At 41.4% G+C, this 72,089-nt stretch overlaps 1 protein-coding gene across 1 annotated transcript; it reads right to left on the bottom strand.

The window, feature by feature from the left end:
- Window positions 1-24,221: 24,221 nt before the first annotated feature.
- HPGD (15-hydroxyprostaglandin dehydrogenase) lies at window positions 24,222-61,903 on the bottom strand. The gene is made up of 7 exons (XM_090036163.1): window positions 61,645-61,903; window positions 61,206-61,329; window positions 58,073-58,179; window positions 37,093-37,189; window positions 27,979-28,055; window positions 26,015-26,178; window positions 24,222-25,151 (listed from the first exon to the last, which is right to left on the bottom strand). The coding sequence occupies exons 1-7, from the start codon at window positions 61,735-61,737 to the stop codon at window positions 25,016-25,018; spliced, it is 798 nt and encodes a 265-aa protein (XP_089892289.1). The 5' UTR covers window positions 61,738-61,903; the 3' UTR covers window positions 24,222-25,015.
- Between the last annotated feature and the right edge of the window lie 10,186 nt (window positions 61,904-72,089).

Genomic DNA, 72,089 nt, shown 5'->3' with positions numbered 1-72,089 from the left:
ATGTGGAATGTGGAAGACGAGCAATGGCTACATTACCTCCCATGGATTTCTGTTGCCAGTCACCCTGCCATTGTTTGCCCTGCTGCTGGAGGTGGGTCTAGATCTGGCTTCCAAGGAGACTTGTGGTCTGGACCCAGCTTCAGGATGGGGGTGGGAGGGCTGCGGGCTGGGTGAGTTGACACTCCGATCTAAGGTATTATTAGATTTACTAAGAAAGATGAGCAAAATAAAATGGCTTTTTAGATGCATGAAGCTGCATAAGTTATATGCTTGTAAATACACTCATGTTTGAACTAAATTTAGAGGTGAATTTAAATTGGGGTAATTTACATATTGAAGAAACTGAATATAGGTGGAATTTGGGGCAGAAATGCATATGAGGAGAGGCTGCGAGACTTGGGCCTCTTCAGCCTACAGAAGAGAAGGCTGAGAGGGGACTTGGTAGCAGCTTATCACTACATCAGGGGAGTACATCAAGGGCTCGGTGAACAGCTCTTTACCAGCGCACCCCTGGGGAAGATCAGGAGCAAACTCCTGGAAGGCTGCTTCAGGCTCAATTCCAGGAAAAACTCCTTCACAGTCAGGGTGTCCAGACTGTGGAATAAACTCCCTCCAGTGGTGGTGCAGTCACCTACCCTGGAAATCTTCAGAAGGAGACTGGACAGTCACTTTGCTGGGGTCACTTGACCCTAGTTGTCTTTTCCAGCCCAGTGCAGGGGGACTGGGCCCGATGATCTACAAGGTCCCTTCCAGCCCCTAACAATCTATGAATCGATATACAAGATATATAGTTCAGCTCATAGTTTCATAGTTTCTAGGGTCGGAAGGGACCTGAGTAGATCATCTAGTCTGACCCCCTGCCATGGCAGGAAAGAGTACTGGGGTCAAACAACCCCAGCAAGGTGGCTGTCTAGCCTCCTCTTAAAGGGTAGGAGCCAGCACCACTTCTCTTGGAAGTTGGTTCCAGATCCTAGCCGCCCTGACCGTGAAGTAGCGCTTCCTGATATCTAGCCTAAATCTCTACTCTGCCAGCTTGTGCCCGTTATTCCTGGTCACTCCTGGCAGTGCTCGGGGGAACAGGGAATTCCCCAGTGCCTGCTGTTCCCCTTTGACTAATTTGTAACAGGCCACTAGATCCCCCCTCAGCCTTCTCTTGTGGAGGCTGAACAGGTTCAGGTCCTGTAGCATCTCCTCATAAGGCCTGCCCTGCTGCCCCCAATCATACGAGTGGCCCTCCTCTGGACCCTCTCCATGTTGTCCACATCCCTCTTGAAGTGTAGCGCCCAGAACTGGATGCAGTACTCCAGCTACGGCCTGACCAGTGCCGCATAGAGTGGGAGGATCACCTCCCTGGACCTGCTCGAGATGCATCTGTGGATGCATGACAAGGTGTGGTTGGCCTTCCTGACTGCCTCTCCACACTGCTGGCCCATGTTCATCTTGGAGTCAATGATGACTCCAAGATCCCTTTCTGTCTCCGTGCTGACAAGAGGGGAATTCCCCAACCTGTAGGTATGGTGCCGGTGGTTCCTCCCCAGGTGCATCACTTTGCACTTGTCAGTGTTGAATCCCATCCTATTCTTGTCCGCCCACCCTTGTAACCTGTCTAGGTCTGATTGTAGCCTATTTCTCCCTTATAGCGTTCAGTTTTCCCAAAGAGGTAGCATTTTCAAAGTTTCCTCAGTTGCTTGTTTCCTGTGCATGCAAATTTTTCACTGGTACATAACTTTATTGCTACTCAGCATACATTTCTTTGGTGCAAAGTGTTGAGATGAAAGGTAGGAATGGACTGTAGTTAGGCTGCAAATCATGTGGCACTTCTGTGGGAGAAAAGTGATAGATGTCTAGCAACAGTGATTCCCTATTGCCAGATATGGTTTGCTGCTCTCTTTCAGCTCAGTCATGGGATCACTTCATCAGTCACACTAACAGGATTGTTGAATTTTAGTCTCAATCTGTGATCTTGGAATGTGGAATGGAAAATGCAAGTTCCATTGTACCAAATGACTCATTAACAGCGTATTTAGGTTGGAATCTATAACCCCCCCTCCCCCGCTTTCTAACTTGTAGTACAAGAAAGTAAGACATGCCAACAAAAGGAGAAAACACAGCTACCAGAGGCTGTGGCCTCTGTAAATGAAAAAATATATAGAAAGGTAGACATAGTATACCACACGTGCTAGATACCATTCTACTTTGTTATTTCTGATGTTGTCTTATATTTGTTTTCATGTTAGGTTTACCTTTTTCAATCAACCAGTATTTGCTTGAGTGCCAGAAGTTATTCTCCCAGAAGATCAGCGGCACTTGCAGGTGCTATCTTTAACATGAATGGGGCAGACACATCCCCTGAAAATAAACCTGCATCCTTAGATGAGGAACCAGTAACCATGCAGAACAGCAGCATGGGCAGTCAAAGTAGGGTTGATATACTTCTGCTGGATGATCATCAAATCATTTCCAAAAGGACTACAAGAAAAACTACAGACCTTGATATCCCCACTACCTAACCCAGGGACTTTTTACATGCTCCCTAAAATCCACAAACACGGGAATCCTGGCAGATATCATATCCAACCATGGGACCCTAGCTGAGGAAATATCACATTTTTTTAAATCAATCCTAAAACCGCTTGTCACTGATAGAGCAACATTTGTCCAAGACACTACAGATTTTCTACAGAAACTTAAAAACATAGACCACCTTCCCAGCAATACCCTCCTAGCCACCATGAACGTTACCAGCCTATATACCAACATCCCACACCAGGATGGCATCCAAGCCTGCCTTGCATATCTACAGGAACAAGATTACAACTCAGAATACAGACTCAAAGATATTACTGACCTTATACACTTCATCCTTGCACACAACAATTTCACTTTTAATAACCAACACTTGCTCCAGATGATGGGAACAGCTATGGGCACCAAAATGGTCCCACAGGTTGTCAACCTTTTTATGAGCCACCTGGAAGAAGACTTCTTCAAGAACTGCACCATCAAACCCTTGTTATACTTAAGATATATCGATAACATCATCATTTGGACTGAAAACCTACAATCTCTGATTGAGTTCCATCAGAAATTCAACAATTACCATCCCTCCATCCAACTTTCTCTAGAATACTCCAGCACTAACATCTCCTTTTTAGACATGATGATGAGTATCCAGAATGATAAATTACAGACCACGTTATATAAGAAACCCACAGACCAACATACATATCTGCACAGAACCAGCAATCACCCTAAACGGAATCAAAAAAGCTGTGATATACAGCCAAGCCCTCAGATACCACAAAATTTGCACTGAAGAGAACACACAGGATTGCCACCTCACCAATCTTAAAAAGGCTTTCACCCAACAAGGACACTCCCCCAGAGAGATAAATTGCATGTTTGAAAGAGCCACTTGGATACCACGTGAAGAGCTGCTGCTGTACAGAAGAACCCCCACCCCACAAATCGCAGTACAAAAGAAACCCCCCCACGAATCGCACACCACTGGTTATGACATATCACCCCTCCCTTGAACCCATACAGAAAATCCTCAAATAATTGCAACCCGTACTAGAAAGAGACCTTATTCTTAAAGGGATCTTCCCAGAGCCACCCATCCTAGCTTTCAAACAAGCATTGAACCTTGCCAACCTCATCACCAGAAGCAAACTTCCTCAGACCCAGAACACACCAAATGGATCCAGACCATGCCATGACAAGAAATGCAAAACCTGCCAACTTCTCCACCACCCCTACAATTACTACACCCCACAACAGAGCCTTCAGCATTCCTGGATCTTACAGCTGCACCTCCAGAAATATAATATATCTAATCCAGTGCACCAAATGCCCTGATGGAGAATACGTAGGAGAGACCAAACAACAACTGAGCACCAGAATGAAAGCACATTGGAAATCTATCAAAGGTAAGAATACCCAATTACCCATGGGGGCACATTTCTCACAAGAAGACCACTCTCTCTCCAATCTCTCAGTCCTGATGATGAAAGGGAATTTACAAAACACTTCCCAGAGACGTGCCTACGAAGTTCACTTCATCAACCTCCTGGATACTAAAAATTATGGACTAAATATGGACATTGGATTTATGACACATTACAACCTGCCTAACTTCTGACTTCTCCACTGTTCACCCCTCTTCTCTCCCCCCCACCCAGCCTGTCTCTTACCCATTGACTCCTCAATCTACATTTTCACTGACTGCCTGTCTCGTATGCATACCAGACCAGCCTCTGGCTTTTTTTACTTTTCATTCCATTCAGGAAGAGCACGCACCAAATGCAGAAACTTCCTTAGCCTGACAAAGGGTTTTTGAACTTGAGAGCTATTGAACTATTTAAGTTGGTCTGATAAAAGATATCAGAGTCACCCAAAGAACCTTGTCTGCTGGATGAGACATTTCCATCCTCAGTTTCTTTGAATACACAATGCTACACAATCTTCTAAGCATCTGGATGGAGTCTTCTATGGAGCAGTGCTTTATTTTTGTTACTTTAAAGAAAATTATCTTGATTTCAACACTGATGCTAGATTGGGTCTAATGGGAAAAAATTCTTGAGAGAGACAGCTAGTTGAAAGAATCTGGGAATGTGATATTTAGGGCTCATGCATTAATTATAAGTTGTAATGGAAGACAGGCTCTGCTCAAGCAAGATCAGAACTTGACAGAAAAACAAATGCATGATCTGCATTGCATTATAAAAAATCTTTATCTTTTTGGATGTGGCACTGAAAAGGAAGACTAAGATCACTGAAAGCTTTACTGCACTCTTGCATTGCACAGCCAAGTTGGACACCAATCTTCAAAAAACACCTAAGTTGAGGCCACAGGACGCACAATATCATAATCTTAGAACATCAGGATGAAATGATACATTTAATGGGTTTACAGAGTCAAACCACTCTTCTGGCCAGTGTGAAGGTGGCAAGATTCTTCAGCCTTATTGCAGACAGGACCACTGACATTTCCACAAAGAACGGACAGCCCTGGCAGAACGGCATGTTCATTACCAAATGGAAACAGAACTTTGGAATTGTGGAAAGATTGTATTGAGTTTATAGAAGACTCGGAGACAAATTAGGCAAAGACACGATATCAAAAAGGAAAATAATTAGGCTCAAGACATCAAAAAGGAAAATAAAAGTATGAAGGGTGTAGGATCCAGGGTCAGTAATATGAGTGAAGGATTCAGAAGATGTACCAGCCCTTAAATGTACAGCCCTTCTTGAACCCGCACTACTTGGAAAGTCCATTGTCTGGACACAGCAATTGTTCACTCCCATTCAGTACAATAGATTGCAAATTCAGGTAGATGATAGCTTCATTGAAATTCACCGTGAAGTGTGATGAGGCATATTGGATGGTATTGAAAAAAACCGTGAAAAAATAAGAAGATTGAAGTACAGCTTTGTTTGCACATGGACATTCACAATGAGTGGGCTAGATTGACAATTGACTTAGATACTTTAAGACAAACTATATTGTGATCATCAGCTTTGAGAAAATTGCTAATTTTGACTATATTGCTGAAAGCATTCTATTTTCTGTCAGAAAATATGATGACTGTAGCAATTTGGTGTTTGTAGCGTCCTTTTACAGGTTTACAAAACCTCTTTGCTTGTGTCAGCAATGTGAATATTGTTTCAATTCAAGTATGTGAGGGAGCAAGGTTGTGATGGAAACAGAGGGTCACGAGAGGGGATGTGGCTACAAGACTTTCTTTGCTATATGAGGTGATAAAATGTCCTGCAAATGGTATGCATTTGTTGAAGAATTCATGCCAGAAAAGACAAAATCAGAAAGAATGTCTTAGTACATCAGATCTGCAAGAATGCTACATCTTCATGCATTTCTTGGACCATGTAATTGCTGAGCCAACAGGACAGCTGACTGAATGTTGTCCAGATTCTCACTAAGTATTTACCACCATATAAACTGCATATTGTGAAACTTTAAAGGCATTGTGACTGTAGTAAATACTGCATAAAAGCATGACCTGGAAAAAAAAGTCCAACCAGAGCTGGATAGACTGAAAGAAAAGTGGATATCTGTCCCTAATAATACCAGCAACAACAACACTCCCTCCTCCCCCCCGTAACATCCAGTCTGTTATCACAGCTAAATCCTATATTTTACCTAGATATTAGAATAGCTCTTTGTGTTTGGTAAGCACTGCCAGTATAGAAAGGTATTTTAGAATACTCCAAAAATGAAAGCTATGACTACAGAATTTCATGGGTGAAAATCTTCTCATCTGGTTGTATGCCTGAACTGATATCAAGATATCCCACCTGACGTTTAACAAGCACTGATGGATTTTGAGCCATATCATGACTATTGATACCATGTTAATTAATTTTGCTTGGTACTTTAATAAATTATTTGAACGAATTCCATTGATGCAGTGTGTTCTTGTATGTTACTATTTGATGGCAGTCTCAGCTTATGTGGTAAATATTGATGGGTCAAATATTGTTTATCATTTTATGTGTCATAATTTAGAATGTATCCTACAGAAGAATGGCATTTATTTCAGGGCCAACAGTTGGCAGTATTATGGGCAGAGTTGAAATTCTAGGTCTGCTAACAATTTAGGCTCAGTGAACTACAGGTTTCCCTTGCTTGATGCGGTACATGCGCTCCTAGAAAATGGTGTATAACTCAAATTTGCATAAAGGGAACCCACTTTACAATGTAATGAACATGGAAAATTTCTAAGACCTCAACTGTTCTGACCCCTGGACCCATTTCTACCACTCTTACAAGACAATTTTGGTACTCACCAACAGCAGACAGTTGGAGATAAGCTAATGGGACACTTGGAAGTCATAATAGGGATAGCAACTACAGAAACACATGTTGAAGACAATGAGCAAGGAGCACAGATCCACACAGGACACTATATTTTGGTCTGCATCACTCACATAATGCACTGCACAAAGCAGCTGACTGCAGGTTTCCACCACACCAATAATATAAGAGTGAATTCACCACACATATAACAAATTTTTGGTATAAAAAGGGTCATTGCATAAGAGTGAATTTGCACATACAGAACCTGCATAAAGCGAGGGAAAACCGTACACTTAACAAAGTATAGCTTACACCGGTATGACCTGTAGCTATAGGAAGTAACCACAATATAATGTAAGTAGGGAATAGGCAAAGCCAAAGATCTACGAATGAAGAGCTTAGTGCAGTAGTCTTCAGGCTTGGGTGTAATAAGCAGAAGTTATTAGGGTCTGATAAGTACCAGTATTTAACCTACATGTGGTAATGGTAACTATATGGATAGGATGGCATAACATATGACACACCTGAAAATGCAAATAGGTAATTCTGGAAATAGATAACTTATCAAATTATGCACGGCTTATAATTTGTGGAGTAAGGAAGTGATAAAACGGACATGTGTTAGTGTATGGTAAGGAGGATATACAAAAGGCATCTTAGGAGTCTGGAATAAGGAAGAGACAGGAGACACTCATGTACCTGCTCTCCTGACTGTTCACTTACTCTAGGGGAAGGGGCACCAATGCTGGGCACTGACTTAAGCGGGGTTGGAATGGAGCTCCCAACCCTGAGTCTTTGTGTCAGAAGCAGCCCCATGTTTCATAGTTTCAGAGTTGGTAGGGTCAGAAGGGACCTGAGCAGATCATCAAGTCTGACCCCCTGCCATAGCAGGAAAGAATTCTGGGGTCAAACAACCCTGGCAAGTTGTCTATCTAGCCTCCTTTTAAAGACCCCCAGGGTAGGAGCCAGCACCACTTCCCTTGGAAGTTGGTTCCAGATCCTGGTCTTCCTGACTGTAAAGTAGCGCCTCCTGATGTTGTCTGGCTGTAGGAGCCAGATACAAGGGCAGGAGCTGTGGGGCTCTTTGAGTTCCAGAGACATGTAGGACTGACCACCTTCGTTCACATTCTCCCTCCTCCTGCTTTCTGGCACTTGACACCTATCCTCCCCCTGCAGGGGAGTTTTGCTCAGGGTATCCAGCTTTCTGGTTACACCTCTGCTCCAGGGATTTTTCTATAGGGCTGGGATAGAATTGTATCTCATTGCTTATTGTGTTTCTTTTTTAAATTTAGTTTCCTGTTTGCTGTTCTGTGATCTTTATTTGGGTTTTTAAAAATAAGAAAAGATTATATTCACATTGCTCTCTGTGAGCTGCTGTAATCATAACACCTATGCAAGCAGCTGAAGCTGGGACCCCTGAAATTCCAAAGCTTTGGTTTAGTCCCACTCCAAGCTACACCAACCTGTGAAATTTGCCCTGCAAGAAGATTTTTCAATTAAAAATAATTTAAAGTAATGATTTCCATTTTTGTAAAAAGTTGTTAGATTCCAGTTTTTTCTCCATGCACTCTTTTCTATGTTTTTCTAGGACTAAAGATCATAATTTTCTCCCTCTCTTTCCCCCTTGCCTCTCTGTAATTATATATAGACATACAGAAAATATTCATAGATTGTAAGGCTGGAAGGGACCTTGGAAGACCATTGGTCCAGCCCCTTGCACCAAGTAGGAAAGATAACGGGTTCAGGTGACCCCAGCAAGGTGACTGTCTAGTCTCTTCTTGAAGATTTCCAGGGTAGGTGATTACACCACCTCTGGAGGAAGCTTATCCCTGACAGTGAAGGAGTTTTTCCTAATGTTGAGCCTGAATTGATCTTCCAGGAGTTGGTGGCCTTTACTCCTGGTTTTCTCCTTGGGTGTCTTGGTGAACAGTTGCTCACTGAGCCCTTGATGTAGTGTAGTGGTAAGCTAGTGTAGCCCCTAGTGTAGTGGTAAGCTGCTAACAGGTTCCCTCTCAGTCTTCTTTTCCTCAATCTGAAGAGTCCCAGATCCCTCAGCCTTTCCTCATAGAGCTTGTCTTTTTAGATGCTGATCATATGGGTGGCTCTTCTTTGAACTCTCAAGCTTGTCCACATCCTTGTTAAAGTGCGGTGCCCAGAACTGGATGCAGCACTCCAGCTGTGGTCTCACCAGTGCTGAGTAGAATCACCTTCTTGGCTTTGCTGGAGATGCATCGATTGATGAATGCTAGAGTATTATTTGCCCTACTGGTTCTAGCATCTCACTGCCACTCATATTCATACTGTGGTCTATTATTACCCCTAGGTCCCTTTCATTCATGGTGCTAGTCAGTTGGGTGCTGACAAGCCTATAGGTGTGTTGGGGGTTGCTTGTCCTAATGTGGGCACTTTACATTTTTGAATGTTGAACTACATCAGGTTCCGATCCACCCAACTTGCTAGCCTGTCTAGGTCCACCTGTAACTGTAGCCTATCTTCAAGCATGACCACGCTTCCCCATAAACTCATGTCATCTGCAGATTTGAGCTCTTCACCCCCACATCTAAATCATTAATAAAGATGTTGAAAAATAATGGACTGATCACCGACCCCGCTGCCCACTTCTCACCAGGATGACACAGATCCATTCACTACAACTCTCTGGGTCCTATCCTGCATCCAGTTTCTCACCCATATGACTGTCTTAGAGTTAAGCCCACAATCCTCCAATTTTCTCGTGAGGACATCATGGGATACTAGATACCATGATGTCTTTTTAGAAGTCTAGGTATACAATGTCAACCTCCTCTCTCCTGTCCAGGTGGTGAGTTACCTGGTCATAGAAGGAGATGGGGTTGGTAAGACAAGACCTGCCCATGATGAATGTTGGCTGTCATTCAGAATCTTACCTTCTGCAAGTTTATCGCATAGACTTCTTGGATTTTCCCTAGGATGGAAGGTGATTGGCCTATAGTTACTTGGGTCCTCCCTCCTGCCCTTTTCGTGGATGGGCACAACATTGAACCTCTTCCAGTCCTCAGGAACTTCTCCAGAGTGCCATGAGTTGTGGAAGAGTTTTTCCAGGGGTTTTGCAATGACTTTGGCCAGCATCTTCAGCACTCTCAGGTGAAGATCATCCAGTCCTGCTGACTTGTATACATCCAATTTTATTAATTGTTCATATATCAATTCTATGGAAATAGTAGGAAGGCAGTTATTCCTGCTGTGATCATTCTCTACTCTACCTGGCATGGTTTTCCCCTTGTTCCAGTGAAAGACCGAGGCAACATCATCATTCAGGAGTTCAGCTTTTTCCTGGGTGCCAGTATGCAGCTCTCCTGAGTTGTTGAGCAACGACCCCACATTCTCATTTGTTTTCCTCCTGTTCCCTATGTATCTAAAGAAGGACTTCTTGTTGTCCTTGATTCCCGTTGCTAATCTAAGTTTTGTCACCACTTTAGCATGTCTTATCTGTTCCCTGCAAATGTGGGCTGTCATGGAGTAGTCCTCCTTGGGGCCTGCCCCAAGCTTCCAATGTTTATGAGCCTCTTTCTTCTTTCTTAAGAGGGCTGATTTCCCAAGAGGGCTTCCTAGCCCTTCTGTTACCTTTTCTCCACACAGGAATGGACTTCCTTTGTGCTTCAAGGATTGTGTCTTTAAGGAACAGCCACTCTTCATGCACACCCTTCACCTTTGGTCCCTGGTCCCACAGCACTTGCTATACTAGTGACCTAAGCTTGTTGAAATTTGCATTTTTGATATTCATTTATATATCAAACTGCATCACTTTAGTAACAACATACAGATCATCTGTGGGAATCTAACTCTTCAAAATGAACATGTGGTTTGGTCCAATGGGTTAGATCCAGCACAGGGTCAGCATGCAGGGGAGGCCCAACCCCGTGCCCTGGATCTGGCTGTGTACTGGCCCAACCCCACAAGCCCGGATTTGGCCATGCACCAGTATAAGCCTATACACCCAGATTTGGCTGTGGATCTAGTGTGTAGGGCCATGCCATCCATTGCATAGGGTCCAAAAATTTGGCAGCAAGTGAACGGCAATTAATGTTACCACTATTTCACCATCAAATTTCTGGATATATGGAGAAACCCATAGGCCAGATGACACAGTTCCATGGGCCAGAACTGGTGAATCCTGGTGAATTAATTATGACGGACTGTGTGGGAAGCTAAAAAGCATTAGACGTATATAGATAACAAGAATAATTGCATTAGAAAGGATAAAAGTTTCCTTTTAAAAAGGTATCTCAACTCTCATGTTTTTTAAATATCTTCATGTCCTTTTTTTGTGGTTATACTTGCTGTTGTGGGCATTCAAAGAAATGGGTATTACACTTTGTTCTGAAGGAAGTGACATTTGCAGCCATTTTCATTCTTTCTAGTAAGAAGTACAGAACCTTCTTTCAGAGAAACTTCTGACTATAAATTTCTGAGAACTGCAGCTGTTAAAAGAGGTCACCATCACAAAAAGGAGTGTTAGTTAAGTATCTTCATTCATTTCCATGGGTAGCCAAGACAATTTAATATGTATCCCTTGAATTTGACACTGTAAGGCTAAGTGAAATCAATGCAGTGAGTGGTGAACTGGGATGATATGCTGTTTGGTGGCTAGTGTGGCCAAGAGGGCTAAAAGCAGGATTTAGGTCTCTTTGAAGATTATTTGAATGCTAGAGTTCTCACAGTTCTGTATAGTGAGTTGCCATAGCCTAACTTGGACATCCTGAAACCATAGATCATTGTGGCCCCAATTCTAATAGCATGGGTTGCAATCTTTTGGCTGGTTTTAGGTGAAACAAAGTCAATTTTGCTATTTCACTTTGAATATCAGGAAGGAAGGAGAAGATGCCTTAAACTGCACATTAGACATGCACTTGTTTGATAAAGGTTGGGGGGATAGTAGTGATTGCTGGTCCTTCAGAGTATTACCTTTTTGCCACCATCATCTCTTTCTTTTGCTCAATTCATCTGCAGCCCAAAGTGATGGAAGTCACTGATGTACTTATCTTGTCCAGGCAGAGGGATTACTAGAGATGGTACTACTTTAAACTTATTTGAATTTAACAGGGTTGGAATGTTGGTGTAGCTATGATTTGGAAAGGGGAGCTGCCTAAGGGTCTTAGAGCAAGGCTTTAGCCGGTCCTCTTATGTGTAGATCCCTCTTGGACCCTGCTGCTCCCAAACAGTCCATTTCCCTAGGTAGCTCCCTTTGGCCCACATGTCTCTCCTTCCTCCAGGAGCCCCACACTGGCAGCATGCCCCCTGCCCACCTGGCAGCAATGGGGTGACAACTGCAGATCACTGCCACCTTGACTGTTCCTGGGCAGTCAAGGGACATATTGCTATGTCAGTGCAAGGCTCCCAAGAGAAGGGCAGCAGGGTGGAGAGCCTACAGCCTGTATCCACACCAAGTCCACATACAAATCTGGGGGATCATATACCCCCCATACCTCCCTGGGGGTGCACACAGTGGTGAGGAGTCAGCCCCTCTGCTGCCCCCTGAATGAGATGCCCATGGCTGTCCCACTCCCTGCCTCAACCCTGGGGTCCCATGCACTGCCCTGGCTGGGCAGCACCCCCAGCCCCTGCCCTTCTTGCTCCCTCACCATGGGGGGTCTCAATTTGTCCTCCTTATGCCCCCTCATGCCATAGACTTACCTGCAGGGGGCTGCTGTTCAGGCTACTGGTTCTTTCACAGTCACAGGCATGTGTGTGGGCATGCACATGCATGCAGTGCCCCTTAAATCCTGCTCCCAACAGCCCCAAGCATCCCATTGCAGGCTGGAATGCTGCCATCTTGCAAGGGGAAACCTGGATCCCTGCATAATGATGCAAATCCAGGACAAATGCCATCCCAGAGTCATGTAATCCAACTGTACTTTTCCTTTAAAAAAAAACTGTGTTCCAAGCCAAATCAATTCCAAAACTGTGAGTCAGTCAAGAACCATATATGGCCCTAGTACAGGCAAACATTCTCCACCCCCACTTGGGGTTTCAGATGTTTCCAAATCATTTGGCGGGCATCCCACATGCAGGCCCAAGCCCAGGGGTTTGGGGTTTGGATGCCCCCAGGTTTTGCTTGCCCTCAGCCATATGGCCACAGCAGCAAGCTAAGGAGGAGTCTCCCATTTCCATAAAGTGGGCATAAAACCAAGATCATCCCACTGGAAATGAAAGTGCGAGGGTAACTATACATTACCTCTGCCCAGATACTAGCCCATGCCAGAAAAGTGGTTATCTCCTGTCCTTGGGAAAACCACATGGGTGACCATTGTATCTCCCCTGCCAGGTGTACTACTGCTGTTCAACTAGCACAGCAATAGGAACTTCCCATTTATGGGGTCTGGTTGCCTATTCCTTTATACAAGCCCCACTTTTGACTGTCTGAGCATAACTTGCCCCTATTTTCCTCTCTATAAGTAAAAGGAGTCATAAGCTATCTGTTACATGGAGCAATTGCTGAGACAGATGTTAGACAAGCTTTCAGGAACAAGTGCTCTTCTTCAGGTCTGGGTCCCTGAAGAAGGGCATTTGTGCCTAAAAGGTTGTCGACATCTCCCTCAGCTCTTCAGTTGCTCCAGTAGAAGATACCACCAATACACCTTGCTTCTTCGAAATTTAGGTGAGTCATTTTGTCACCCTTTCCCCTTCACACCCATTGTATTGTTACTGTGTGACTTTCTCTCATTTTGTGTTTGCATAATGTTATTGTCCATAGTATTATCATCCATAATTGTTTCTCCTAAGTAGTAACAGTGGCAAAAGTACATACTTTTTAAAATCTCCAGCTTGCCAGAAAACTACAGTTCTTTCTCTTTGGTGAGGATTAGCCACAATGCTTATCATATATTTATCTCTGACTTTTGGATCCTTGTATCTATAGATGGAACTAAAGATAGAATATAGAGACTTCACAATGCGCAACAACAAAAATACTTCAAAGCAATATCTCACCCCTTCAAATGGCTCTGATACACTTGAGATGGATTTTCTTCCCATTCATGACCCACTGAAAGAGATGCATGTTTTTGGACAATTCAACCAAGGTGTTCAGGTAGCAACTTCTGAGTCTTTGGGCGGGTGTACACTGCTGACTTTAAATTACTAGTGGCAATCTAGTCAAGGTAGCATGGAGCTCCGCATAGCCCAATTAATCCTGCCAAAAAGTCTTTTGTGATATGTACTGTGCAAAAACATAACTAAAAGACTCTTTCCTCAATTAACTTCTAAGTAAACAAGACACAGAAAAAGCAGTGCATAAAACTATGACACAATATTTGCTAACATAATAGATCAGCACACAAGAGGCCTAATTTGTCAATGCTTTTTCCTTGTTACCCTGGAAAAAGGGAGTTTCAGGTTTTAATTTGAAAGACGATAATGTGATAGCTTTAGAGATGTTTACTGAACATTTGACCCCACAGGTGAGGAATGACATGTAAGGAACCACAAGGTACTTATTCCAAACCTTAACGGATGAGTGAGGGAGGCTGGCATCCAAAGACAGATCCAGGAGCAGGGGGTGGGGGTTCAGTGGTGCAGTTATACCTCCAATTTGTTCCACCCAAATTTTCAAACCAACTGCCTGGGAGGGGCAGTGTCATTTCTATTCAGGCAGCCCTGTGGGAGTCAATTGACTTCTTGGCTCATGATAATCTACCTGATTCCTTTTAATCTCTCTTTATTTCACAGGTGTTAATCATCCTCTCTCATTTTTTATGATCCTGATGTTCTGTTAATTAAGCTATCCTTTTGTCTGCAGTTTTGCTTTCTGTTAGTCATTTCTGGTAATATCTCTTTTCTATTTCAGTCCTGCATACTGTTTTTAGCATTAGCTAAAAATCTTAACTCAGGTGTTGTAATATTAATTTATATATAGAAATGACTAACACTGAAGCACTGGAGGCACTTTCAACATGCTGAAGAAGACTAGATTTTATTTTAGAAATCTGAATAAAAGATGTACATTTTACTGAAATGGCTAGATCACTAATGAAAAAATATAAATCATGACTATTTTCCCCAGTTTGTAGGGTTTTAGAAAAATTAATATATAATCTCACAAATTAGTGTACGTTCCAATAAAGTTATAGTTGTTTTTGCTATAATTTTAAACTGAATTATGTAGCACTAGGCCCCTAGCATATTAATACAGTTTCTCTTTAAATGGAAAAAAACCCATGCCTTCTGTATGATATGCACCCCTTTTTCTACCTGCATCCCTTTTTCAAAATCATAGATCTGCCTGTGCTGGCATCATTAATCATATCAGACCTCTTGATAATGATAAAAGATCATCAAAGTCCAAAAAAGGACTTGAAGATGAAAATAAGTTTCTTATATTTGATATGATAAAGAAAGTGAGTTAGTGGAGTGATATAGAGAGAGTTGTGATTTGTTAAGGTGATGGAATAGAAAAATGAGCTTAACAGCACTGTAAATGTGAATGGAGACAAGGTTCTATTTGTCAGTGCTGAGGAAAAGGATAAGGCACTAACTGAGAAGTGAGAGCTTGTTTAAATTTAGATTTGAACAACAAATGAGTTCAGCCTTTTTTTTCTTTTTTTCCCCCTTTTTTTTCTTTTTGCTGCAAGACTCAGCCTGGGCCTTGTTACCAAGAATATTGTCTTTTAAGTGCTTGCTACTTAGAACCAGTGTCTATTCACCTGCACTGTCCCTGTTGAGCATACTGATTCACAGTATTTGTAGAATAAATTTGTCATTGATGGGTATCTCAGTGTGGTATCAGTTAAATACAAATCACAGAAAACATGAAAATAAAGCCGCTCTTTATCATCAGAGGTGGATTAAGTGTTTCATAGTTTCATAGTTGGTAGGGTCAGAAGGGTAGATCATCTAGTCCAACCCCCTGCCATGGCAGGAAAGAGTACTGGGGTCAAACGACCCCAGCAAGGTGTTCATCTAGCCTCCTCTTAAACACCCCCAGGGTAGGAGCCAGCACCACTTCTCTTGGAAGTTGGTTCCAGATCCTAGCTGCCCTGACTGTGAAGTAGCGCCTCCTGATGTTATTGGGGCCTTCGGCAAAAACCAAATTGGAGGTGCCCTCTAGAAGTGCACCAATATATTGGTCACATATCAGACCAGCACCGATAAAAATCAAAATTAATGAGATGGGCTATCAGCGTTTTTTGGCTGATGTAGCTGATCATATTGCTGATAAATGGCATGTCTGTGCATGCAGCTGCCATTCATACAGCCAGGAATGCAGCCCAGCAGCTTGGAGAGCAGTAGCCTGCTGGTAAGTCTGTGGAGGGGGAAGGAGTACGGGGAAGGGGAGGCAAGGATTGTGAAGGGGAAGATTAAGGCCCCCCACAGTGAGGGAGTGAGTGGGCCTGGGACAAGTGCTGCCCAGCCAGGCCAGGGCGGGACACAGGATGGAGCTGTGGGTGGCTCATCTAGGTGTTGTGGGGGTTGGCAAGAGGCAGTGGGCAGCTCTCTGCCACTGCAGGCACACCTGGGAGAGGCATGGGGAGCACGTGCCCCACCCAGTGTGGCCCCTGATTGACAGAGGCCTCTGGGCCCAGGTCCCATTTGCTCATGCATTAATCTGCCTATGCTTATAATAAGCCATTATTTAAGAAAACAGGTTGAATCAAACTGTTTGTCACTTGGAAGTTTCATGACTATTCCAGGCAGCCAAGGGTCTTAGGTTGGTGACACTTGTCACTTTCTGTGATGGGAAGATTTATTTGACTGCATTTCTTCCAGTCATTCTTAAAAGGTGTTGGCAATCTATGTTGATCATTTTTTAACTGGGACAAATAATCTGTTCCTTTTTAATTCCTTAGTCCCCTATAACAATGATTCTCAACCATTTTTGTACCAGGACCCATTTGTAAACATCAATGGCCAGTTCCGACCCAGTGTCCCTCCCATCTGACCTGCTGCCCCCTGCACCCAGACCACAGCCCTCCAGTGTGTGGGGCAGGGGGTGTGTGGAGAGTGGGGTGAGGGGGCAAGCAGCCCCTTGTAGGCTGGAACCCTGCCATCCTGCAAGGGGAAACCCGTGGTTTTCCCCAGTTTTCTTCAAGGAGAAAATCAATTTTTAAAGTTTGTTAAAGTAGCTTAGTATCTAAAATCAGTGATAATCAGCTCAGTTTATACTCAATTATTCTGAAAGACAAAATAAATCAAAACCTCAATACGAATAAACTCAAATGTAAACAAAGGAATGAAATATTTATTTTAATAAATTGATTTAGTTTGAGCTTTTTTGGACATTGTCTTTTTACCTACCTGTTTTGTTCTTTTTGATCATAACTGTTCTTATATTTACCATCCCCTTCAGCTTATAACATACAGATTTGATGTGGCATTAAGATGTTCATTTTTTATACCGGAGGAAAAAAAATGAAATCACATAATATTATCCTTCACTTTCTATGAACGATCTGGTCTAGAGTCAGAGCCCCAGATTGTGAACATTTTATGATGAAAAGCAAATAGACTTATATCAGACAGGAAGTTTCAGCAGGAGAGTGTCATTATACAGAAAGTTTGCAGCAGTTCAGAAGTGTCCGTGTGATTTATGTTTAACACTGGAGAAAGAAAGTCATAATCTGCCAAGAAGGGCTCTATTCTGGCCATAGGGGCAGTCACTTTTAATCCATTGTCTTCCCCATCCAGTCCCACTCCCTTCAAGATTAGGCTTACATTAAGGACTAGAGAATAAAACAACCCCCCCACTGATAATTGGCATTTTTTTTCAGTTTCCTCTTTGGAATGTTTGCATTTGACACAGGAAAAAGAAGGAATAACTTATATCTCAGGCTTTCCTGTAATATAGGAAACAGAAAAGAAAAACAAGAGCTCACTACATTGTTCTGTTAATCCTTGATCCTAGTGAATAATGTAGAATTATATTATAAATATAATATTAATGCTCTAAAATTTCACACACAAACTGTCACTGCTCTGTTTTGCTTTAGAGAAAAACACATTTTGTTTTCAGTTTTAGTGTTTTTATATTGCAAACATAGCTGTTATCTGACAGGTTTCATTCCATCTGAATAGAAAGGACTTTACTTTCTTTGTATTTTATTCATTAAAGATGCTTGGATCCAAAGCTCTGGGAATCCACCTTGAAAGGACCTATACTGGCTATAGTTACTGAACCATAATGTTAAAAAGTAATTTCAAGCAATCAGCTTATAGGTCATAAGCAATATTAACAGCTAAAGTTACATTCCTAGGCACTGGTGTCTTTCATTTGTAAGATTTTTTTTTGGCTGAATTTTCCTGCAAAATTGGACCAGTCTTCATAAAAAAGATAATTTTCTGTATGAAAGAAATTAAGATATAAATTTATGTCAAGATTTTTAATTTGAGATTTTTTTTTAAAGATCTCTTTAAATAACATTCTTTGCACAGAAACCAAGCTCATCTGTTCTTTTTCTCCATGGATCTCTGCCTAATGTATCTGTGGCTGTTTTTCTCTGTAGATTAAACACAGTTTTCATTCTCTTTGGAAGACTTCCAAAGCTGTGGGGACGTTTTACAGGAAATCTTTCCAAAACATATTTAGGACTTTCTCTTCCTGAGACAAAACCTTCAAATATGTTTCAATATTTTTATAAGAAAGTGAACTTTAATAAATATAGCATGTTTTTCTAACATGTCTTTTTTATATAAAGTTGAAACCAGCTGATTATTTTTCCCACTGAAATTTGTTTAAGGAGTTTTCCTTAATTTTTATTTTTCATTCTCTTTCAATGAGATGCAATTTGTGTTAATATTTGGATAGGTACCTTATGGTAGATACTAATTCTACAGATATGCATATTACCAGAGCTTCATATCTGAATGTCAAACATCAATTAATGTAGTTTGGACCCCTATAGGAAGCACATTTATTTGATATAACTTATGTTCCACAGGCAGTCCCTTTAAGTTAGAAACAAAACAGCAGAAAAGGTAATTGAATTTTGTTGATCCTTATAGAAAACATATTGAACATAAAATCAAGATAGTTTTATCCCTTTACTACCTGTAGCCCCAGATTTTTAGGGCGCTTTTCAACCCAACAACTGTGCACACAAAGTTGTACTCTGAGTAGATGGAATACACAAGACCATTTTGAGTACACACATAGTTTATATGAATGCATAATTGCAGGAACTTCATATATAGTCATGAAATTGCTCAGTTGACCTTAATCCATCCTTCCTGAATACTTGCTGTCAGATGCCTCTAGGCTTATCCCTTAGTATGAGGTCCACATAGGCAACTGAAATACTTCTTCTAGGTGTCTGAATACAAATTAGTGATCCAGTAAATCCTTGTTCAATGTCTGCCTAAGTCTGAAGACACCTAAATTCATTCAAAATTTGCATTTTGGAGCATAAGATTTTAGGTGCCTCTTCTTAGCTTTCCATGCATACTCAGATATGTCCTAATCTAAGCCACTAGATGCATTGTGTCCTAAGCTACTAGATGTATTGCATAACTAAACTCTATTGTAATCCATATATGAGGCAGAGTGGCATCTAAAATCTGCCTGAGTCCTAGAGGGGCCCAATCTAGTAGATGTGCTTAAAGTGTGTATAGTGCACATTGACAACATTAGATCCAGTACAACATGTAGCATCCATGGTCAGTTTCACGCAAAAATGTCATCCTCCCACCACCCAGATTTTGTGTAATAGCCTAACTATTAAAGTACTTTCCAGGAAAGAGACCTGAGGCTCAATCTACATCTCAAATCTCCCAGGGAAAAGTTCTGAGCGCTGGGGTACAGTCAGTCTCTCTTGCTTGCTCTTCTTTTGATTTACATCCTTAGCTGCATGGTGGATAACAAGAGGCATGGAAGGCATTGTCAACTCAGAATATTTTATTGCTTGGTAGTGAGAAGGAGGTATGAGGTTAGGGATTAGTGTGTGTTTGTGGGTAGGGTAGAGTAGGGGTGGTGTGTGTGTGGGTATGGTGGGGGATGGAGTGTGTGTGGGCTGTGGATATGGTGTGGATGTGTGGGTGGGTATAGGTGGTGGATATAGTGGGGTGTGTGGTTGTGGTGTGTGTGTGGGCATGATAAGGTGTGTGGGACACTGTGGGATGTCTGTGTGGTATACTGGAGGGTGGGATGTGTGAGGGGATGTGGGTGTGTGGGTGGGGTGTGGGTGGGAGGCTTTCTGCTCCCACCCAGCTTCCCCCCGCCTGCTCTTTGTGACGTGGCTGAGCCCAGCCCCACCACAGGCAGAGGGAGGGGAGGGGGATTGGCGCTGCCTGCTTGGATTGCAATGCACTACAAAGGGGAAGAAAGCAGCTGTGGTTGGTGGGCAGCAGGAGAAGCCCCTGGGGGGAGGGGGAGGAGGGGAGAGAGGGAGCTGAGTCTGGCACCTCCGGCTCTCTTGGTCTCTGCCCTACACATGCCTGGTGGGGTGGCAGCTGAGCCTGCACTGGCTCCTCCTACTGCTGCTTCCACCCCATGTGCCTTCCCAGCAGGGCTGTACCAAGTGCATGCTGGCTCCTGCTGCTGCTCCTCCCCCACCTGCCTATCCTGCAGGGCTTTGTGAACAGCTTAGCTCCTTCATGCCTACCCTCCAACCAAACCCTCTCCTGCCAAGCCATACACAAGCAGGACCATAGTGAGCTGCAGGCAGATCCTACCCCACTCCCTGCAATGCTGCAGCTTCCCCTCCTTACCTGCTGCCTGGAACACTGCAGCAGGGGCAGAAGAAGTTTCTGGAGGCTGGAGGAACCCAGCTGTTTCCTGGACAGGCCTTGCCCAGAAGCTGTGCCAGAGCTGGCGTCCTCTGATGGGGGAGGCTCGGAGTGCAGCAGGCACTGCCCCAGGCTGGAGTGGGTGGGACTCGGCCCTGTGCAAAGCATCACGGGGCAGCTGCTGGTGGGACTGGATCCAGCCCATGGACCGCATTTTGCTCATCCCTGTTATAGACTAATTAAATAAGATACATCTATGGAGCCTAAGCTTTTGTGAACTTGAACTCATTTCAGCAGATGCTGTGTAAGGACAAGCATAGAGCAGTTTTAAAACCCTTTGTTCCTATGGGTTCTTTTCTTGTTTGCCTGTACCAGCCGTCCCCTTCTCCTCCTCCTTCCCTTTCCTTCTCCCTTCCTATCTTTTGTATTCAGATTACTCACTCTACTTCAGTCGGGCAAGGCTCTTTGGAAAAATATTGTATCTTTTATTAGCTGGTTGGACTCAAATGGTTAGGGAAAATCTTTGCAAGCTTTTAGGTACAAAAAAAGCCTTCATCAGGCTGAGGAAGCATCTGCAGTTGGTCTGTGCTCTTCCTGGATAGAATAGTAAAAAGGCCAGAAGCCAGTATGTATCACTCTACTTCATACTTCATGTAGTGCCTGAAGACTGGAAGAAGACCAATGTGGTGCCGACCTTCAAGAAAGGGAAGAAAGTGGATCTGGCAAACTATAGGCCCATCAGCCTGACTTCTATCTCGGGGAAGTTCTTAGAAAAGTTTATTAAAGATGACATCCTTAATGCACTGGCTGATGCCAACATCCTGAGGGATAGCCAGCATGGGTTTGTTGCGGGTAAGTCTTGCTTGGCCAATCTCATTTCCATCTACGACTAGGTGACCTATCACCTGGACAAGGGAGAAGAGATTGATGTCATATATCTTGACTTCAAAAAAGCCTTCGATCTGGTATCCCATGATCACCTCTTGGCAAAACTGGCCAATTGTGGCCTTGGGTCCATCATGATTGGCTGGCTGGAAAATTGGCTCCGTGGTTGGGACCAGAGGGTAGTAATTGACGGAAGTCAATCGTCAAATCGTCATGGTGCCCTGTGATGAGTGGGGTCCCCCAAGGCTCTGTTATGGACCCATATTGTTCAACATCTTCACCAATAATGTGGACATCGGAGTCAGAAGCGAACTGGCCAAATTTGCCGATGTCACCAAACTTTGGGGCAAAGCATCCACACCAGAAGACAGGAGGACAATCCAGGCTGACCTGGACAGGCTCAGCAAATGGGTGGACAAGAACCTGATGGTGTTTAACACTGAAAAATGCAAGGCTCTCCACCTTGGGAAGAAAAACCTGCAGCATCTTTATAGGCTTGGCAGTGCTACACTGGCTAGTACTATGGAAGAAAGAGACTTGGGGGTCATCATTGACCACAAAATGAACATAGGCCTGCAGTGTGATGCTCTAGCTAGTAAAGGAACCAAAATGCTGCCTTGCATCCATAGATGCTTCTCAAGCAAATCCCGGGATGTCATTCTCCCCTTGTACTCGGCCTTGGTGAGGCTGCAGCTGGAGTACTACATCCAGTTTTAGGCTCCACAGTTCAAAAAGGATGTGGAGAAGCTTGAGAGAGTCCAGAGAAGACCCACATGTATGATCAGAGGTCAGGAAAATAGATGTTACAATGACAGGCTGAGGGCCATGGGCTCTTTAGCTTGTAAAAGCGCAGACACAGGCGTGATCTGATGGCCACTTATAAATTTATCAGGGGTTACCACCAGTATCCGGGGGAATGTTTGTTCACCAGAGCGCCCCAGGGGATGACAACATCGAATGGTTATAAACTCCTGCAAGACCGTTTCAGGCTGGACATAAGGAAGAATTTCTTTACTGTCCGAGCCCCCAAGATCTGGAACAGCCTGCCGTCAGAGGTGGTTCAAGCACCTATGTTGAACACCTTCAAGAGTAAATTGGATGCTTATCTTGCTGAGATCCTATGACCCTAGCTGATTTCCTGCCCTTTGGGTGGGGGGCTGGACTTCCAGCTCTAATGTCTATGAAATCTATATCCTGGTCTATGCTTGTCCTTTCACAGCATCTGATGAAGTGAGCTGAAGTTCACGAAAGCTTGAGAGTGCTCAAGTTTTCTCTGTATATATCTTATTCTGTTAATCTATAAGGTACAAATGTATCCTGCCTTCTGCCTTACTTGAGACTAACTTGACTGACTCCCTCTCTGTGCTCATGAACAGATGTATATTTGTAACTCTCGAAGTGCTGCAGCACTTTGAAGAATTGCAAAAATGTAATGCTAGAGGTGTGGAAAGACTCAAGCCCCCTATCTGGAGCACTACAAAGTCACCATGAAGGCATTCAGTAGCATGGTTTCCAGCCAGAAGGTGCAAAGGATGAATTTGCAGCCCTGCAGCACTGCTGGAAGAGAGTGGAGCATTGTAGGATGCTGGGGAACTGAGACCTCCCCAACACACACACACTTTGTAGTGCTATGGGATGTAATATGTAAAGATGTAATATGTAGCAGTATAAAATGTACTTTTTTTTGTTATATATATACAGTATGTTTGTGTGTATATTGCAGCACTAAAGAGAAACTGCTGTTTCATACAGCAACATTTCTGTAGCACTCCTGCCATTTTTAAGGTGTTCTAGGTAGCATACATGGTTGTCCGCTTAAGTTATGTAGAGCTACATTCATAGATTCATAGATTGTAAGGCCAGAAGGGACCTCAGAACATCATTGGGTCCAGCCCCCTGCACCAAGCAGGAAAGATTACTGGGGGTCAGGTGACCCCAGCAAGGTGATTTGTCTAGTCTCCTCTTGAAGATTTCCAGAGTAGGTGATACAACCCCTCTGGAGGAAGCTTATCCCTGACTGTGAAGAAGTTTTTCCTAATGTTGAGCCTGAATCCATCTTCCAGGAGTTCGTGGCCATTACTCCTGGTTTTCCCCTTGGGTGCCCTGGTGAACAGTTGTTCAGCGAGCCCCTGATGTACTCCCCTAGTGTATTGGTAAGCTGCTACAAGGTCCCCTCTCAGCCTTCTTTTCCTCAGGCTGAAGAGTCCCAGATCCCTCAGCCTTTCCTTGTATGCCTTGCCTTTTAAGACTCTGATCATAAGGGGACTATTCTCTGGATTTTCTCAAGCTTTTCCACATCCTTGTTAAAGTGCGGTGCCCAGAACTGGATGCAGTACTCCAGCTGCGGTCTCACCAATGCTGAGTAAAGCAGAAGAATCACCTCCTTGGTTTTGCTGGAGATGCATCGATTGATGCATGCCAGAGTATTATTTGCCCTACAGATGTAACAACTGTCCATGATCTCTGTTTTATTTACTTCTCTTTCACTTTCAGAGTGAAAGTAAAAGGTAGGTACTGGTACTACTATTAGGTAATCAGTGGGCTAGGGTATTATCTCATTTCCATTGTTTTTAACTCACCTATACTGTGATCATAAAATACTGTACTCACCACATGAAAAATGTCCCTTGATCAGGGACTTAGCAATTGATGAGAGCCATATGGGTATAAAAGAGGATTGGTTTGACCCAGTAAATTGAAGTTTTTTAAAATATATAAAACCGATTTTAAAAGTTATGAATTTCATTTGGAATGATATGAAAGCATATACTCAAGAATCATATTAAGATGTTTGCATGGCAGGTTTAAAAAAAACACAAACAACTGAGGTTTTAATTGAGGCTTTAATTAAGAATGGAGAGTAACATTATACAAATTAGAGATGACCTAAGAGAAAATTCAAATATTTCCAGCACTCTTTGGTAACAAAGTAAGAAAATATTCATTCATATATGTACAGATACTGTTTACATATATATAAAACAAAATGCCTTTTAGACTGTTTTATGTATAACTGGAATCCAAAGAGCAAAACCCATGTTGCTTTAAACCAGTGCAATAACACGGGTGCATGGGGAAAACTCGAGCAAAATTTGTCCTCTTGAGACTTGTTGTTTGTTCAAACAAGGAAGAAAGCATTGCTTCCTTATGACTATATTTGTGTCCTGTAGTAAAACAATCCCTGAAATTAAGTGTGCTGCTACAAAAACAGCGACAAAGTATGACAATAGCTACACATATATTACAATAAAGGAGAGTATACTGATTACCTCAAGCATCTCTAAATAAACTTAACATTCATGTGCAATATGCAGGTTGGAGATAATTACATACAAGTACAAATGGACAGAATTTGTCTCCCCATTACTGAATCAACAAAAATGTTTTATACAATGAGCTTATTTTATCAAAGACACAATAACCATCAGCAGCACTTTGAATCAAAGTAAGAGGTTAACATGTTACAATACAACATTTTCTCCTAATTGCATTATTATTTGCATGGGGGTGTTCAAATCATATCACTGGCTGGATATGAACTACATTCATATTTTTTCAAAGAAACAGTTTTAGTCTTTAAATCATATTTACATTAAAGCAAAGATCAGAGAATTAGATCTATTGTGTTGATGTAAGAGGAAGTGTGTTGTATTTTTGAAAATGAATCCCCTGGGAAACTGTAATCTTCATCACCTCTCCATTTAAAGTTTCATCTTCAATAAGCATTATCAGTCCCTTGGCAATTAGCGATGGGCTAAACGAAAAGAAATATAATGTTTTTTTCAGATCTGAAAACCCAACATGGCACAATATACTTTTACTAATCTCTAATAATATAAATATGTGGAAAAGCTATGTAAAATACCATATGTAAATTCAGCCAGAAAAAATCTGACAAATGAAATACACCATGTTATTGCTATTAACTGTTAATATTAATCTTGATTTATATGCTGATAATTTGAAATGGCTTTTTAACATTATAATGAATAACTAGCCTTGCATAAACGCTTGAAAACGAAACTCTGTTTTATTTGCACAGATCTATTTTCAACTGAAGCAAAAGCACAACGAATTTAATGATGGCTATGAAATTCCAATAACTTAGCCACCCAAACTTTGTAAATTATCCCTTACTTGGTTTAGTAACTGGTAAGTACTTGAATAGATTCTGTTACTATTTATTTTCTTATCAAAGTTCTCTCTATTAAGTTAGGGTCAGAATCCTCTACTCCACTACCCTCCTAGATCTATTTTGCTGTTTTTTTCTGTACTTGTTTTGCAAACACGTTTCCACTGACATCAGTAACAGGATTGCAGTGCAAATTGCTGAGGTGAGTTTTGCCTTGTGTAATCTGCCTCTGGTAATTTAAACTTCGGTAGACGTGACCTCTGAAAAAAGAGCAATTTGACTAATATAATAATACTGTCTTTTTTGTGGGGCTAGGTCTGATTTCTTCACTTTTGTTACTTTCTGTTATGTCTTGCTCATAGTTTGTACAGAAATACATCACAGGTGCTATTTAACTCTGCTTGCTGTGGTTCAGTTACCTGTGGTATTCTGTTTGGTTTCCTGTCCTTTAGAAGACAAAGCATGCTACCTGTAACTTTACTTACTCCATCACACCGTAGAATTTCATCATGTCTTTGATCTCATCTTTGTATGCATAATATTGTCCCATATTCTCTTCTTTATCAATTGACTGAAGAATTGGTGTGTTAACAAAACCTGGACAAATCGTATTTAGACGCACTCCATAATTTTTCATTTCAGCAGCCAGCTAAAAGAATAAGGCATGTTAGCTAGTTGTTGTTGACTTTTTGCAAACTTTTACCTTATAAAAGAAAGTAGTAAAACTGTGACTTGCTTAAAATCAACAAAACATAACAATATCACATTAGCTCTATATTATCAATGGTTAATACTGTAAACAGCATTGCATAAAAGGGCTTTAAGGGTGTTATACTATATGTTACTCCAGGTGTTATTTGTGTCCTTCATAATTCAAAAAAATAAAAATAGGAGAAAAATTGCATACACTGATTTCTTTTTACCTAATTTTGGTATTTCTCAAAGCAGCTTAATTTTGAGAAATTCTGCACTTAATAGGTGGTTGAAAGTTGTTAGTCTGAAGAAGGAATGTCCATTCAAGACACTGTGCTTATATCAGTACAGAAGTCTTGTGCCACGTACAGACATTCCTGAAATATGATCTACAATGACACAGCTTGCTTTAAGTGGCATGATTGTAGTTTGTATGCCAGTTATATTGACATTCACTGGTGCAGAGAGCCCAATCTAGGTAAGTCAGGGTGGGGAGAGGGGTAGGCAAGATTGGCGGGGAGTGGGACTAACAGGTCCTTAGTAGCCTTGGTGGAGTTCATAAGGATCTTTGTGAGGGTTGGCAGGATCAGGGGAGTTGGTGGTGGGGTCTAGGGAGAAGGGGTTGGCAAAACCTGTGCAGGGGCTGTTGGTGGGCCTGTGGTGGGGAGGTTTGTCTGTCTGGCAGCAAGGGGTTTGGATAGCCCTATCAGGGTAGGTGGAGAGGAAAGGAAAAACACATCCCTGGGGCTGGAGCAAGGCACTGGGTTTTTCTGTCCCTGGGGATGCACTGTGAATGGGTACACATGTTCCCAGGACCCAATTTACAGTCAGATGGCTCACTTTAAGCCATATGATCATAGATCCAGTCCCACATGTACACACAATCACCAGTGCTGGGAGTTAGGCCAGAAATCTGATCTACGTAAAGTCTAGGTGAGTCGGGGGAGTTAGTGGATCTGCAGAGATGGAGGAAGCAGTTAGCAGGTCAGGCAAGAGGGGGCTGGTGAGGCCATGGGGAGGGCTGGTGGGTCTGAGGTGAAGGGGAAGAAGGTTTGTCCATTCTGTACACATGTTCAGATTAGATCAGGCACGGGTTAGACCGATATACATAGTTCACCTCTTAGGTGAACAAAAGTTAGATCAGGCTGGCCATTTTTTGCCAAAGGTAACCTTCCCAAGTGTCTGTACTTTTTGGCACTTAGCTTGCCCTGAACCCTCGTTAGGTTGATCGAAGTATAAGAGCCACACGTGAGTGAATTAAGTTAGATGAGGTACATAGTCTATGAAATCAATTGCACAATTTTCATATATTCAAATCACTCCTGGCACAGTTACCAGTTTTAAACTGTGGCACCTACTTGCTATATGAGTATTATTAACCCCTATTTACATATAGAGAAAAAAGAGACTCAGGTATTACAGGACTGATCTAGGAACAGAGGAAATAGAAGCCAGAGCTAGGATGAGAATTCAGGAGTTTCAGACTTCTACCACTGTCATTAAACTATTTGATTCCATCTTTCTCAAAGTATCCCTGTACACCCACTTTGCCCAAACCTGGTATTGATCACAATCCCACATATATGCCTCAGTTATCTTCTCTGGATTCCCTTTCCAAGTCTCCTGCTATCACTTCAGAAGCTTTGTTTTGTTTTGAAGGAGAAATAATTTCACTGTTACGATTATAGAGAAGAAACATGAAAGTAAGCAGGCTTGCAAGGATCTGCTGTTGGTGTTTCTCAACACAAGTACTTACTGCCATTGACCGAGTGAATCCAATTATGCCATGCTTTGTAGCGCAGTACACTGGTTGGTGTGTAGCAGGCATGAGTCCTTCAACAAGAGAAAACAAGTAGGTTATACACTTTAACTATCTACATTATGTAGCTTTATTATAATATATAATCAAATTTGACAACCTAAACTAATTGAAATTTGCCAAGTCTAGTTGGAATTTTTAGGGAAAAAGGGAATAAAAAAACAGAAAAAAAAACCAAAGACAGGAATAAGGGAACACATGGGAAAAGGCATGATTTGAAGTCAGAAAAACTTTTATTGCTAGGAGCTGGGCCTGTAAGAGATGAATTAAACAAAAAAGTAAATGACTGGAGGAAAAAAAAAAACAATGAAGGGAAAGATTTTCAGAGCAGGGATTCTATTGTTTCTTGTTATGTTAATCTCCATATTCATGTACATGAGTATAGTACCCTGTTGTTATGTAATAAGTTCAATTATCAGTATTGAATACATTAACAGGGATTATGAAAATTGATTTTCTGAAGAAGAACATTTAGAACACGAGGGGCATCAGAGTCTCTTCCAGTTATTGTACGTGAGAATGCACCTAACTGTATCCCTGTAATACATCACTAAGAATGAGTGCCTAAATTGGCTCTCTGGTTTAGTGACAGAATTCTGCCTCAGATAAGCAGCTTTTTCCCCTTAGGGCAAAAGTAAGATATGAGGAATGGTATGCTGCATCGGAATATGAAGCACAGCCAGATCATAAGTGTCTCTAAGCACTACAATTATTGCTTTATTATTAAAGTGCTTGGCAGCATGCTTAGGACAGCACAAAAATACAGAGACAGACTTCATCTCTGCTCCAAACTCTTACGATTTATGTAGGCAAAACAACTCAGCATTGGTGTTCCATTGGAGGGCATTGTGAGAATATATTTAGTGATCCTGTTTCATAGTTTCGTAGTTGGTAGAGTCAGAAGGGACCTAGGCAGATTATCTAGTCTGACCACCTGCCATGGGCAGGAAAGGATGCTGGGGTCAAATGACACCAGCTAGGTGTCTAGCCTCCTTTTGAAGACCCCAAAGGTAGGGGCAAGCACCACTTCCCTTGAAAGGTGGCTCCAGCTCCTAGCTGCCCTGACAGTGAAGTAGTGCCTCCTAATATCTAGCCTGAATCTACTCTCAGTCAACTTATGGCTGTTGTTCCTTGTTACCCCTGGTAGTGCTGGGGGGAACAGGGACTCTCCCATTGCCTGCTGGTGCCCCTTGGCCAGTTTGTAGGCAGCCACCAGATCCCCTCTCAGCCTTCTTTTATGGAGGTTGAATAGGTTCAGGTCCCATAGCTTCTCCTCGTAGGGCCTGCTCTGATGCCCTCTAATCATGTGAGTGGCCCTCCTCTGGACCCTTTTGATGCTGCCCACATTCCTCCTGAAGTGCGGTGCCCAGAACTGGACACAGTACTCCAACTGTGGCATGACCAATGTTGCATAGAGGTCCTCCTTGGACCTGCTCATGATGCATTTGTGAATGCATGACAAAGTGCGGTTAGCCTTCCTGACTGCAGCCCAACGTTGGTGGCCCATGTTCATCTTGGAATCAATAATGATTCCAAGATCCTTCTCTCCCTCTGTGCTGATGAGAAGGGAGTTTCCCAGCCTGTAGGTATGCTGCTGGTTCTTCCTCCCCAGGTGCAACACCTTGCACTTGTCCGTATTGAAACCCATCCTATTCTCATCTGCCCACCCCTGTAACCTGTTGAGATCTAGTTGTAGCCTGTCCCTCTCTTCTAGCGTGCTCACTTCTCCCTTCATCTTCGAGTCATCTGCAAACTTGAACAGGGTGCTTTTCACTCCCTCATCCAAATCACTAATGAAGATATTGAACAGTGCAGGCCTGAGGACTGAGCCCTGGGGAACCCCACTGTCTACATCTCTCCAGGTTGAAAATGACCCGTCCACCACCACTCTCTGGGTGTGGCCCTCCAGCCAATTTGCGACCCATCTGACTGTGTAGGTGTTGACACCACAGATGCCTAATTTTTTAATGAGGGTGGGGTAAGAGACAATGTCGAAGGCCTTCCTAAAGTCCAGGAAGACTACGTCCACTGTGACACCTGCGTCCAAGTCTTTTGTGACCTGGTCGCCTGGTCACACTGTTGAGACACCATTTCTTAAATGGGTGATTTAACAGTGATAGAAGAAGTACAAATTTTAAGGAACAATTTAAAGGAAACAGATTTATAGATTCATAGACATTAGGGGCTGAAAGGGACCTCATGAGATCATTGGGTCCAGCCTCCCCTCCGTAGCAGGAAGTCAGCTGGGATCAAATGACCCCAGCAAGAAATAAATCCAGCTGTTTTTTGAAGGAGTCCAGAGTAGGTGCTTGCACCACCTCCGGGGGGAGTCTGTTCCAGACCCTGGACACATGCATTGTAAAGAACGTCTTTGTTATCCCTTGGGGAGCTCTGGTGAACAGGTGTTCTCCCAGCTCCTGATGTACCCCTCTTATGAAGTGGTAGGCTGCCACCATGTCCCCCCTGAGACTTCTCTTCTCCAGATTGAAGAGTCCCAAGTCCCTCAGCCTCTCCTCATACGGCCTTCCCTCCAGGCCTTGGATCATATGAGTGGCTCTCTTCCGGACTCTCTCAAGCTTCTCCACATCCTTCCTGAAGTGGGGGGCCCAATACTGGATGCAGTACTCCAGCTGTGGTCTCACCAGGGCTGAGTATAGCAGGAGGATGAGTTCCCTGGTTTTGCTTGAGATGCACAGAGAAGTGACTTTGTACATCAATCATAAAAGCAGCACTGACAAAGGCATGCAGGACCTAAACTAAGAAAACATAATAAAAACAAAAGTAAAAGAAGTGTATAAAGGGCCCAGTGGAGAGAAATTCTGAAGAGAGGCAGCAAAAAAAAAAGGACAGTAGAAATGCCTGCAGCGGAGAACTTTGAATTTTTCTATGGAAGATTAAATAAATGTGTTGCAGAAGGTATCTTTGTACGATACCTAGCACTGGCCTGTTACAATTTGCTGGAAAATAATTTGGCAGTGAAAAGGTTTTAAATTTGAATTTTAGATGTGAATTCTAGAAAGCAATCTAAGTAGATAATTTTAGTCATTAAATTTTATGTTCTTGGGTAGGGAGTGAGTGTGTAATAGGGAGTCAAAAATAGAGGGGACTCAGTAAGCAAACCATGAGCATAAGTTTTAACTGGATAGAGAGGGAGGAATTTTTTTTTTTTGAGAAATTGCAGGGAAAAGAACCAATGTGATTTGGCAACAACCTGGATAGAATGGGAAAATGAGGAAAAAGAATATGATGTTCAGGTTGAAATGCTGTGATATATACTGGTTAGAGGAGGGTTTGATTTATAGGCTTGGAAGAAAGATTAGGAGATCAGGTTTTGACAGACTGAGAGCAGGAGAATCAAGATGAGATGACTGACACAGTATGAATCTATGTATTTCCATGTTTATGCTAGCAGCTTTAGTCAGAAGGGTGTTGGCGGGTACTGTAATTTCCAAGTAACACACAGTATTGTAAACTCCAGGTATAAATTATGTGACTAATAAGTAGCAAAGCACAGCTTGTCCTAAAATTAGAGATAAGATTTGGAGGTGATGTCATGAAACTTGAAGGCTTATATTAAAACCTGGATGTTCTTTAGCTCCTATAGAACTAGTCCAGTTTGAGTACAAGAAGTCTTATTTGTTTTTTCCTTTTATAATTTTAAGTGGTATAATCCCCAAAAGCAGTGACTCACTGAAGTGGAGAACACACATACAGTACCCAAATACTAACATGGGATTTCAGTAAGAATTAATTGGTGTCCAGGGCCTTATTTGTACCCTCTGTCCTGGAGGTAAGTTCCCTCAAAGGAAACAACTTCCTGAATGGACCCAGTTATAATTGTAATCCTGGTACAAAAAAAGCGACGTTTCAGCTTAAAGTATACCTTTGTCTTTGCTATTTAATACTATATGTAGTGACAAAGCACTTTTATTAGTATTGCTCAGTTTAGGGAAATAAATAACATGTTACAATAATAGGTAGCTTTCTTTAATTTTTATTTAACTTCTTGTCCTACACTAATGGAATTGCATTTGAGGTTTGGGAAGTTGTTAAAATGGATGCCTTTACCCCTAGGGTTAGACAGCTTACTTTATGGACCTCCATCTGTCATCCCTGGCATCTTCTGGGAAAGAATCTCAGATCCTTCTGTCTTTATGACTTCTGAAAACTATGCAGTAATACTTAGATGTTTTTATCTTGAATTTTTATTCTTGGTCTGTTGAGGAGTCAGCACTAGCACTAGCTGACTCTTCAATCCAATGGTAATGCACATGCAATAAGGAAAAGATGATCCTTGTGGGCTTACAATTGAAAAGACATAAGGTGTATTTGGAAACCCAGATTTTATTGGATTGTTCGGCATTTACTTGACATGAAAGATATATCAAGAAACACACTGAGAGAAAAGCATGACTAAGGGTGGATCAAGTGTAATATGGCACAAAACCTCACCTAGATGTCCAAAGATGGTTCTGATAAGTGATTTCTTTTTATTCAATGCTTGAACAGGTAAAACAAATCAATCCAAATTTAAATATGTATTTTTGGTTTGTTTGTTTGGGGTTTTTTTTGCTGGGAAGAAGAAAAACCCTGAAAAAAAAATGCTATCTCGAACTAGCATTTGTTGAGGCCATCCCTTTACTTCCATCTATTGAAGAGGTCTGATGAAAACAGAAATTCCTAATAGGTACTGTAGGACACACATTACCTGAAGGGGATTTGAAAATGCCTGTCTTTCAGAAAAAAAATCTATTAGCATTTAGGTGGCTTTTCCACCCCACTTTTTCTTCTTCATGACTGCAGTTAGTCAGTCTAAGATAAAATGTAACTCCCTTTACTCATAATCTTAAAGTTGTTCTAATTCTATAATACAAGTATGTGGATGATCATGGCTTAGCATGTTGCTAAGGATAAGAGCCAAATTCTTTTGTTTGACATAGCTTATGTTGATTTAATGGGAGCTTTGAGCTCAGCAGAAGGCAGCACTTAGTAATACTAAGAATGTACTTTGATAGAGATCTGTCACCACTCAATAGTAAAAGTAGCACAGAAAGCACACTGCTAGATACATATTTAAGTTGTTAATATATTCATTTTAGTGGGTATATATATAAGTTTATTTATCTTGACTATCATACACTGTCTTCTGTTTTGCTACATTTGTACAGATCATAAAATAGCTTATGTATAAATAAGATAAACCAAGGACTGTTAAACTGATGGAATTTATTTAGAAACACACTATTAACTGGTTCTGTAATTTCCTGGAAAAAAACGGCAGTATGGCTTTCCATCATTTGAATTTTTTTATATTTTATAAAACATACTTGGCAAAGCCTCTTGGCACAATATTGATTGTCAAAAATAATATTAATATGATGAATTGTTGTGAAATAAAGAATTAAACATTTCCAGATCACAAAACAAAAGTGCCTCTTATCTCCCAAAGACAAAAAGCTGGGAAAGCAAAATGGCCCTGCCATATGTTCTGCAGGTCAAAATAACCCTTCTGACCACCAAAAAAAATCTAACTAGAGAAACAAATCCAAGAGATGATGACCTCATGGCATTGCCAGGGGCTGGATGTTATAAAAGAGTCCATCAAAGGCTCAGGTTTAAACATACCCCACTGTATTTTGTTCCCCACTGTGTAGATTATATTGTAAGGAGGTCTTGTTTAATCTAAATAGGCATCAACTTCACAGGACTTTCAGCTGCCAGTCTTCCAGGAAACTTTATGACAATAAACCCCAAATCCCAAATGCATATACTTTGGACTCTGTCTCTCCCAATGCTGTTTCCTCTGGTTTCCAATCAGCACATCTTCCTTTTTCCTTTCTTCTCTGTCTGTAAGAGTTCTTTAAGTTGCAAATCTATTCTAATCCCATAATCATTTATACATCATTTTTGCTCTTGACATATGCTACCAATGCATGGCTGCAAAGTGAAGCAAGTGTGTAAGCAATTACAGATACCTGATTCATTATGCTTGTCTTATGAAATAGTATATGTATTGTCTTCGGGAGAAGCAATCTGCAGAAAAATCACTGCTTTGGAAAATGGTGTAACTTGATGGCATGCTTGAAATCAATTAGAGGCAAACTAATTTTAAAGCTGCATACCAGAAGTTTATAAAAACATTAAATACTGAGATCACAGTTCTATTTTACCTACTGGTTGACTAAAGTGCAGCTTGTAATGAACTCTACCTGATGAGAGTGTAGGAGTGATTCCATTACCTCCCCTGGGTAAAAAAGTGCCTGTGCTTTAGGAATAGGATCTGCATCTCTCTGGTGGGCAATCTACTGCTTTAAAGGGGTCTCCCTCTGTCTCTCTAGCCACACATAACATTTTCATAATGTATACAAACCAACTGATCACTGAGGTAAAATCAGTGGATAAACTTAGCATCGTGGTTATTTTCTATAGGTAGGCATATAATCAATTTCTGTTCAAATTACAAACGGCAAAACTATATAGCAATAGTTTCCAACATGAGGGTTTAAAATATCTTACTCTTTCAATTTAAATTTATTATAAAACATTGCTTAAAAAGCCTACAGCCACTGGCAAGCTGTCTTTTTATGGTGCTACTTCTGCAGTTGCACAGACAAAGCACCCATTATTTCAGAGATTTAGTGGTATTACTTCCTCTTGATATGAAAGCATAAATCTCATGAAAGTTTGCATAATTTTTAGAACTTTGAGAAGGCAGTATAATCTAAAATAATAAGGAGAGTGTTAGGAGTCAGGTGCTTTTAAATTCTAATCTCTTTTTTGCCAGCAACTTTGTGATATTTGAGTCAGTTTTGCAATCCCTGTCTGCCTCTATTTCCTGACTTACTCCTACCTCACAGAAGTGCTGTACAGAATAAAGGCTTGATGCTGTAATTGGCTGGCACCAGTCCAGCAAAATACTTAAGCGTGTGCTTAGCATGGCACATGGCAGTAGACCCAGGCACGCACTTTTCAGAATCAAGCTCCAGGGGACGATCCCTTGCTAACTCAAATCATTGGCATAACTCCAGCATGGTGAATTGAATCCTGATTATTCAATCAGGGTTTGAATACAGAGTGTTATACAAGTACTAAATATTTCTGGTTTTACTGCAAACAGGAGATAAGAACAACAGCTACATGTGGAGCTTGTCTAATGACAATTTCCAGGTGAATGAAAAAAAAGAAAACGAGAGAAAAAAGCTTAATGATCAACAGAAGCTAACTCTGTTGAGAAAAGAAAACATTCACCAGTGAACATCAAACAATAAATTAATGGGAGTTTTAAGTTTTACATATGAATTGGCTGCAGGCTTAGATTCTTTGATAGCAAAAGCAAACACAGAAGTTGGTGGGGGGGAACCTGTATCAGCTTCTACAATGTGGATTTTTGATGACATTGAGCACAATTGCTAAGCAAATGCTAGGCAAAAGCACACAAAACAAAGTATGCTTTGTTTTTTGAAAGAAAAAGGCATAACTATTAGAGCACAATGATCACATTTTTTAAAAAGTTGAAAGTAAATAAGTAACACATTAACCGATTCATTAAAAAGATACTTGTAGACTCTTCTTAAACCCAGATAGTAAAAGTAAGATTTAAAGAGTTAAGATCCTACAGGCCTGGTGTAGTTAAACTGTCACGTACTGTTGCATCAGCATACTGGAGGCTTTTGCCTTCCTTTTCTTCTTTTCCCAAGTACCAGTGTTTAATTGAAATTGTTTAATTTTTCACTAGTGCTGATGAGCCCTTGTGTTACAGGAGCAAGTTCCTTCCTTGTTGATGATTTTGAACTTAATCCAACACACATTGAATTCAGTGGAGAGAATCCTATTGACTTCAATAAGTCTTGGACCAGATTGCTTAACCAATATGGATTTAGGGCTACATGAAGGCAGTTAATAGGGGGGAAAAGATATATAGGGCATGTGTGTGTTTTGTAAAACTTGGTAACTTTAAACACAAAGAGACCCAGATTAATTATGTAATTAAAGATAACTCATTTCCTAACCTCACAGTTGCCCTGGTCTATAGCAGGAACCTGTGAAATTCAGGGTATCCAACAGGCATCTATCCAATCCATTCCACCCTGCTCCCCATCCTGAAGTCAGGACTGTATTGCCAATATGTCGTGTTTTTTTGTTACTATCATTATGATCATTCTTGTGTAGGAGCCGTAGTCATGTTTGTTGTGCTACATGCTGCAAAATCACAGAACAAAATGGCTCTACCAAAAAGATGACAATTTTGTACAAAGCAAGATTATATTTTAATCCCAATCTGCTTTGAGTAATACGGAATAAGCTATAATCACTGTTGACAGGACTAACTCCTTCAAGTATTTTCCTAAACATTTGCTGAAGGATGAAGTCAAGAGGAACAATTCTCTACCACTTCTCACAGCTGCCACAATGTAGTGCACCCACAGAGGGGTTTCCACAGAGTTAGATGAAGGACTGAAGTGCTGCATTTGCTTTAGCTTCTTCCCCTTTTTGACCTTTTGCAGAGGATTATGTGGCACTTCCCAACCCCCTATATTTAGTGGCCAATGGCTTTTTCATCTATCAAAAATGTGACGATTTTTGCAAAATAACCTAGGATTAGTCCTTTGGGACTATACGTATTGAAGGACATTCTTTTTACGCACAACATCATTCAAATTTATTTTTGTTGTCTTTCCAAGATAAAGTGTTAGTAAAGAAGCATGACTAAGTAAGAGTATTTAATTGTTATTCAATGTGTAACATTTATGAAATCTAAAGGGAAGTGTATCTGATTGCATGGTTACTCCATGCTTATTATTAGGGCATCTGAAACTAACTGTACAAGAAATTACCAAGCTCATAATTACATGGTCCAGTTCTGAGAAATTGTACATTTGAGATTTGGAGGTCCTTGCTATCCAAATAAATATTGTTACAGGTTTGAAGACTCCCCCCCCCCCCAAAAAAAAAGGCTTTAAGAAAGAGAAAAAAGAATAAATAGTAATTATAGATTTATTTATTTTTAAAGTACCAAAAAAGAACAAATGTTTAGCTAGAAGAATCTCTTACCTGCCATAGATGATATATTAATAATTACACCTCCATCACCTCCATTTCCTTTTGTCATGTACTCCAGGCCAATGTACGTTCCTCTAATCACAGAAGTCTGATATATGACAGGGAAACAAAGAGGAAGAATTCTAAACATTTCCTTTCTTTGCTTTACTAATTTGGAAACTGAAGATTTTTTTTACTGTTGGTGTGCAAAGTAGTGAGGCTCTTCTGTTATTTATAATTTGAAGATACAATATACATGAAGAAACCCATATTGAACAGCATTAGTGCTGCTACTGAGATTATTAGTATCACGAGTTATTTTTTTCAGTAGTAAATAATCAATCTAAATAGCAAATACACTGAAGCAAATGCTTTATGAAGTACACAATATACAAGTAAGTACTTAATATGCTATACCACTTTTCGGCCTGAGGATGAAAACAATCAACAAATTAACCTTTTCTCTGGACTTAATCCTCATTATTAATATTGATTAAGCACTGATAATGCGTTTTGCCCTGTACAACATATAAATAATTGAGTGAATCCTGAGAGGTCTTAAGCATCTGCAACTCCTATTGGCTTCAGTGGAAATAATTAGGTGGTGAAAGCTGGCTGTAATGGGGTCCTTGGGATAATGCCTTGGAAATCCAAAATGGGGGAACCCAAGCATGGGGGCTTCAGGGGCCCAATCCTGTGCAGCCCAAAAATGGGAATTCTAAGGGCATGCAGGATCAGGCCCCTGAAGCCCCAGGAGCAGCTGCTGGGGTGGCTGGAAGCACAGGCAGCTGCAGACTATCCACACTTTCCCTTCTTAAACCAGATGTCAGCTGCAAATTAGTGGCACAAAAATCATGCTACCTGTGTTATGGACACAAATATTGGTCATTTGTGGCATGACCAGGTGTTTGGGTATCTGTGTGCTTGGTCTTTGGGCTGCCATACAAATGTTTATGGCAGCACAAAGTCAAAGTCTCTTTATACCCTCAGTGATGTTCCTGGCTCAAGGAGTATGCAATTTCAAATCCTCATTCTTTACCTGTTAAAATGAAAGAAAGCATTGTCTTTTGCTTCAATACGAGTAACAATAGTCCCAGTAGACAGACACTGGGAGACCAAAAACAGCTTTAATATAAAACTTTAGAATGCATGAAGAAAAAATGAATAAAATGATGACAACAGTATAATAGGGAAGCAGTACTGATGTGCTTAGTTGCAGGACAAATGAGAGAATGTGTGTGCATTTGTGTTTTAACAGGAAGGTTTGAGGGAATACAACTGGCACACTCAAGCCTTGCATATTTTTCTTCACTAAGATTAATTCTTGCACCCCTCCAGCAGTCAGAACTCCCACAGAGTTCAGTGAGAGGTAATGTCATAAAGTAGTCATATGGTAGTATAGGATAAGGTCCAAACTGAAGAGCTGCCAATACTAAAATTTCACTAGTACTAAGTTTAGTAGCTACTTTCTTTCAATTAAGTGTTAGTAAAGTGTTGCCTTTTGCCTAGGTTTTGCCATAAGCATCCCACCTTTGGCTTTCTATTTTTTTCTGAAATCTGTATGTCAGGTGATTTTTATAGTCTTAATTTAATTAGCTAGTGTAAAATCATACTGAAGTATGTTATTCTAGCCAGGGAAATGATTTCACTTCTTAAAAGAGAACCTTATATATATCATATAAGCAGCTAGCTCTGTTTGCAGAGGTTCCCATTCAAATGAAGAAATTTAAATGCCTAAGTGGCCAAGTCTTTCACACACATAACTCCTTCATGGAGAGTATTGAACAGGGAAGGCTTGCAGAACTGCCTGCAAATCAGGAGGATCAAAATCTTCCAAAGTAATAAAAATGTAAAAGTCAAAAATAGTCTTTCTGTGACTAAAGCCTTGCTGTAAGGAATGGCCAGTTAAAACAAAAAAAAGGCCCCTTAAAAAATCAGAACATGAAGTACTTTGTCCTACTGCAGTAATGTTATCTATACTGCAAATACCAAACTTGGAACATTTTTGGAAGTGAGATCTTTTTCTACATTTCATATTTCAGTTATAGATTATTTTAACAGCAGGTCTACTTGATTCATTTTCATGCAGAAATGATTAAATATTAACACATTCATGTTAAATAATTAAATCATGCATTTCAAGGAAATGTAGGTAACTGAAAACAAAGAATAGGCCCAATTCCAAATGGTCTAAATCACTGTTTGGTTCTGAACTCATAGCTCAATTATATCTTAAGAATGGGATGAATACAGACATCAGATTGGAAAGCCCCTAATCCCTGTATCCAGATATTCAAGACAAAAGTTCGGAAGTGTATGTTCCAAGGGTTAGGGTTTATTTCTACTTTAAATAAACACGTGTAGAACCTGGAAGGTCTACTGTCATCATTGTCCCCAAAAACAGTATATAACGGCTATTTGGACAATGGTATCAGTAAGTTGCATTTTAGGAAACTGATTTCCATACTCTAATATTGAAAAGACTTGACTGAAATGGTCTGTTGAATCCTCATAAGTAAAATGAAGGCCTTGTCTGCCCTCAACACCCTCTATGTATGGCCAAGGGGTGACTCCACAGGTAATTTGTAATCATATCCAATTCAATCTGGGAAAAGCAATTTTGTATACCACTGCAACAGCCAAAACACTATATAAACTTTCATTCACATCTGGGACAAGTGAAAACCCTCTTGCCTGCTTTTCTGTTAGGACCCAGCCTCATGAAATACTCTTAACTTCAACTCTCACTGACATTTCTGAGAGTTGAAGGTACTTGGTGCAAGAGTGAACAAAACTTGGAATTTACATATCACAAGGAATTTTGACATTTCAAAATTAGTTTTAATTTCAAATCATAACAAAAAAAAATGGTTCTGAAAGTGCTCATGAAATGGAGATTTAATAATTGGCGGTGCTGCTTTCACATCTTGCTTTAAGACATGATTATTCGGGAGATAAATATAAAAGGTGACTGGAGTTAAAAGGCTAATGGATCCATTGGTAGGGAATTTAGATGTTTGTGATTTGATAGTAAAAAGCCCATCATAAATCAAATTATAACTGCCTTCAGAGGTGGAGGTCCCTCTCTGTCCTAGAGAAGTTACTTGCTCACTGGACAGAAAGGGAATACCCTACTTGGCATCTTCGGAAGAAATAAATCAATAGAACAGGGAAATAAATTTGGGATCTCATAGCATCTGATGAAGCTTTCCCTCTTTCTCTATCCTTCCAATTCATGGAGATAACAGCTAGGGTACTACCAGGCCAAATCTTGACCACAAGGGCTTATCTTTACTGCAGAATTAGCATGAACTTTTACTTGGGCACTACCATTTCACTCAGATCTCAAACATATACTGGCAACTTTCACCCAAATATGGCAGGGCTTAAAAGCCCAGCTAGGTAGTGTTTTACAGAGGTTGAATCCAGAGTCTTCTTATACTTGGACAAACCAGTGAGATAACAGGTTAAAATACTCAAATGCTGATAGACCTGCAGCACTATCTTTCAATTCTCACTATATACCTGAAAGGAGAGAGAAGTTCTCTTCATGGTTTGCTAAGAAAGACTCAAAGTGTAGTTCAGCTTATTATACCATAAAGAACCATCAAATATGTCCCTAGAAAGCCTAGCAGCTCATTTATAAATTCAGGATTCTCAAATGTGGATAAAATCAAGAATGGGAATGTGGATTCTTATACCTGGGTACCAATCATCCAAGTTTAACTCCACAATAAATATATAACCTCTAAATGTGGTTCAGTAGAGAGAGGACTCACACAAAAGCACTCACATTAAAAAAAAAAGCAAACTATTTTCTCCTTTTTCTTATTCTGCCTACTTTTGCTAGTACATGACACTTCAGTCATAAGCTTCCATCTTTTGGTATAAGTGAGAAATATGTTGCCTGAATTTTGTAAAAAAAATCTTACCATAAAATATGTGCTAGAAAGCCAGACTGCCAAAAATAAGGGCATTCAATATAATACAATAAAACCTACCTTTCTGTTTTGGAATATCATGAAAATTGACATCTATGGAGCTATTCTCCAAACAGATGAGTATAAAATTTTACTTCAGTACAACTTTAGTGAACTGATGGAGGTCAAATGGGCAATGGTTTTGTGAGAGGGGGATGGTGGGAAATACTGCTTAGTTTGATAAATTCTTATGACATATTTCAAGAGAGAAAGTGGAGAAAGTAGATTCATGCTATTAAGTAAAGATAGTTCTTAAAATAATGTATCTATCATTATTTTTCTTATTCAATTTGAAATTCTGTAAAATTAATCCAATTTATAGATATGTTCTTTTAAAAAAGTATTCATGTGCATCAGCTAATTCATCATATGCAGCAGGAATACTTCCATACAAGATAGCACATTTTCCTTTAAGAAGTTATTTTTCCCTTTAAATCCATTTACAGTTGTTTAGCAGCCTGGATGTTCTAAATCTAAAAATGTCAAGAACAAAGAACAGGAAACGCCACAAATTTAAAAATGAGCATTTACTAAATACTGATAAAGTGAAAATTATCATAGCTGAAATTATACTCAGTGGATGTGTCTACACATGACCAGTGCTCCCTCTAAGCTGTGTGTGTGCATGGCTGTACACAACAAAAAATCATGCAACACAACAATGGAGGACCCGCGTGCGCCTATCTGCCGGCTGCGGGGGGAAGGGAGAACAAATTGTAGGATGAACCAAAGTGGCACATGCTGAAAGGGAGAGGCGGGGCCAATTTAGGAATGGACTGAAGCGATGCGTTCATGGACTGAAGCGGCATGCTCACAGACTGCTACACCTTAGAGGGAACATTGCACATGATGATACTTCGCCATAGCAATGCACTACAGAGATGCAGCACTGGTGGGCAAAAACTGTGATGCTGCAGCTATGTTACGCACTCCCTTGGTATACTGCATTGCTACAGTGACATAGGGCTAAAAATACTACGCACCGTGAAGATGGCGGAGTATGGGCTGTTACCGCACCGTCATTTAGTACAGTAACAACGGCACCATAGGGGCATGTGTAGACACAACCAATGCTAGCAAACCTAGCAGTGCTTGCAAATAACCCATGTTATCAAAACTTATACTGATTTTTGGTGCCTACCACGCCTAGCTACCAAACCCCACAATCACCACACCACTAATATTTTCTTACTGAAATACAAATATTGAGCTATAGTGAACAATGAAGACGTCCACTATCATGCTGTGTTGTAGGTCTATGTATGGTCCCAATGAAAGCAACTGCATTCTTTCAACTGCCAATAAAATAGCATGATATTGTTCAGCATTGTTATCATCAAGAGCACAGGAAGTTTTCCTTACCTAATATTAACTTCTGCAATCCCTGTTACAGAGTTTGATCAGAATAGATCATGCATTCTAAAGAGCCATGCTAACAATAATAATAAACCCTGTAATACTTGATAGCACTTTGTTACTACTTTTCAGAGTAAATAATTATACATGGAGGCAAAACTCTTCAACACTGAAAACCCAAATCTATGCCATCTTTTTGACTAACGATCCTAATTAGCAAGCTGATTAGTCATTTATTTAAAAATGACAAACTCAGAGACAAAAGCTAAACACTCGGTCTTTTCTTGTAATCTTCTTGCTCTTTATGTTTAAACAGAAAATGTGCTGACACATTATGTTTCTACAAAAAATCTTAACACGTTTCTTTTACCTTCAGTAATATCTACTCAGTGCTGTCCAATGCTTACATATGCTGATATATTTATCACTTCTTATTCCAATTTCCATACTATTTCTATATCATTATAAAATTGCTAGTGTGATTCTACAAAACAAATTAAATTACTTTTATTCAGAAAACAGGTAGATCTACAACACAATTCTGCTAATTCATTATATAATGCTTTTCTAATGACCCAGGATTCAACCCTATTATCCTCACTTTCCGGTGCAATAAACCCCCCACCTTTCTATATAGGTAAACTACATAGATATCCTGCATTTTGGTAATTTTGGAGATGATATTGGTACAAAGAGAACAAGGCATCATACACATGTTTGGAAGCAAACTTCATTTGAAATTTTACAAATGTGTTTAGGGTACTTCTACCCCTATGTTTATATTATATTAAGAGAAAAATTGATGTGGGCAAGTACATAAAGCAAGTCAGTGGGGAGCTGTAATGTGAACATAAGGTACTCGATGCTCATATTGTGTTTTTGTAGGTTGCTCACCATCCAAAAGACAATATTTCAAAATACGTTGTGAGCTATGCATAAGCTACATGAGCTATATATAATAATCTAATGTGTTTGTAAACTAAACATTGCTGGTAAAATCTTTGGGGAAAAAATATCACTCTGTATTGTCCAGGTGGGTGGAGCTGACGGATTCTATCCCTCTGCCAAGATTCCTTCAGAAATCCCCACTGTGATTTGTGGTTTTAAAAAGTGTTTTTTATTAACAAGGAGTCCAAGACATTGTTATTTGTTTAGTTTTCATAAGGAGAGAGAAAGCTTGCAACTTGAAATATCAGTTCATTGCAGCTTGCACTCATAGTTTTTTCTGAATGCTGGGCTACTAGTGGTGTGCCAAAACTTAGGCTGTTTAGCAGTAACCAAGAAAGAGCAGATCTATTAACCCTCCTATATTTTTCCTGGGTGTCTGAATTTCATAGGAAAATCAGGAAAGAATAATAATAAATGATAAAAATAGAATAAAGATGTATATAGTTAGTTTATTTAAAGGTCTCAATCTTTTGTTGTATGCTTTCAGAATAAAGTTTCTGTGGGTTCTGCAAAACTCATAGTCCTACTTTACTTGCCATGTATCCTTAAAGATAGTGGAAACAGTGCTACATCCTGATGAATTTAACTTGAAGATTTTATCACTGCAGAGTCAAATTGGCTTTTATTACATTAATAATCATGTACTGAGAGTCTGTAAACCAATAAAATCACTTTATGCATAAGCAGAGGTAAATCTGCATGTCATCTTCTTATGTGTTGGTTCAGAATGAAATATAAGTATTAGATACAGTGAGGAGTACTGGACAAGTTTTGGGGGCTGTGTTAGAAGAGAAACTGGTGGATTTGCAGACAAGTGGTAAATACAATAACAAAAATTGGAAAGCAAATGGTATAAGACTGAAGGAGCAACATATGTTTTGGCAAGAAAAGAGATAAAGAGTGAGAGTGTGATAGTTTTCAAATATTTGAAAGGCTTCCATAAAGAAAATGGAGTACCACTGTTCTCTCTTTCCACAGCAGGCAAGACAGCTGCCAACAGATTAAAACTTCAGCAAAGCAGATTTAGATCAAATCTCAGGAAAAGCTGCCTATATCTAAGATCAGTAAGATAATGAAGCAACTGCTTAAGGAGCATGAATAATCTTCCTTACTGGAGGTTTTCAAGGAGAGGTTGGATGGGCATCTGTCTGGCATGGTTTATGGATAACTTAGCCAGCATTTATGAGGGGATTGAAACAGATCATCCTTGAGGTCCCTTCCAAACCTGTAATTCTATATGATTATATTTAGACCTTGCAGAATGCTTTGTGCACACATGCTATTGACTTCAAGATGAGTGACACCTGTGACTACACCAGTAGTTTCCTCTCCAGGTGCCTGATCCTCTCTGTAGCATTGAAATAATGTGAAGGAATGTACTAGTGAGCCAATGACTTACAAGGTCTAGCAGAATGCTGGTTTGATTTCTGAAAGGGCTACTTAATTCTTTTCTAAAGATATTAAAAGATAAGGGTCCACTTTCAGAGTCTCACAGGCCCTGAGTAACAGCATGAGTAAAGTAATCAGCTTTCTCTGATACTGAGGTAAGGGGAAGACATAATAAAGATCTACTAATTAATCTGATAGGAAATGGAAAATATGTGGCTGTGTCCTGTGGCTGTGTCCTTATTTGCCTTTATCTTGCCAGCATAATAGCATTATACTCGCTCAGAGAGTTTATAAGGGAGAAAGACACTTGTACTGCAGTACAAAAACATGGATAAAGGACTGCTGGCACAGGGAAACTGATGTGTGACAGCTGAATATATATATCTGCCAAAATCTGTGTGGAAGTCTGGCCTTCTTTTGATGTAACCATCATTTTGAAATTTTGACATTTATCTTGATTGTGTGTGTCCTTGGATCTGGGAGTGTCACGATACATCAAAGGCAAACTAAATCATTTTACTGGAAAACCTAACACTTATCAATATTGTCTATAGAGCACGTGATTGACTGGAGGAACCTGTTTCTCTTGGACTTCAAGCAGGACCTGAATAGTGATTGCTAATGGGCCAAAGAAGACACATAACAGAGGGAAAAGAAAGTTTATTTAAGGACAAGATTTGCCTACCTCTCTCTTGTGCTCTCTTTTACATGTTCACAAGTGCCTGAGCATTTAGCTTGCCTGCCTACCTGAGCTGCCTGGGGGCCTGGTGCTTCCCCCTGTGGTTGCGGTGCCCCCTGGGACTGCCCAAGCTGGGTGCCTGTAGGCAGGTGCCACTGGGGGGTAAGGGGTGGATGAGTGCTGCTACCACACAGGTTCCAGGGGGGCTGGGGAGGGCGGGCAAGATCAGGCTCACTGCCTTTTTTGAGCAGAGTCTGCTTTCCTGGGCTGCTGCCAGGCTGCCTGCAGGGCTTCCTGCAGAGCTGCATGGAGCCCGATGCTGTGCTTCACGGCTGTAGGGGCAGTAAACTAAAACTCTTCAAGGGGTTTTAGTTTGCTGCACCCCAAGTCATTTAAAGCATATTACGCCAGTGAATTTCCTACAGCGGCTGGAATTAATGCACAATACGCCACTGAGACATGGAAACACTGACACCATTAAAGCGGTGCAAAAGCATTTAGCCGGCTTTAATGTGTCGTGCACACATGCCTCTCATTTCAGCTACACACAGCCGGAGATACTCATTCCCAGTCAATACTGGGAGCTAGTTTGTGGCCCCCAAAGACATGAATTACAGGGCTTTCTTACACATTGCACTTTGAGTTGTTCAAATGTTGACAGGTGTTAGTGCTAGCTTGAATTTGGGGAAGTCATAAATTCAAGCCAGCAGGGTCCTTGAGGACTGAAAGGTAAGTATACTCCCTCCCCTCCAACCATTCCAGGCTGACCCTCTATCCCCAGGGGCTCTTCCCAGCCCTTGCCACTGCTGCCACTGGGCTGCCACTTTTCTCCAGTCTAAGCCCAGCTCAGAGAACGGTAGCGGCCATGGCAGCCAGGTAGATGGATTCTCCTTCCCTGCCTCCTCCCTTAGGACAGTGCCAGCAGCCAAAAGCTGGGGGAGGGATCTGGGGTGTTAAGGGGGGCAGGGAATAGTGGCCTCTATCTGAGGAGGCGGGGAGACAGCAGGCTGACGTGGGCTGGAGGGGGACAGAAGTGGGGGGGCAGTGGGCCTGATCTGGGCTGGCAGGAGAGGGGGGTGGGGGATTGCAGCCTGAACAGAGGTGGGGGAGCAGTTGGCCTGATCCAAGCCAGTGGGGGAGGGTGAGTACATGCGGTGTTTACACTAATGTGTAGCCTAAAGTGCTCATTCACATGTTAGTGTAACATGAGCTGGGTAACACAGATTGGAGATAAACCTAGACTGGAGTGGTATAACTTTAAGCTTCCTAAAGGGTGCTTAAAACTAATTTCATGTGTTGATGTATGGACAATCCATGGGTTAAAAGCTCCAGGGGCTGCCTAAAATTAATATGTAACAAAGTCTAAATTCTTCAGTCCACAGGAGATGTTTACTGCACAGTTAACTAATTAGCTATGCAGTAAATGTCTCAGCATCTACATGTGCCCCTATTAAGCCAGAGTAGATTAATTTACTCTGTGTAGACAGTATGTCAGCTGGCTCAGGCATGACAGTGCCTCAGTGAGGGTGCTGCCTGCCAGCTAATCCTGCACTGAAGCACCCTCATGCTCCAGCCAGCCTCTTCACAGCTCATTGAGCTTGGGTGAGCCCCTGGGACCAACCTGGCTCAATGTGTTGCACTTGTGGGCACACATGCAGATGGGTGCCTGGCAGCAATAAACTCTGGAGCAATAAGCTCTAGAGTTTACTGTTGTACATTAGTAGGTACATGTAGATGTTGCCCTCGGTGTGACTTCAAACAAGCTACTTAATTTCAGATGCTCAGAGGTATTTAGGTGCCTAACACACATTTAAATACCCTAACTCTCATTGTGCCAGCATGTTCAGACTGTTGAGTGTCATGTCTATGGATTGGCTTCTTCGTCTGTTGTTCTACATAATTTTTCCCTATGTGATGCTCTTATTTTCTTTTTTTAGTGGTGTCCACAGAATTATAGATAGGGACCTACCTAAACTGCAGTGGAAGTTCCTGACGCCTTTAATCTTACTATTTTCACTGCTCCCACCTTTCTCCCCTGCTGCTGAGTGACTGAGAGGCAATTAACACTGCTGTTTTTGCCTCCCAGCCACTCAGCAGTGGGGGGAGAGGGGGTCATGTGGCAAAAAGAGGCAGATTAATGGTGCTGCTGTACCATGAATTTCCACTGTGATTTAGGTAGGTCCCTAACTATAGAAAATAGCGTTAGATGGAACGTAGGGATTTATCTCCCTTGGGCAGGATAACTGATACTTAAAACTACTGTACTACTTAAGCCAGAAACCTTTTAGGCAGCATTCTTAAAGCATGTCCTAATTATGTCTGTCCTTATTCTCTTGCTATGTCTGATACTTTCAGCTGCTTCATTCCACTTAGAATTCCTGATATTGTAAGATACTCTTTCCAGTGGGCTCTGTTGATTTTTATGAAGGCATTTGCTTTGGAATTTGTTGGTCATCTTGTCAATTAGTCTTGTGGATTTCTATGAATCTGTTCCATAAAAGAGGATAGACATGATGCTAGTCTTGAACACGTTTATTTTTGTATCAGTTGATCATGCTGCTTTGCCATATCTTTTCAATTTTTGTGATTTATTTTTATAGTTTAAATGTTCATTATTTGGCATCTAGCACAGTGTGCCATCACTGCAAGTCTTACTTCCTATATATAGGTAAAATTACTTATTCCTTCTAATGTTTTTCAGTTACTTCTGATAGTGTCTTTTAAGACATTGATAACCATGTATATTATTTCCCTCATACTGATTAACAAGCCAGCTTGTTTTGCTATATCTACTGACAGCTATCTCTTTTCTTCCATTGAGATGAACTTAGCATGCATCCTCATCAGCAAATTCACGTTTATGCAAATGTGTTTTATCATTTGTACACAAAATTCCCTGGTTACCTTCCTTATGGATCAATTTGAGCAACTGTGAGCACATAATACATTCTTGCCTTACACTTATTACCACAAACTCTTGGTAAGTCATAACTTTCCTAGAATTGTTCCTGTATATGTTAATAAAGATCTTCTGGTTTACTGGGTTTTGTATATTTAAGACCATCTTAAAAAGTTGTTCACATCATTTTCTTTACTTTTCTTCTGTACTAAGAATTTTTCCTTTTGCTTACTTAAAAGGTCTCCAGTACTGCTAAATAAATTCTCAGCTATTTGTCTTATACAAAGTTTTAAGGTCACATTTTGACATGAATGTAAAAGTACTCTTTTAAAAAGATCAGTGAAATATCAGAATTAGTTTACATGTCACTAGTATAAAATTTTCTGATTTCAAGCACTCTTCCTTAGTACATGTAGAGGGACCACTGAGATGTCTCTGGAAACAACATCCAAAAGGTGCAAGTTGTTTTTTTCCTCCTTGAAACTGCCTGACTGCCAAATAAAGGACAGCATTTATTGCTAAACAAATATGGTAACAGAATGTAAACAGTTTCAGGGAAATGCTTAAGGCTATGCCTAGATTGTGTCAAATATTCTGCCTATGCTTATTAGTACCATTGCTTTCTGCTGCAAAATCAAAGTTGTTAGCAAAATGGAAAACAACCTTGATAATACTAATTTGAGCTAGTGGAGCTAGTTAAGCTGAAGATGTGATTGCCTTCAGGAGCCTGTGTTTATGAACTCAAGACAAGCAAGATTTAGTTCAGTATTATTTGGTTATGTTCCATGCAGGACTGAATTATGAAATACTTTGCAGGATGATACGTTTGGCAAGTTTGGCATTAGCCAGGTTTCATTTGGGAAACACAAAATTTCGCCTTTGAAAACAGAGGCAGTTTTACCTTCACACTTTGCATAAATAGTGGAATAAATAATATGATGTATATATAAAGCTATCAAACTGATGGGGAGGTAAAAAAGATGAAACTGCAAATGTCCATTTAATACTGTTATGTTCTGCTGAATAATAATGAGCCTCTTCTGTGCTTGAGCAAAGTCTCTATATATGCATATTAATTACAAGTGTATTATAGATGGATATTTATCTTTTGACTATTGCTATTTTTTGCTGATAGGCACCTGTTTTCCCATTTTCTAAGGCTGCCATTGAGGTGTTCAGTGAAAAATTAAAACATGAAATCCTTTATATATTTTATTCAAGAATCCAGACTTGATTACTAAGGTTAAGTATAGACATGCAAAAAGCCCCTGGCAGACATGCTCTAACTATTGCACTTCAAGTGAATGAATCAAACAGACATTCACCATTCAATGGTGGGGCTTGGTGCCTGCCTGCACTGGCCAAGGCCAGCAGGTAGTGGGTATGCCCACATGCCTCCCAGGAGCCTGCTGGAGCCAACCCTGCTCTCCCACCAGCTGGCAACTGTCAATAGCGGCTGGGAGAGAGAAGGGGAAGGGAGCACCCCTGCTGTGAAGGCCCCCTCACAGCCTGCTGGCTGGGGGTCTCAGGGAGGGGTGAGGGCTGGACTACGTCTGCAAGGGAGGTCCCTCCCTGCTGCAGGGGCTGCAGCGTGGGGCTTCCCAGCTGGATTTTTGCTACACTGGAAACTGGGGCTGGGGGAGAAGGGAGTCCCCTCTTGCCGCGAGGGCCCCTTTCCACAGTTTTCTGGCTGGGATCTCAAGGTGGGGGTGGAGCAGGCCAAGTCTGCATGGCACAGGGGTTCCCTTCTCTTCCTGCCCCACCTTCCCAGTTCCCAGAGCAGTGAAAAGCTGGTTGTGCAACCCCATGCTGCAGCTTTTGGCTGCCCTTGTCAGGAGGCTCAGGTGGGAAGGAGGGAAGGGAGCATGCCTGCCACATGGACCCATCTCCCCCTACCTGTCTGCATAAGGAGGACACAGAGCCTTTTCTGTCTCCTATATGTGATAACCCAGAGGTGGGGCTGGGCTAGTGCTCACCTGGAGCAGACAAGCACCAGCAGAGCCTAGCAATGTTTCCAGTGAGGGGCCCCTAGTATGGTGGCAGAAAGCAACCTAAATTGAAGAGCGATAATTATGGTACATATTCATAAAAACCACTGTAACCTGAAGTGCTTAGGGGGGTGCAGCAAGAAATAGGGGGTACAATGTTTACCAGGGCACCTGCTGGGGTAACTAGAAATAATGGCCACAAACTGGAAGAGAACAAATTTAAACTGGACATCAGGAAAACATTCTTTACAGTGAGGGTTGCCAAAATATGGAATAAGTTTCCAAGGGAGGTGGTACCTTCCTTGGAGGTATTTAAAAGGAGATTGGACAGACACGTGGCTGGGGTCATCTGACCCCAGCACTCATTTGTGTCCAGGGCAGGGGGTCGGACTCAATGATCTAATAGGTCCCTTCTGATCCCAACTTCTATGAAACTATGACTATAGCTTTACATGTATAATGTAATTTTTTAAAATGTGTCTTTAAAGGGTGGTGTAATTATGCATCAAAAAGTTAAATGAAGGTCCAAAAATTTCATGTCACTGAAAAACCCAATTTACCATTCCTCCATTTTAAGAACTGAAGCATGATTAGACTCATCACATTAGTACCCAGGGAACAAAGGCTCAATTTCCTATTTCACTTCTAAGGTTCCTAAATGCAATCCTGTTCCACCCTGAAAAAGTCCCTGAAAAACCACCCATGTAAAAACTGGGCAGCTTAATGCAAAAGGTAAGTGCCTCTTCTTTCTCCTCATTTTTCTGTTGCTTTGTTTTTAGGTTGGAATGAAGGTGCATTGTAAAAGACACAAGAACATTTTAAGTGATTTGAGTAGCACTGAATGGTACAGTACTGCACCTAGGCACCCACATACTACTGAGGGAGTCTTAAAGATGGAATAGGAGTTGGGAGTTTTTCTGTAAGGAAACATGAGGCTTAATCCTACCGCAAATTAAATCAATGTAGGTATTTCTGTTGGCTTCAGTCATAGATGCTCTTTCAGCTTTTAGGCACTGCTCCACTTTGAGCCTAAGTCTCATTTTCAAAAGTGTCTTAGGGCTTGTGTATAGAAAGGAAAGGACTGAGCATATTTAACGAACTGGAATCTGCTGATGCTGTCCTGAACCAGAGGGTCATCCAGGAACTCGAAGCTCCAGGCTCATCCTCAGAACCTGCTTGCAGATCCAATGGAGGCCAAGGGCCTGAGATTAGACACTGGATATAAGTCTGGGGTGACTTTATGTGTGAACCTCTGGTTTTGGAATGCATCAGCAGACTTGGACAGGTGGGTCATGCTCAGTCCTACCTAGCTAGAATCTATCACTGACATGGTCTATACAAGCCCTCAGGCATAAATTTTGTAGAAGTAGTAAAACTGGATTTAAACAGAATTTAGGAACCTAAACCCAACAGAATGAGTCACAGAAACTGCATGGCCTGGTCAGGTACTCAGCACCCCCTAAGCACCTATGTTTTCAGGAAAAACATGCCTTGGTGCTTTGTGCATGTTCTGAGGTGACATAACTTGGGCTGAGCTGAGTATCTAAGCTGCCATCTCTTTCCTAAATGTGTTTGGGATTCTCAAACCAGCTGTCTCCATACCTAATTAGTAGGGGTCTAATCAGTAGACATGCTCAGACCTAGACATGCCTGACAGCATTGAGTTCAGTGGTTAAGTATCATGGTGATAATGATGCCACATTCCACATAGCTTAGAGGTTACAGCACTTGCCTAGGAAGTGAGATATCTCAGCTCTAGGCCATTTTCAGCCTGAGAGGTTCAAGCCCATATACTTTTCTGTTTTCTAAGGAAGTGCACTGACCACCAGGCTACAGAATGGTTTGGACCCAAGACACTGATTGCCCCTCCTGCTGAAGTGAGGAAGGGCAAGAGTCATGGGACCAGGAAGAGAATGGTTAAGAGGAAGCTGCCTGTACTCCACTGAAGGAGATACTTCACTGAGTGGCTGAATCCTCAGGTTTTTTTCTCTTATGGTCTGATCAGCCTTCTCTTGACTGTTCTCTTGGTCTACTTCTATCCTTGACTGCTTTCTTTCATGTCCTCTAAATTAGTGTTCACCAAGCAGTTTCCTGTATGTTTTTAAAAGTTCCTGAAGACCAACCGGTTCTGTGAAATATTCTGGCTGTAAAGACCACACCCCATTATGTGTTTGTTCTGATTTATGTTGTTCTGAACAGTATTGACTATTGCCTTTGTACTTTGTACTTTAACCTGGGGCAGAGAATATTTGCTATACCCTGTGTACGTAATGTCATTGAGACAAATAGCAACATTTATGTATGTACATATCTATCTAATTTTAAGTACCAAAAATAATTTTCTATAACCTATTAACCTATGTAGTTATACAAACTAGAATAAATTAAACCTCATACTTCCACGGGACATTCAAAATAAAATATTTTATACATATGTTTTAGCTGTTTTATAAGTCCAAAAGTATTTTATTTAATTAAGCCACACCACACTTTAGATGCATCAAACACATCCACTTTATGGCTGAGTAAAACTAACCAGAGATTACATCCTGATGTTCACAAAATTTGTTTATTGATTGTTCCAGAAATACCCCACAGTACATATGTAAGTGACTTGCCCAATGTCATACACCAAAATTTTATTAAAATTGAAAAGATAAAACAAGTTGGTTTCCATCTGATCATTAGGAATCACTCTTATTTCTGTTTCTCTTCTATACAGTATTCTACAATTGCCTACAGATATTACGTTTTATGCTATTTTTAGTTTTGTATTATGCTCTGGCTATCATTTGAGGAAAAATGTCTACTGGTCTGATTCACAACGGAAATTCTTTTTTCCCAATTTTGTTTTCTACAGCTTAATAAAAATGAAATAGATTTTTAGATGTTGGCTGTTTAAACTATTAACAATGTTACAGAAAACTAAAAGTATATATTTCTAGGTTTGTAATAAACTAGCGTAGCCAGAATACACAGCTTTCAAAAACTGACTTTCATTTAAAAATATGTATTTTGTGGATGAATATATTGGGTCTGTAAGGTCAGCTGGATCTAGGCAAAATGTATACTGCTGCTGAAGTGTGCTTATAGAACTACTTTAATATTGGTCTACAACAAAGAAAGTCTTCAAGGTCTTCTTTTGAACTGAATCTGAAAACTGTAATAAAATTTGCCCAGTATGTGGTGTTTTATGGGGTATTTTTGTGGCCAGATATCCACAGGTTACTGGTTAGCTTTCCTCTTTACTTTCTGCCTGATGCTGAGAGACACCTAGCAGGATGTGAAAACTGGCTTTGTAGCAAAAAAAGGAAATATTCTAGTAATCCATTTTTCTGCCTAATCCTGTATATCTTTTTAGTAAGGAAAGACTAGGGTGCTCACTGGGGACTTCAGTTTCAGATTTCGTATGTGAACCTGGGCAAGTAACTTAGGAACAGATCCACAAAAAGACTTAGGCACCAAATTCCAGGTGACAATTTCTTGAAGAAAGCTTTAGTTAGTAGTACCTGAATTCTATAATGTGTATCAAAAAACAACACACTACAAGACACCATCAAGGCCTGAACAGTGAGGGGCATTCGTGTTATGTAGTCTCTTCGTTTCTTGTTCTGAGTAAGAACAGCTGTAGAATGTCTTGGTGACATTTGCTCATTAGGAAAAAAAAAACTTCTTTAGAACCAGAACCTTTTACTGAGTGATGTTAATTATCTGTTCAGATAAAAAAAATGGCAAGGTCTTGGGTCAGCTTTAACTTGGGTGGAAAATTTAACCAATGTTTTAATTACCCATAGAATGCCCTACTTATGATGATAGACGAATTAGTTGTATAAGACTAATTAATGGGTACAAATAATTATATTTACATGCGTAGACTACCTGATTGCATATGTAAATATAGGTGGGTAAGTATAGTCATGTATACTCTGAACTGTCTGTATTATAATCAAAATAAAAAAAATCGTGCGTCATGTCCTGACATAATTAGAACCCTCTTACAAACTCAGACCATTTGACTTGGCACTGCACCTGTGTCACTCATTTCTTCTTGTGAATCACACTCTTCACAGTGCAAAATATCCTAGAGGTGAATTAGCAAGCAGGGATGAAGTAATGCTTAGAAGAAAGGCACGTGGTACAGTAGTAAGGGGTAATACGCATGGAGATCCCTTGTATTGAATAAGATGTAGACTATAGCCCTATTCATGGGGGGCAGCCTGGTGTTTCCCAAGAGTGCCCAGCCCAATGAAACTCTCTTAGGACTTTAAGAAATCAAAAAGAATAAGAATGTACTCTAAGTTGTAGGAGTGCTGATTTTCAAAATAATCATTAAAAAAAAAAAAATCAATCCTTGCCTGTAAAAATAGTATCATCCTCATAATTATTATGAGTTTTCTTTAACCTGTCACATATATAGATGTTGTCATTTAGAAGTCCATTTGTTTTTCTGTTTTTTTTTGTTTTGTTTTTTTCAGGAGTAGCACTGAGATTACCCTGAAAAACTTTAAAACTTCTGTGGGATAATGAGACTCCTCAGTGGAACGGACTGCATATTTCTTATATTAATTATGAAGGGAATTGGATGACTAATTATAGAAATATTTCAAGTAAGACACTGTTTTTAATTTCTGAGATACAAATATTTATATACAGCTGCAGAAAACTAGTTTCAGAATTGACAAGCTACCATGTCTTACCAAACGCTATCACAAGTAGATCCATATTTTGATAATCTTTGAGAGAAGTGGCATTTAAGACTGCATTTTACAATAAGTAGTGAAAATATTGGCAATTAGTAAAAAGTCCTAAGTTACAAAAAAGGTCTGTTTCCTCTGTACTTGAACTTGATACTAAGGAACCCAGATCCTTGACCTAACCATATGAAATGAAATAAGGAAAGAGGTGCAATGAGTTGGGTAGTGATACTTTTCCCCATCCACTCTAACCAAAGAAGCATTCCTTGAAGCATATACCATATTTACTCAAGTGAGCCCCCACCCTGCTCCCACCCCATCAGCATGGGAAAAAAGCTCTATGTCTTATATTCACATACAAAGCAGAGGGGAGAGCAGATAACTGAAGTGGCTCTGACTCTGGCCCTGAGCCCAGGTTGGGACCAGTCAGCCCCGGGGGCAGCTGCCCCTTCTGCTTCCCCTCTGAAGCTTCTGCCCCTCCACCCATCCCATTCCTTACCCCTTACTGTCAGGCACAGCTCAGGCTTGGGTCTCTCCTAGGCACTGTGCACATGACAACTCCTTCTCTTGCCCAGCTGATCGGCTGTGCTGACACTGCTGTATGGATAGGCCAGGGCTGAGCTTTCAAGTGCTGTGCTCCAGGACAGAGGAGTCCAAGCAATGTCTGACAGTATGGGGGGCAGTGGGAGGGGAAGGGACAGAGAAGAGGCAGAGACTGGGGGGAGCAGGGAGGAAAAGACAGAATCTCTGGAATGGGGAAGTCTGTAGGGACGAGGCAGAGACTGGGGGAGATTAGGGGAAGGGGCAGAGGTTATGGGGAGCTGGGGGGGGAGTGCAGGTGCTGGTGGGTGTGGTAGGAAGGCTGCAGGAGGATGAAGTGGGAGGGGCAGAGGGCAGGGGGGCTGCCTGACCTCCCCACCCCAGCCACTGCTTTTCCTGCTGTAGGCTATGAGAGGATTCAAGACAACCCTTCAATACTTAGCTTCTATACCTAAAAAATAATAATTTATAACAAATTTATAGATTTTATATACATAGAATCTAATTATTGGAAGGGATCACTTATGTTCAGGATCATCTTATATTCAAGTAAATATGAATATTTTCATATTCAAGAAAATATGAATATTCCCACAATTCGAAGATAAATTTGCAATTCACCCCACTGAGACTTCTGCCTTAGAACAACCACCAGTGTACAGCAGTATAATCAGAGAATAGACAGCTGATACAAACTTTTACATGGTGTAAGCGCCTTGAAATTTTAATCTGGAAAAAAATCTGTAATAAAAATATACTGGTGGAAGTGTTATCCACCCACTTCAATTACAGAGTACCCATTTGGTATACACAGCTAGGCTACTCTATGGGATGGAATTGGAATGACAGCCCTATACAAACAAGTGGTGACATACAGGCTCAGATAACAGTCAAACAAGTGGTGACATACATTCTTTCATACAAGGACTTAGGTGCAAAAGACATTTCTTTTACAAACTCACTGAATATACAGTGTCTTATTAGGTGAGTGCTCATGGACAGCAAGTTCTTCAACTCGGTGGAAAGGGTAAAAAGGTGTATATGAAGATCTTAAACACATTTCCTTTTTATACAAGTACAGAACATTTTATTCTTCAAATATGGGCCAGATAAACCTTCATAATAACTGATGAGTCTTAATTAGCGCTATAATAAACACTCTGGGAACGGGTGTTAGTGCAAACTTGAGGCCATGCTACTGTTTACATTTTAATGTTATAAATGGCATGACAAGTGTTTCTCTCTAGTACACTCTTTTACGTAGCTCTTGTTTATAAGAACGTTTCATTCTCAGACTATGGCCTCAGGCACACTTTCATTCAGTGCTGCAATGGGATCTGATAGCTGATCCTAAGAACTGTGCCTCCTGGCATGGCACATATGAATAGACGGAGGTGTGTTTCTGGGATCAGAGATCCCAGATGTGCCATTACTACTTGCCTGTGCAGGGGGAGCCTGGGATCACAATCCTAACCATAATTATGGGCTCCTCCTGCACAGGCAAGTTGAAAGATGAGTGCCTGCAGGTCCAGCCAGGCTGGCAATCAGCTGATTGTTGACTCTGGCTTGAAGACCATACCAAGGAGTCCAGTCAGCCCTCGCGCAGTCTGGCACAGCATGTCAGCAACTTCCAGCAGTGGGAGCTGAAGGGCTTCCCTGTTGGAGCTTGAAAGCCTCCTGGGAACTTCTGATCCCCAGAAGCCTGGCCAGAACTGTGAGGCACAGGCTTTATAGTCCGCAGCTGGGGAAGACTTCTAGCCCCACTCCCCAGCTTGCAGCCTGGGGCCAGGGTTGACCATCAACTGACAGCCAGCCCCTACCATGTGTTAAATTTAAGGCATTATACAAATGAGCCATAAAAATGTTCTACATTACATGTGGAACATTTTTATGGCTCATTTGCCATTTAATGGCACATTACATCAAGTGTACGTGTAGCACCCTTGCCCACCCTGTGACAGGGATTTACACGGGAAGTGGGAAGCATCCTGGGATGCTGGGGGACTATGAGTTAACTTGAATCTGGAGAGGATCTGGGACAGAAGTTCAGTAAACCAATTTAACCTAAATCAGTTAAGTCTGAATCGATTATCCTAAACTGGTTTTGGCTATTTTGAAGGTTTATACGCACTGAATTTCTGTTGTGATATGGATTTGAACTGGTTGTTGATCATTTGTACTGGTTTGTGTGTAATTTCTGTCCTAACCTTGGTGTATAAATACTACCTAACACACTTCTCAAGCTGTAATTTCTGTTCTTAATGTTCTCCCACTCAATATAGACATTAGGTCAAAGAAAAAATATAAAAAATTTACACACTCAGATCTACTGCACGTAGTCTCCTTATGAACTTTACATTAGTTTTTGCCAAGAACAATAAACTGTGGTTTTAAGATGAGCCTGAAGAAAATTAAGTAAAATTTTGGTGCCTAACTCCTTTAGGCCAGTTAGAAAAATTCAGCTCTAATTTCTAAATTCAGCATGGAAGTATGAAGATTTTAAAACAGAGAATGCTTACCAAATTAATGTGTATGGTGCTTTCCCAGTCCTTTTCATTATTCACTCCAGCATTATTAACCAAAATGTCCAGCCTTCCAAAATGTTCAACTGCTTTATTGAAAGCTCCTACAGTAAAATCCGAGGGAAAAAATTCCTTAGCTCTCTTGTTTTCCATCATTTAAAATATTACAAATGGGATGTAATAAAGTATATTTACTTCTCTGCTTAGTGTGTTAAAAATCTTCTGTTTTAGCAGGTAATGTTTCACAAATGCTTACAGCAATGATCTAACCATTCCCCAAGTATAGTATATTGACAGCAAATAACAATATTTAGGTAGGTTAAAGGAACTAGAATAGCATCTCCCCCACCACACACTCTTATAAGGCTGATATATGAAGTAGTGAACATTTCCCATTGTCCTTAGAGGGCCATTCTACAAGCCAGAGATTTCCAAATGTATAATGGCATCATTGCCATGCTCTTGTGTTGGTGTATGGATAAAAACTGCTATCGGCTTTATGTCACATAGGGTATATTATATTATATTATGCTAGTCAGCTTTATGTTCTGAAGTATTCTCCCATGTTAGGGCAATCATTGGGTAGCTGACTAATATATTGCATGGCATTTTCAGGCTGGGCATCATTATAGGGGCCCACCCAGTCTTGGTTTTTAAACATGTGAACATCATATCACTTTAAAAAAAGAAGTGAAAGCAAAGGTTTCATTAAGCTAACTTCTCCTGCTATCTATCACTAAAATGTTTTGACATTTTTGGACTCTATTTTTAGCTTTATGTTTTTTTCTGTTTTCTGTTAACTTTGTTGCCAATTTCTTGTTCAGTCTCTGAACCTAGCATTGTCCAATTATGTTTCCTCAGGGACCCAATATTTTACTCTCAAAGTCAACTGAAGTCCTTTAGCTACAACAAAAGTACTACTGGTTCATTTAGTTGGGATCCACCATGCAGAATCAAGGCAGTTTTGGAAAGCTATTTAGAGGCCTTGATTAAATCCCAGAATTTTAAAACTTGGCTTTATGGTTCACTTGTTTTTTAGTAGGCTCTCTATACAGTCCCAGTAATACTATCCCTGATACTTACTGCTGAAAATCTTCTTCCTTAACAATAAGCTAGTAATAAACCTTTTGCTAAATTCACACTCTTAATGATTGGTGTATTATTCATAAAACTATGCAAGTGAATTAGACCAACTTTAATTTTCTAGTTCATACATTGGGAACAGAACTGAATATTTTTCAACTATTTGTACTGCTCTGTTGAAATAAAAGTTGATTAGATTATACAGTGTATTCCTGGCAACAGGTTGTCTGGCTGCAGTGATCACATCTGTTTAGCGTCCACAGAAAAGAAAAATGACATTCTGAACCAGCATTGTCACCAGAATTTCAAAATGCAAATTGGCTTGGTGTATTTTTTTCTGAAAGTAGTACAATAATACTTAGCATTAATTTGTAATCATTGTAGCATATTGTGTTCTTAGTTCTGTGGCCAATGCCCATGGCATTGTACAAAAGAATGAAAACAAATTTAGTAACATGCAATGTCATCCTTTGAAAGTCCAAAGCCATTCAAACAAATCAGAAGATCCTTTATAAAAAGGAGAGGAAGACAGGTACAAATACAGGCCAGTGATCATTCCAAAATTCCTTAGAAGGGAAAAATGGTTGAAAGTGACTTTGCAAAAGTAGGATGGGACAAAGCAGACCAGATTTTGATGGGAAGGCAGTTTCATGAGCATGGCAGGGTTGCAGCTGTGATAACAGGACCCTGAAAGCATTGCAGTATGTGAATGCAGATACTGGCCCTAATACTTGCAACTTGTTTTAGAAGGGTAGATGCATGCCCCCATTTAGACTGCCAGGAAGTCAGTCAGATTCTCTTTGCCAAGGTTATAGGATTAGGGCTATTGTCTGTAAAAGATTCAAGGACCAGAGATTGTAGGCTCTAAAGCTAGCAGCATTAATTTAAATTCATTGATTGATCATTCATGAATCTATTTTGCTAGGCAACCTAACTGTGGAGTAGGTATAATATAATTATGCTAACTCAAAGCAGTGAACCATCAAGCTACTGCATCCTAGACAAGCTCCAAATAACAGGAGTTAAAATAAGTTATCATTACTAAGGCAGCAGCTGATAGAATTTATGAAGCCAAAGTAAAGTGAAATGTTCCATTTAAAGCCCGATACATACTTCTCCATGGAAAGCACCTCAGCAAATGTGATACCAACTTGTTTTTTCTTTTCAAATCTGACACAACCTCTGAATGAAACCACCAAAATGGACACAACCCAACCCTGACTTTCTGTGGGTCTTATGAAATATTTGGGGGTTGTCTGTTGCATCATGCCACACACACACAAAAGTGAACTATATTATAATGAGGTGTATTTCTTGAATGAGGGTATATACATGATGGACACATGCTTGTAGAGCCTCACGATGCCCTTTATTTTCAAAACATTATGCTGTTTTCTCTCTCTTTTTAAAGCAATGCCCCCTCTTCAGCATCGAGGGCCAGGTGAGGAGCTGCAGAAATCTAGATGGGCTCTGTTGACTAAGATGTATCTACTGGCAAACAGCATAATTGCGAGCAGAATTAACAATTTGGTGAGGTGAAAAAACACAACCGAGCCTGCTCTGAAACCTCATTAAAATGGCAGGATCTCAGCTTGAGCGTTTGAATTTCTTCATCAGAAAAATAGTGGCTACTATCTTACAGAGAGACTTGTGCGCAACTGTGGCTGGCTGCACACCTTTGTGGAGTTATTTGACCCCAGTGGTCTTTGCTGCCCAGAGCAGGGGGGCTGGACCCGATGATCCCACAAGGTCCTTTCCAGCCCTAAACTTCACACAATACTGGGCGACTCCTTTACCTTCGCTTTACCATGTGCCAAGTAACCCAGTCAAAGGCAGACAGGGTGGGAATAACATGCTGCAGAAACAAATCCTCCTTGAGTCACTCCTATAAGCCTTCAGGAGGTGGCTGCGCTCCACACACCTTCACTGCACAGTTATTGGTTCAGCAGCCCGAGCTTTATTATTATTAATTTTGTTTTTCTGGTTTGGTTTTCAGGTCGCTGCATGTTAAAAGAGTGCCTAGTGCTGACGGGTTCGCTCTTTTTACCTTTCAGTTGCTCTTGATCTGCCACATCGCACTGAATGAACAGAGTCCTCTGAGGCTCAAACTGCTCGTCTAGGGCAGCTTTGCTCTCCTCACCTGCCTCTCCGTTGCGATCCACCAGCGCTACCTGTGCGGGGAGGACAGAAGAGGTGGCGGTGGGACGGCAGGGATGGAAGGCTAGTCGGGGGCCGGGGGCAGCTGATGGAGGGGGAGGCGGGGAGGAGAAGGGCAGCCTTCACGGGGAGGGCAGCACTTGCTCGGGGCACCAGCGCAACAGGTAGCTAGCTGCAGGGGAGAGGGGCTGGGCGCAGGGGAGCGGCTCCCTCCCCCTCCTCGCCCAGCACGGGAGAGCTTGGAGCCGGGGCTGGCGATCCAAGCAAGCACCCCCTGCTTGGGTGCAGCCCCGCTGCGGGCGCACCCTCCCCCTGGGTGCCGGACTGACCTTGGCGCCCTTCTCCAGCAGGTCCTGCACGAAGGCTCTGCCGATGCCCTGCGCCGCCCCGGTCACCAGCGCCACTTTGCCATTGACATGCATGCTTGCGGCCGCCCCCGCCCCCCGGCGCTGTGCGAGCTCGGCGCGACTCTGGGCGCTTCCCCGCCGGCCCGCGGGGTTTATAGCGGGCGGCCCCTTGCTCTCCCCCGCGGGGCAGGAAGCGGCGCCGGGCCCCGTGTCACCTGCCCCGCAGTGCACTCGCTCCCGCCCCTCCCTCCCGCCCGCGCCTCACGCCCGGCTCCTCAGGGGAGGTCGCTGCCTGGCCCGGCCTCTGCCCCGCCGCCCGCAGGAGCCCCGCGCACCCCGGGGCCAACGCGGCGCCCCGCCTCTGCCCGAGCCAGCACCCGGCCCTGAGGAGAGGGCCCGGCCGCCCGCCCCCCCGCATTCTGGCCTGAGAACGAGCGCCGGCCTTTGATAAGGGTCTGGGCAGCTCCCGCGGCTGCGCTTGGCCTCGGGCACATCGACAGCTGGGGAAAGGAGTATGGGAACCAGGGTCAGAGCTGGCGGGGCAACAACGAAAGAAAGAGGAAAAAAGCAAAGAAAGGAAAGGAAGGAGAAAAAAAGAAAGGGAAAAGGGGAAGAAAGGAAAGACAAAAGAAAGATTAAAAAAGGCAAAAAAAAAAAGAAAGAATAGAAAAAAAATGAAGAGAGTCTCCCCTCAGATCTAGCAGTCTGGGCCCCAGCTTCTCCCACTGAAGGGGAGTCCTGCTTGCCTGAGTGCACAGCCCCTCTTCTGTGCAGATAGGAGCCCTGTCAGCTCCAGGAGCAATGCTGAAGCCATCAGGTGGGCTACTAACTTTTTAATGCTGAACTGAAGTTTTAAAAAGCATGGCCCAGCTGCTTCTAGAGACTCACTGCACCAGGTCTTATTAAGAACGTTACTTAGAAGAAAAGATTTCCCCCCCACCCTCATGCCACACTCAGAAGTGGAAAGAAACCTAACGCCATTAAAAATGCTGTTTTTGCAATATGAACGAGAACAGCTGCAGTGACCAAAGAGAGAGAGTCTGCAGTGACTATTAATCATTTATTACAGTCCACAGCCACACAGAACCAGGTCCCTTAACCCCCTAAAGTCCAGAAGTAGGACATAGATTTCATAGGCTAGAAGGGACCTGCTAAGATCATTGGGTCCAGCCCCCTGCCCGAGGGGCAGGAAGTCAGCTGGGGTCAAAGGATTCCAGGAAGATAAGCATCCAAATGTTTCTTAAGTGTCCAGAGTAGGTGCCTGCACCACCTCTGGGGGGAGTCTGTTTCAGGCCTTGGGGGCTGTAAAAGAGCATTGATGCACATAAAAGGTGTCAAATCCAAGTCCAAATACTGTTGCAAAAATGGTTTTCTTTTGTCAGGCATTCTAGCCTGGTCAATGCTCTCCCCCTTTTATAAAAGTTTGGCTCCTACTCCCTCTTGTCCTGTGTGAGCTGTGCAAGTGCTCTTGCATTGTCTGCATGTATGGATTGCATTTCTTCCGTGAGTCCTAGAAAAAATGTTAGGTTGCCCTAACAAATAGTGACAGAACCATTAAAGTAACTCTGTTATCTAATTGAGTTACCATATGATCTTGTTATTGTAACCTTTGTCCTTGAAACTGTGAACTAATTTAATCCAGCTGGTAGGCTGGAAAGTCTTCACTGAATTTTCCTAAAGATCATGATTCAAAGGACTTCATAAAACCAGCCAGAGTTGGCTTTGGGGAACTGTGTAAATCCAGTATATATTTGCTGTGTTTCTGGGAGGGCTCCAGAGCAGTTTGGAGTTGTGGAAATATGCCACCTACGCTGTCATAGATAATAAGTACCTTCCCAGCCAGCTCAGTCAGCGTCTAGGATGTGCTAAGAAGCCAGAGTGACCTCTCCAAAAAGAGGAGGCATGATCTAGTGAACTAAACTCTGGCTTCAGGGTAAGGAATTCCTGCATTTTACCCAGATTTGACAACAACTCCATTCTTGCCTTTAGTTAAATCAAACTTTCTCCCTTGATTTGTTTTAAAGCTGTGTAATTGGGATGGTGTAGTAATTTGTTAACATTTAATGTTGTTTAAGTGGGATCCACCAAAATTCTACAAGCAGCCAGGATCTAAGCCACCCTCTGGTTTATTTGAACAACCCACCCATGTGATAATTTTTATTTTTGGATAGCTATACAGATGATTCTACTTCTTCCTATGGAGTGCTGGAGTGTCTTAAGAATCTATTGCATGTGCTTTTTGTATAAAATGAATGAGTTAAATCTGGCTGAGTCCCAAAGAATCACCTTACTTTGCACAAGATTGATGAGAAGCTTGCTAGCAAATTAAACCAAAGATACAAAACCTGGTTTAGGATGGTAATGGAGAATCTCTCTTTAACAGAGAGATTTTGCTCATATTTGCTACAGTGGAGGGAGTAAGAAGACGACATTAGAAGGCTCCACATATACACAGAAATGGACGGGTGCAAACACATAGCCTTGCATGGAAATGAGGAACAATATGCTTAGTGCGGGGTGGGAAAAACTGGATTTGTGACTCACTGCTCTAGCTGATAGTTAACTCTGCATCAAGGTCCAATATTTGCTCATGATTTCAAATGATACAAATTATCAAGAGAAGGTAGGGCAGGGTGGCACTTTACTCTTACAGATTAGCTGGTTCAGAGAGACATGAGCTTTATTAGGCAACAACCTACTTTATCAGCTAGGATTTGCATCTAGTAGAGTAGGCTGTTGCCTACAAAAGCTCGTGCCTCTCTGAACCAGTTGCTAAAGTGTCACCCTGCCCTGCTTTTTGCCTGACTTCAGACTAAGATAGCCACACACTTCTGATTCAGATGATAATGGAATTCCAGCTATAGCACATGTTAGCTAGCTGCAAGTACTTCTGGAGCCTTTGTCACAACATGGTCCTTTGTCACTAACTCTCAATCTAGCCAATTTCATGAGAGACAAACTATTGCCCCAAAGCTGCATCTCACTTGAAACTAAATAGTTCATCATTAAAAATGTCTAACATTCTGGTTAGCATGTATGTGTTTTTTCCTGCATTTAATCTTATCCCTGGAAATGCAATAGGTAAACATCCATGTTCCTTTTCCCAGCCTTATAAAATGGCAACGTTTATAACTCCACATGCAGTTTTAATGGACCAAATATAGAAAATACCACATTTAATCAGACTAGTGGTTCATTTTATCTGATAATCTACGTCCAACAATAGCAAGCATACCCAGCTCTTTCCAGAAAGGTGAAAGACAATTCTTTATAGATTACATTGCATTACAGAGTCCTCTTTCTAGTGATTGGATTATATTACATCATATAATTAATTTAAATTTACTTTACTTTTTCTAAGAATACAGTTAACAAGTTCATACATAGTATTATCTTCTGATGTGCACTCCAATATTTGGTTTGCAAGTTCATTATGTATTATATCTCAGCTACCACAGGGAGCTATTATCTGAAATCATAGGTATGAAAGGATATTAAGCTTTTCCTACAATGTTTTGATAATTAAATGTTTTGGCTGGTTATTTTGAGGGACAGATCATCCCATACAGTTAATCCTCATTTTTCATTTAAATGCTTGAAAATTGCATGATTAAAATTAACAATAGTCATGAGGAATGTTTTTAGAGGTTGATATTTCTTAGATTACTCCCAAATTAAGAGTGCAGTGCAATATAGAACCATCCACAACAGTTTCTCTTTATTGCCTTAAAATATGCCCACTTGAGCCTGTCAATTAGCAGTAAACATCTCATTTACCCGTCTCCTCCAATTACCCTAGTGTCTCCTTTTTTCCTTCTTCCTTCTAGTTTCCCTGTGTTCCCCTATGCCACTTGTCATGTCTTACAGTGCCCTATGGCTTTGTGTTCCACCTTTCACTTTCTGTAAGCTGCTAAGAAGATGTCAGGGGTTAAGCCACAAGAGGGATTTAGGTATTGTGATTCTCAGCAGCCACATCTTATTTTTAGGTGCTTAGCTCTAGGTGTTGGGGTCAGAAATTCAAGTTGGGTACTGAAGTTCTCTATACAGTAAAGAAAGGGTTGAACAGTTAGAAAGGGATTTGCAAAAGACAGGACAGGATGCTGAGTGGGAAGATGCCTAAACAAGCTACTAGGAAACACTGAAGAGATGAATGTGTTTCAAACCCTGTCTTTCTCCCAGATTTAGGCACTTACCTGCAGCCCTGTGTTAGGCACCTATTGAGACTTTTTAAAATTACTTCTAGGTATAAAACTCATCCATTTAAGTATAGGGGCATTTCTTGTTCTTTTAAGACTTGGAAGAATGCCTTTTACATAATAGCCTCATGGTTAGAGCACTTGCTTTGGGAAGCAGGAGACTGGGGATAACCATTCTTCAGCCCAGGGGGATTCAAAACCTCATATCCCACCTCCTATAAAAGGATCCTAATCCCCAAACTATGTACTAGGCTGGAATTGGTAGTAATTAACCCTCCTGTTTAACCTGGCCTGCTATGCAGCTATGACTGAAAGATTTATGAAGCCACAAAGAGAGAGAGTAAGCAGGAAGTGTTCCGATTCTGTACCTCAGTTATGAGGGCACTCTCCTAGTACACCAGCATCATGTGTTGTGGTTATTACATAAAAGGTGACTGACATTGCCACCTCATCCCACTAGGCTTTTGAACAGAAGTAGCCATGGTTGTTGTGATTGGTGTTGAACAGAATTACCTCAATCAGGTTAGGCAAGCTCAGACTACAGACAGGCTCATGCCCCTCAGGGGACTGAAGCATGGTAATGTCTTATTTAAGAATGCAAAATGGACTTGTGTGGTATATATGCTGAGATAGTTCCACTCTGGAAATATGCAGAGGCAGTACTTTAATGCCTTTAAGCCACAGGCAACATGTAAGTGCTGACACACCTCCACCACAGTGTGGGGTGTGGAGTAGAGCACAGCTGGGCACCACTGCCACCCCTGCTGCTGACGGGTGTTGGGTCTGGCTGGGCTGCAGCCCCATGCCCAGCTGTCAGGGCAGAAATCAAATCGTCACTGCCACCTGCACTGCTGCCAGGCCCTGGCTCCAGCCAGGATGTAGCCCCATGCCTTGCAGCCCACTGCCAGCACAGCAGTCAGAGAGGACACATGCCCCCATGCTTTCTGACACATCTCCAATGCTTTAAATGACTTCTTCAGCATCTAAGCAGTTGTGTCAGGTTTTCATCCATTGCTCATTTGGACTTAGCTGTTTAAATGCCACCTCAGTTGTGCTGTCTGCGTCCTTTTTTGGCATCTAGCCCAGGGGGTTAGGAAATTTTCTTTCCCAAAGGCCCCTGACCATCTCGCTCGGTGACACCTTTCAAAAACAATCTAAATTCCATTCTGCTATCACCTTGCAGAATGCAACACATTCTGGTAGCTGCTATTCAAGCTAAAGTAGATATAATCTAATAATCACTGACATTTCAAGCAATGTTTTCAAGGATGGACTGAAATACAACTGCCATGCAGTGTGTTTGTAGCTACTGACTTAAGTTAAATCTAGCACTGTTTACACCACAACTAACCAACTGACCTTATTAAAATCACGGAGGTTGCATAGGCATAAATCACAGCAAACTTTGTACTTTCTAGCAGACTTTATAACATGATGTAGTCTATTAGTAAAGAAAGAAGGTGAACAAATCTAGAAAGCTGGCCAAAAAAAATTGTGGGAAGTTTATTTCAGGTTTTATGCTGGCTGTGTCACTGGCACGTTTTCTTTAACAGTCATTTGATTGAGTATTGACTTACAGTCAGTAAGGAATAATAAGTTGAGCCCTGACAGTCTGAAGTTCTTTAATAACATGGAATTTGTATCTTTGTTATGCATAAACTAAGAAAGTCAGCAGTTTTCATATCGCAAGACTTAAATACTGCAATTGTGTTTTATTCCAAATGATACTATGGTATTAACTTTGCAAACCAAACACTAACCTCTGTCTCCTGTTTTAGCCTGGTTGGCAGAATGTCAGACACACCCAAATATGGGGCTGCACAAAGACATTTTAAAGAAGTACTATGACCCCATTGCATGATAAAAACCTATTACTGACCTGACACTGGCCTGAGAACTGAAGGAAGTTTGGGGTATTGGTGTGATTGTTCAAATCTGTTGCAAGGGAGCCAGTAAAGGGGTGCAGAGGGATGGGTCCAAGGTGATGATCCAGAGAAAGATCTTTGCAGCAGGGTTTTGAATGTATGCAGGTGGGGTAGTCTGGCATTTATCAAAGCCTGAGAAGGGGTAGTTCTGGTAATTGAAAGACAAGGTGATGGGATTGAGAGTATGTTTTAGGTGTGACCTAGGAAGTAATGCTGAATCTTACAGATAATCAGCAAAAAAAAGATAAGGTTTATATACCACTTGGAGTTATGTGATTTTGAGAGAGCTGTATTAAAGTCAGGGCCTAGGTTTTGCATCTGAAAGGTGGGAAAGATGATGGAAATGCCATGAGAATGTACTCTGAATGTAGGTTTTTGAGGGAAAGATTAGGGGAACATTAACAGCTTTGTTTTAAATTAACTTTGAGTTCAGAATGACAGCTGGATGCCCACAGGTCAGAAAGACTAACCAAAATTTAATTGGACTAAAGAATAGAGGTCCAGTGTACAGAAGCAGTCATCTTAAAGTTAGTTGAAGATATGTTTATGACCAAAATCACCTAGACATATAGGGAGAACTGCATGGACCTAAGTAGAGTTACTATACATCCAGGTTTTCCTAAATATATCCTCTTTTTGGGCCGTCCTATCTCTGTTAAAGTGGTTTTTTGAAATATGGACAAATGCCCAGATTTTGCTCTGCTAGTCCTTTTTCAGCATTGAAGCAGGTAGAACTGCATTTCCCAGCTTGCCATAGCAGTGTGCATGTTTACCAGAGATCTGGCTTTCTGTTTGCTGCAGAAAATCATGGACTTTCCTGTTTAAAGGAGGAAACTGTGGGTTTCCCCTTGCAGGCTAGCAGCCTTTAGCGTGCAAGGAGCTGGTTGGGGTGATTGGAGGTAGGGGGTGCTATGTGCATCTGTGCATGCATGCGCATGTGGCCAGTATACAGCCAGGTAGGGTGGTGGGAGCAACTGCAGTAGCTGGATACAGGTAAGTCTAGGGGGAGCAGGGGTTAGAGGGCCAGGGTGTGGGGACTGTTTGGTGCCCCAGTGTCAGGGGTGAGGATGGTGCCTGCTGGTGCTGGGGGAAGGTGTCTGGGTGATGGAGCTGCTACAGGGTGGGAAGGGGGTTGTGGGGAAGGCACCTGCCCCTCTGGTGGGGGTAGGGGGGGAACTCTTTGGGGGCAGCAGGAAGTTGTGTGACTGAGCCAGTGGCACTGTGAGAAAGAAAACCTGATTTTTTGTGGTCTGTCACAGCAGCACCACATATAGTACATTTCAGGCACTACATCAGGCTCTTTTTCACCTGGATAATTCTTGCCTTCCTTTTCCATGATAGAGAAGAAGCCTAAGATACTTTTGCTTCAGTGATCTAGACACATCACCACATAGTAGTATTTCTGCTTTCTGATGCTTCAGATGTGGTCCTTTTCCAGAAGAAAGGTCAACTCTACAAGTTACTCACTGATGTCACCCTGTTCATGGAACTGAATCTTCCTGCATCTCAGCTCTCTTTCCATCACACACAGAAGGGGAATTACTTACTTGTTTCCTACATCATGCTTGCTAACCAAATGCGTCTCCTTATTAAAATACTGTATGATGCCCATTTATTTTATTTTTTTATGAGCATCCCTAAGCAGGTATAGTTTGGAGGATGGCATCTAATTGCTCATGATTTCATGAGCTCATAGAGTTAGAATAAGGAAACTGCAGGTCTATGATGATTATATAGATGTTCCAGCATGTAAAGGAATTACTTCCATTTGATCACCACTTCCTCACACTCCTGTTGGCATAACAGGTAGTCCTATAGTCCTTGAACTCTTTAAATATGCAATACACTTCACAGAAGCAGCTGCGGTGGCTGCTGGTTCTCCTGGCTGTTGGCAGAATTGCCCACACCTCTGCATCCCAGTACAGAAATTCTCACAGAACTGAGACAGTATTGTGCACCACTTTTTCAACATATGCTCAGTTGTCTGTTGCCACAAGCATTGCAGAGTTTAGAAATGACATAACAGTTTGTTTAAAACTCAGTGGAGGAAGCCTGCTTTTCATATCCAGTCTTCCAAAAGCATGGTAAGTTGTCAATAGAAGGGTGTACATATTTTAACAGGAATTTCTGTTGCTGGCCTTTCTGCTGCTGATCCAATGGGTCAGTTCCCTGACCACTGGTCCACTTGTAAGTAGCTAGGTGTAATTTCCTGAGTTTTCAGCTTACACAAATCATACTGTCCTGCCCTCCTTAGAACAGCATAGAAATCTAGCACTACCAGATTTTTTTAAACAAACTAAGAATAGCAAGGCATCTGCTACATGCATGGCTGAAGCTTTAAGGCATATGAAGACTTCACCCTTCATGTGAGAGTAGGGAAGCATGTTCATAGCCACCTTTACGCATCCTGTGGTGAGTTTCATGGCTACTAGAGGCAGCCAGTCAATATTTTCACCTACATCAAGAAGGCTTCCCTGAGGTTAGTTTAGCTACACCGCAGCGTGAGCCAATGCATGAACTTTTCTTTTTCCTTCCTTCTCCACTAAGATCAATGAAAATACCCGACTGTTTCTGAGGGTCCTCTTCAGAAGAGCTGTCTGACTCTAGATTTTTTGGGTCCTGGAGTTTGCTCTGCAGAACTTCCACAACAGATTCTATGCTAACCAATATTGCAAAAGAAGTTGACTTCTTTCATTGTCCCACTCAAAGGCTCTCCATAGAAGAATACTGTCTTTCAGTAATAGTCACCTGCTGTGGCCTCCTGGGTGCATTAATACTGTTTTCATATTTGGGGCTGGAAGCCTAAAGTGGCAGCAACTTGAGAAACATTTTTTTCCGGTTTTTGTAACAAAGATAACTGCTTCTTTCCCATCCTAAATGCCCAATCTTCCCAGTATGCTGGCAAAACTGCTGCTGCTGCTTCTTGCATCAAAGATGCAATATGCTTTACATCAGCTCCCAGGCACAGCATCAAACAAAGCAACCTTAGGTTGCAAGGAGAGGCTGGCTCGAGATGCAGCTTTAACGGGCTACACGAGATGTAAGTGGAATTTTCCAATATCAAGCCAAAATAAAATGGCAAAGAAAAAAGAAAGATTGATACATTTCTCAAGTTGCTTCATTTGTTTCTATGAAAGAGCCAGCAAATTCAATATAGGTCTGCAAAAGTATTTGGCTTCAGTGATTCATTTTGGCAAAAAACAGATTAGTGAAAAAATTCTTACCTACTTTACTAAGCAATGAGTACCTCTCAATAGTTAGCATCTTGCTGGATAGAATACTCAGTGCTAAAGTCTAGGTGTGGACTGAAAAAATAACTTTGGTTCACTTGTAATAGAAACATAAGATAGTATTTTATTTTATTTTATTTTTAAATGAGTGAGTACTCAATTTTAAATCTCTGGTACAGCAGAGAACCTATACAGCAACTGGTGACATATAGAGTACCCACCGCTGTGAGCAGCAAGTGAACTGTTACTAATGAACCATTTAAATAAACTGAAATGACTAGCAACTTAAAATGTGCCAGAGGCAAGAAGCATTTAAAAAAAAAAAAAAACCTTCTGTCTTCCAAGTACAAATGTAACATCTTCTTGGAATCATTCTTAGCTAATCATTCAATTCATACTGTGCAACTCTAAACTTCTTGGCGTGTCAGGCAAAATATTTAAATTATTTTAATCATCTCACATTATTATGTTGACAGAATTACTTTAGCTTGAGTAGTACAAGGTGAAGAAACATTGAGATTCATTTCAAATGATTTCACAATGGATTAAGAATTACGTGAATGTGATCTCATACATTTTTTACTATCTTGCCCTAATTCAGGGGCGGGCAATTATTTTGGAGAGAGGGTCACTTACTGAGTTTTGGCAAGCCACCAAGGGCCAGGGGCAGATAAATATTAATTTTGTAAATTTTTTAGAGGCCTCACAGGCCAGATAGAATGGCCTGGCAGGCCGCATCTGGCCCCCAGGTTGCATTTTGCTCACCCCTGTAACTGATTCCCAGTAGTCAGTGTCAATCTGTGTGAATGCCATGTATGACACACACTCACTAAATGTATGCTTGATTATCAGTGCTCGTAAAAGAAACGAGTATAAGTGGTTCACACAACTCATCACTTTGACATTAGCTTGGGGCCAATTTAGACCCCAAAGGCTAGGGACAGAAATTACACAAACTTTTATAAGTGATCAAAAACCAATTCAAATGTGTAACACAGCAGAAATTCAGTGCGCATAAACCACTTTCAAAATGACCAAAATGAGTTTAAGACAAACCTGAGCAGATGTAGTATCAG

This window comes from Crocodylus siamensis, chromosome 2 (genome assembly GCF_052110815.1).
Source record: "Crocodylus siamensis isolate JL-2025a chromosome 2, ASM5211081v1, whole genome shotgun sequence".
Classification (NCBI taxonomy): Eukaryota; Metazoa; Chordata; order Crocodylia; family Crocodylidae; genus Crocodylus; species Crocodylus siamensis.
This window is presented reverse-complemented; position numbering and strand designations above follow the sequence as displayed.

What these genes read in the sequence shown, in the direction of transcription:
- HPGD (XM_090036163.1), bottom strand. Translation starts at nt 61,737, where the DNA reads ATGCATGTCAATGGCAAAGTGGCGCTGGTGACCGGGGCGGCGCAGGGC. An exon ending in AGATCAAGAGCAACTGAAAG is followed by an intron (nt 58,180 to 61,205) that starts GTAAAAAGAGCG and finishes ATTTTACTGTAG; the next exon opens with GAGCTTTCAATAAAGCAGTT. An exon ending in GATTCACTCGGTCAATGGCA is followed by an intron (nt 26,179 to 27,978) that starts GTAAGTACTTGT and finishes TTATTCTTTTAG; the next exon opens with CTGGCTGCTGAAATGAAAAA.